Below are 72,089 nucleotides of genomic sequence, written 5' to 3'. Positions count from 1 at the left end.
CAGATATATTAGTCCCAGATTAAGCAGGTCCATTTTCCCTGGGTAAGGTAACAGGGGCAGTTCCATAACAAGAAGGAACTTGCTGGAACAAATTCAGGCAAGCTAATTAGGATACCTGGAGCCCGTTAAGAAGCCATTAGAATCAGTTAGGGCAGCCTGGCTAATCAGGGCACCTGAATTTAAAAAGGACCTCACTTCAGTTTGTGGCGTGCGTGCAAGGAGCTGGGAGCAAAAGTCACTAGGAGCTGAGAATGAGAAGGCGTACTGCTGGAGGACTGAGGTATACAAGCATTATCAGACACCAGGAGGAAGATCCTGTGTTGAGGATAAAGAAGGTGTTGGGAAGAGGCCATGAGGAAGTAGTCTGGGAGTTGTAGCTGTTGCGCAGCTGTTCCAGGAGGCTCTCTAGACAGCTGCATTCCACAGGGCCCTGGGCTGGAACCTGGAGTAGAGGGCAGGCCCAGGTTCTCCCCAAACCTCCCAACTCCTGGTCAGACACAGGAGGAGTTGACCTGGACTATGGGTTCCACTAGAGGAGAAGGTCTCTGGGCTGTTCCCGACCCACATGGTGGATCAGTGGAGACTGCAGGGATTGTTTTCCTTCCTTTTTCCCATGCTGGCCAGTGATGAGGTTAGCTGAGTGAACGGCAGGTTTGAGCCACTAGCAACAGTGGCCAAACTGAGGGCTGCCATGAATCTCTAAGGCAAGCAAATCCGCCAATAAGCACAGGACCCACCAAGGCAGGGGAGGAACTTTGTCATGCTATTCATAACTTTTTAAATGCTTCACTAGTAAGCCGTACAAATAAAATCTTTCCATGTCTCCCTACAAATTAACATCGCTGGCTTACAAATACCACCATCCCCTAGATACGCTGGATCCAGATTAGCTGAGATATGTAATATGGCTGCCAATGCAAAAGGAACTAAAGAAACCTCAGGAAAGTTTACCTTTAAACTTTGCAATGCCCAAAGCAATCTATGAAATCAGTAACCCAACAGTCCCAACTTTGGAGGTTCCAATATCGACTCTTAGTAAACAGATAGTTTTGGTTTTAGGAAGAAAATCCAAAAACAGCTGACAAGGAGAAGAAAACAGTGTGGCTGCTGAATCATGATAGAATATGCCAAACCTAACACATTAGGCACCGTGTGTATTGAACAATACCGGAAGTGGGCACACAGTTTTAAGCATGCTGGTTGCTAAAATTGCCTCAGAACCTTTTCAGTGAGCCATCCATTTGTTAAGAACCACAGACTAGTCTACAAAATGCTTTGAATTACCAAACGTCCACAAGAATGCCACAACCTGGTTTGGCTTGATACCCAGGGAAGGGTGGAGTATGCTGATGTGCTGCCAGTAGAAATAGGATGAGGCAGAAGCAATAACAAGGTAATTATATTCTTCAGGAAAACATTGATCAAAAGTAATGTTATTTGTTAAACCTTTTTTAAACACGATAACACCTTTAAGAGCAATAGGGTCTATTCTTAATGTATATTCATTAGTCATATGTACTATAGCCTTGATAGCTGGACTGAAAAGCAGCATTCTTACAGCCCTATGTTTTCATTCTCCCCAACCGAAATCTCTACAGACAATGGAAAAAAAAATCCCAGTATAATATCTGTGATCAGCCAGCCATCTGTCCACATTGTTGCATTACCAACTTGTATGATTTTTCATTTTTTTTTAAATAACCAAGAAAGTCTCATTCCCCTTGTCATTTTTTACTTTAGAAAGACACTTGTTGTGTAATAAATACAATTCTAGCATCTGTAAAGCAAAACTCATGCTTAGGTGCTCTAAGGTCTGTTAGGGTAGCTAATTGTTTGCTGGTGATAACAAAGGTTTTGCCAAATGTACAATGTGGTATCCTAGCAGCTCCAGAATCCTAACCACTTTCAACGGAGTAATAATAGTGACCTTGGTATGGATATCATGCCTCTGGCATGTTCTGATTATTCATGTTGTTTCCCCTCCCTTCTAGATTTATTATGGAATGGGATAAGTTTGAATCAAAGATAACATGATCTAGAATTGTGAGTTCTACTTTTAACTCAAGTCAGTTCCCTGCTAAGTGATGGCAAATTTAAATGTAATCAAATATGCTGTTTCAGAGTAGCAGCCGTGTTATGCTGTGAATTACTACTCTATTATAAAAAGAAAAGGAGTACTTGTGGCACCTTAGAGACTAACAAATTTATTAGAGCATAAGCTTTCGTGAGCTACAGCTCACTTCATCGGATGCAAATGCATCCGATGAAGTGAGCTGTAGCTCACGAAAGCTTATGCTCTAATAAATTTGTTAGTCTCTAAGGTGCCACAAGTACTCCTTTTCTTTTTGCGAATACAGACTAACACGGCTGCTACTCTGAAACCTACTCTATTATAGGTACAGTAGAGTGAAATTTTTCCATCAAATAGTAAATTCACTGAAAAAGGGAGTTTTGGGGCCAACTGAAACTAGAATTTGGGTCAAATTTAGTAAATATATTTTATTTGGCTAAAAACTGAGGGGAAAAATTAGAAATGAGCCATTTTAACACTTCATTTTTGTTGCTTTTGTAGCTAGGGCTAGCATACACAAGAAGCACTACAGCGGTGCAGCTGCACTGCATAAGTTATGCCGATATAAACCATAGTGTAGACAAGCCCTGTTTCATTTCAAGCTGTTGTTTCAAATCAACATTTGATACGTTTCGTTTGACCCAGACAAATTTTTTCCAGTTTTTCATTTTGACAAGAAAAACTGAAAACAATCTTTTGTGGTTCAAAACAAACCAGAGTGATTTTTTGGTGTGTTTTTTTTGTTTTGTTTTGAATCAAAAACAACAATTATTTGTTCATCTCTAATTACAGACACATTTTCTTGCTATTAACTTCTTTTTTTTGATGAAAAATGTTTTAAATGAGACCTCTGCTACGAATAATATCACAATCACTCAGTCACATTCTGCCTCCTGGTTTCCCTGGTGTGTGCTGGTTAGGAAACTGGGAAGCTCTTTTTTTTTTTCTGCCTACTTGTATGTGTTGGGGTGTGATGGGGTATCCAAATTTCACTCTGGACAACATGGGGTTAATGAGCTAACGTGGGCTCGGGTGGTTGTGAGAAATATCGATTGTGGTTGGAGGTAGGAGCTTATGAGGGAGAGCCCCAGTTCAAGTGATGGCAGACCAGGGAGGAAAACAGATCAGACTTTCAACACTCAGCTTCTTAGCATAGGGCAGACTGAAGGCTGGAACTCCCCAGCTGCCTTGGGGAAAGGGAGAGCCAGATGTTGATGCACACTGAGAAGGAGCCATTTCCCTCTGTTACCTGTGAACTCAATTTATTTGCATTAATTGCCCTTTTTTTGTTTGTTTGACTATCTTGTTAGGGGAGAGATTTTTAGTGATCTGGCTGGTTGTCCAAGTCACAGAAAGACGCAGATCACTACAGGCCTGGAGCAACCATCAGTAGGAGATACTTGATGAGAAGAGTGCTGCTGTGCCACACCTGTCCACAAGGCACAAGAGTTAAGTCCTTCACATGGGGACATAGCCTTATAGAGGGTGCGCCTCCTCCCACCCTCTTGTTCAGCTACCTTTGGAATACTTAGCCCTCACTGGAGAAGTGGCTTATTCCACCATCTTGTTCCCCAATGAAGACACACAAGATGATCCACAATCTCACCGCAGGTGTAGGGTGCTTCTGCAAGATTAATAAAATAATAACACAGCTCAAAGTGTGACTATTGAGACTCACATTAAGATACAGAAAAATGTTTTAAAATATTTCTCAACTAAATTAAAATAGCAAATGCATTTGATATGCTCAAGGATATTATCATGAGCACAAAGGAGAGGTTAAATACAAATCATTATGAATTAATTACTCAGCTGTACACTATACCCTGGATGCCAAAGTGTAAGCTTATGAAAGCTTCCTTCCGCTCTGATTCTTTCAAAGCTGGGATAATTAAAGGCAGTTATGAAGGAATTCCCTTTCAGAAAGTTTGCATGCTTTATTTATTTTTTAAAAAATTATTCTAGTAGTTCCATAGAAAAAACACATCTTGTAAAAAGCTAATCTTGCCCCTTTTTCTTAAGGGGCATATTTGAAAATCTACATAAAAACAGGTCTCAGCAAGGCACATTTTTTTTCCAAGCAGAAGAAGTGTTTCTGCTTTTAAATAATCTTAACAGCTGTGTGGAAAGCCACACAGTGACTATGTCATCTTTGATCATTCAGTGAAATCAGTTTTCATTGTTAATAAAATTTGATATCTTGGATAGAATGTTTCGGAGGTGGTTGTGAGGAAACTCTAATTTTAGAGGTGTAATCAGGAGTCAATAACTTTTTGTGTTTAATAGAATCATTTAGCAAACACAATTTACTCCAATAAGGAGGGCTGAATGCTCACTGAATACCTTGCTACTGCTTCTACTGACATCAATGGTAAAACTCCCATTAATTATTCAGAATTAGTTCTATTAGCCAAATCCTGGAGTACCAGATGTGAAGATATGAAAAGGTTGCTTTGGTTATACAAGTAGGCAAAAGAAGTAGCTCCCATATTCTGGGGGAGTATGAATCTCCTGTGTGTTGTAAAGGAGATACCTGTCTGTAGGAGTATGGGTGGTTGTGACCAATCAATCTATGAACACTATCCATAAAAGATACTGTGCCCATCCCTGATATATGTTGAATAAAGTCACCCATCCCCACACACCTTCAGGGGTATCTAACCACAAAAGGGAGCTATGAAAACCTAATAAATTGGAGAATAACTTCTGCTCTTGTGAGAACAGGTGATCCTATATGTTAATTACTGGCTAACTTCCCCACTTAAGTGCCTTAAGTACTGGAGGGTAGATTGTGACATAAATTCATATTTTACTCCAGTTCATATTGGTAGTACAGAGCAGAGGCTGATAATCCAGTAGTCCCCTCTATGAGCAAAAGGACATGCTGTAAATCATGACTCACTCTCTAGTTTGTTCCTGGGGCAGTGTAACTATGTACAGCCCCTTACTCTGGACAAATTGTAAAATTACAATTTAGCCCTGAATAATTCACCCTAAAAGGTGGTGAGATTGCAACTGTGGTTCACCATATGCTTACCCTTAAAAAGTTCATATAGGCTAAGAAGGAGGCCAATTAACTAGACAGGCCACAGCTGAGAGGAATCAGGTGGCTTACGTAATCCCCTGAATAATGAAGGATACTAGCTGAGGAGGAACTGGCTGGTCTGGATTCATAAAGGCAGGAAGGTGATAGCAGAGAGGGCAACAGGGAAGTAATTTACCATCACTCTCTGGAGAAGGGAGGTTGTGTTTAGGGCTATAGAAGTAAGTAGCTTACAATTGTCCCCTAGGAGGAAGAAATGGTAAGGCTGACAACAGGGGGATGGAATGTGGGGTCATGCTGCCCCTTTAAAAGTGGGAGGGCTATGCCCTCTCACTCCTTATTGGCTGTAAGGGTGAGCAATGGAGATGGGGCCATGGTGTGGGCACCTCTAGGGTCCCCACTTTTAGGGTGCTACTGCTGCTCCTGGCTGGCAATCCTGGAGGGTAAGTGCCAGATAGTGAAGATAGGGCTCAGAGAAAGGTAGTAAAGTTCAGGAGGGAACAGACTTTTTTTTTGCTGATTAGAGGGTTCCTGAGCTGAAACCTGGAGAAGAGGACAGGCCAGGGTTCCCCTGCTAGCAACTGAGGGAGTGGTACCATGGGGAAGGGAATGGGGAGACTGCAGGTGAGAAAAGACTTTGCATATGTCCCTATTGTGGGGTGTCACGGTGACCTGGCTTGAGGGTCAAATCAGGAACAAGGAAAACCTGTGGTTGCTGACTTGGGGAGAGTGAGTGGCAATAGGGTATGCAGCAAGCACCAGCAGAAGGAGGCCCCAGACCTAGAAGGAGCTACCCACCATAGTGGGTAGGAAGAGGTTGGTAGTGAATCCCATGAGAGGAACATCTTAAATATGACCTAGCATAGTGTTGCTAATTTTGGCAATATGTCATAGTGTTGCATTATTCTTAAAATGCCAACTCCTGGAGTCAGGAGAATCTCAGCTTTCATTTAAATAGGAAACTAAGTTGTGGTTTGTTTTTTGTTTTTTTTTTTTTTAAAGTCCTTTCGTTGCAGAGGAGAGCTGAAAAATGGGATCCATGTATAACACTGAGCCTCAAAAAAGAGGAAGCAAATGAAAAGAATCCCAAGTTTTATTTTTTTAAAATCTCAATGTTTAAAGTCTTATTCATGATCTTTAAGTGTGTGGGCTTGGTAATGATTCTGTTACTATTTATGTTCATACTTTCAGCATGTTTTGTTATGGAAAGTGGTTCTTGCTATATAGTGGACATCAATCTGTAGGAAATTGAAGTAAGGTCCTGTTGTCTCTTTGCCAAGTGGTAGCAGATTTCAGGGCCTTATGTCAGTTTCCCATTGGAGGAGTAATAGGTGATGCAAAGTCAACATATATTCTAATCGTATTTGTTTAATAACAAAATGCACAGAGGTAATGACTATCTGGATCCAGCTATGCAGCTTTTTCTCTATGGAGAGTTTCATCCTGAGTGCCTATACCTCAATGGCTCATAATATGCATGACAGTACTTGTTTCCATAACGGTACTTAAATTTGTTGTTGATAAAATACTGGGTATCAGGTGACTCTACAAGGCAAATAGTAAGTAGAAAAGTGAACCAGGCATGGGGTTTAATTGTACTATGCACTATAAAGGTACATGTGATGCTAGCCTAAATAGCTTACAATATACAGGCCTGATCATGTGAAGACTTCAGGGTGCAAGAAACTTCTCTCATTAAAGTAGTCCCATTGAAGTAGTAGTAAATTGATGTAAATGGGACTATGCATGCAGGTAAAATTACTTATGTGCTTAAATCTTTTCAGGACTGGCCTTAAGGAACTGTAAGTATTCAGACAGACAAAAAGGGAGTTGAAGCATAGACAGCTGGCTTAAGCAATTCAGTGCAAGGTACTGATGTCCAAAATTGTCTGTCAAATAGTGATCATGAATATAATTGGTGGGGTGGAAGATGATGGCTGTAGTTCTAAAACTTCTTGGGGCAGGCTTGATAGTGGTAAGAAAGCAAACAAATTTGGAATGTGTAAATGTGTCAAAGGGAATTACAGCAACACTATATAAGAGAAAGTGAAGCCATATTTGGATTATCACGTGTACAGTTCTATGTACCTTATTGTAAAGGAAAGAGTCAAGAAATTGAGACAGTACAAAGGAGACTAGCACCTGGGAGCTGCAAGGACAGTTATTGTGGATGTTAAAATAGATCTGCAACTTTTCAGGGGAGGAGAAAGAGGGAGGTCCCCAGCTAGCATAGAACCAATGCTCCAACTGAAGTATAGGGAAGGCTCCAGAGGGGCAACATAGGGTGTCTGTGCTTTTGGGGAAACTGATTTTGACAAAGAAGAAATTTTCAGAATAAGCCAATGACTTCCTACTTATCTTCAATATTTTCCGTTCTATAATCAAAAGGATTAAAACTAGTCTAACCATAATGGGACACCACCTATGCTTTGGTAATGTAAAGGGGCTATATAATGCTGGCTTAAATAGCAGTCTGAAGTCTCACTTGGTTGTACTGAATCTATGCCACATCTTTTACAATCCAGGGGATCATGACTAGAAGTGTGCTGGTGAGCTTTAGCAATGTCTGACTGTCACTTAAGAAGGCTATTTCAGGCAGGCCTTATTTAGAGCAGCTTCAGAGCTGCTCTAAAAGTTGTACTGGGTATTGAACAAACCCTGTGACTAGCTAGAGGTGTTTGGGGTGTGTGGACATGTTTCTTGACAAAAAAAAATCCATTTTAGAAAATGTTAATTTTAGTAAGCTTGAAATTTTGTTTAAAAAATTGTAATTTTTATGCCTCTAACTATTTCACCATACACCAGTAGTAGTAGTAGCAGCATATAGTATATAACACTTTTTTAATTGGATTTTCTTAAAATAAAGAGCAGCTGCTTCTTAACACTGATTGAAACAGTTACCTTCCCTTTTTTTTAGCTCAATATACTCCAGAGACACTCTGATCTAGAAAACAAGATAAACTGTTTCAATTGGTGCTATGTACCAGCTGCTGTTAATTATTGTAAAATCTAAAATAAAAAATTCAGTTATGGTATGGCTAATAGAATATAAAAAACTCTCAATTGAAATTCCATTTCACAGGAAATTTCTAAATACCCTTTTATTCAAATTTGGAAGGAAACCAAATTTGAAATACTTTATGTATTAAAAAAGCAGATTTTTTTTAAATTTTATTTTATCAGCTTTAGTGCTAGCCCCATGATTGGAGGAGTGCTATGGTCATAGGCACCAACTCCATGTGTGCTCTGGGACTCAAGTACTCATGGAAAAACTGGGGGTGCTCAGCACCAGTGAGCCACCAGCAGGTGGCAGGAGCAAGTACATGGCGCACAGTGAAACCAGAAGGCAGAAAGCACCCACTAGCAAAAAACAGAAGTCCATGCCTGTAGCTATGGTAACTTCTACCTACCACCTTTGCACCCCCATACCCACCTTGGTCCCATGTTGAGCTTGGCTATACCTAAAGATTGGGTCCCATGTGTAGTTATTGAGGATCAGGGCCCAAACACTTGAGCTCAAAACATTTGATAAAGGTTTAAATCAACATAACACACCTTCTTTCTCCTCATGTACAGTATATAGTATGGTTTCAGAGTAGCAGTCGTGTTAGTCTGTATTCACAAAAAGAAAAGGAGTACTTGTGGCACCTTAGAGACTAACAAATTTATTAGAGCACTTCATCGGATGAAGTGAGCTGTAGCTCACGAAAGCTTATGCTCTAATAAATTTGTTAGTCTCTAAGGTGCCACAAGTACTCCTTTTCTCTTTAGTATATAGTATAGCACTGCTTTCTATCACTCACTTCCCTGACTTTTACTTTTGTGTCAGGTCTTTCTAAAGAGGTCTCCATGGGTTTCCTCATCCTTTCTATTTTCGTTTTAAACATTTTCATCATGAACTGAAGATAAACTCTTTAGTCATCCACAATTAAACTCTTGTTAACAACAAACATTCTCTAATATTTCCAACATTTGGAGAAGTAGAAAGGCTGATTAAAAGCCAACTTGTGCTAGTGGGGTGTGTGTGTGTGATCTTATCAGACTGGCCTTTCCTTTCCAGCTGTCATGGTTTTATGTGGTGTAAATGATACTCTTGTTACCAGATGGTATAAGAAAGAAACTGCTTCAGGGAGGTATATGCTATTTAATTCTGCACATCCAGTGTCTACTGTAAAAAAGAATGGCTTTTTAAACTCATCGGTAAAGTGTCTGAATTTTGCAATGTACACTTGGCAACGGAAGCCCTGAACTGACTAAGTATACACTAACCAGATATGGCCCCTTTGTTATAGACAACAAACCGGACCACCAATAAAATCACTCAAAATAATGCTCAGAGTGGTGATCACAATACTGCTATTCTCATCACAACAAGGATAACTGTACTAAAACACAAAGGGTCAAATTGAGTTCTTATTTACACTGGAGCATAGTCACAGTAACTGTGTTGAAGGCAGGGGATTTATTCTGAGTTTTCAGAGGTTCAACTGACAGAAGACTTTGTTTTAACCTTTTCTGCACAGCAAGTACTTATGCGGAAGAACAAAGGAAATTAATTTTGCTTTCAGATAATGGTTTGCAATTCTCACTGAAGTCAAAGGGAGTTGCATGCACAAATATGAAGACAGAATTGAACTTCAAATATTGCCTACCTCCTAATAGCACCCTTTGGAAATGGTAACTGAGTCAGCAAATATGAGTAATTAAGCAAAGAATTATTTCAAATTCCCTACTTTTTAAAAATCCTTTATTTTCCATGGAAATGGAAACATCAAGGCACACTACTTAGCATGGTTAAGGAGACAAATTACTACTTTTCATGCAGCACCCAGAAGGCCAAATTCAAAACTAGTGTAAGTGGGTACAATTCCATTGAAATCATGAAGTTGCATCCCCTTAAACCAGGCTCCAAATTTGGTAGACTCCTACTATTGAGAGCACTCTGGCTGTGTTGTGCAGCTCCATTGGTCCAAAGCTTCTTTAAAATAAGCAAATCATGCTGGGGAAACCACCAGGTGCCATAGAACCCCCATATGGTCAAGTGGCTCTGCAAACCAGGGGAGTCTCCTGCAGGTCTGGCAAGCAGAACAGTTTCCTACACTTCACTTCCCAAAGCTGTCAGTGCTGTGGGGTGAGTTTGGAATAAGGAAGGATAGGGAGAGCTATACCCAGTTAGCATTTGATCCTTCAAAAACCCAAACACTTGGTCAGGAGTGGCAGAAGCTCCCTAAAAGTGGGAGGGGACCCTATACTGCCCCTTACCTTGAGGTCCCTTTCCCATGCCACCTCTTCCCCTCCAAGACTCCCCAGGTCATTCACCCTTATGGTGGCAAAAAGTGGCACTCCCATTCTGGTACCCCCGCACTTGGGGCAAGTTAAAACTTCCTCGAGGCAGTCCTTACCTGTGCTGGGAATGGGGAAATATATCAAGGAGTGGTAACTGTCTCACTGAAAGAGACACTCCCCGCTCCCCTCCTTCTGCCTCTGCTATACCCAGTATAAGTACTTCATTGTTAATTCCAGAATTAATATGTTCGTTGCCCTCTGGTAAGAGTACGAACCAGGGGTTATGGCTGTAGTGAATACTTTAAGGCTATATTCACTATGTGGAAAAATTAACTGATACAAAATCTATCATGGAATCTACATGTTAAAATACAGAAACTCATTTCTTTTCTAAGATGACTCATGAAGTGTAATTGTATAGTAATCTTTTGGTAAACTTCATATTTCTGATTTTTCCCCATAAGTCATGTTTTTCTCAATACAACTTAAAATAAAACCAAACCACAATCATTTTTATTCTTACATAGTGTGAGTCACAGTCCTCAGGGTTAATGGCACAAAAAAATGCTTCCATGCTTTTGTTTTTCTGCTAATCTGTTTCCTAACCTGCTGACCTCCCTAATGTTGAGTGATGTTTCTCCTCTGGTATTTTTTCTGTTCACCATCTGAGCTTTTATTGTGGAAATATGAGAGAGGTTGGCAAGGAAGGAGCAACAGACACAAAGTTAAGCTTCATTTAGGATGCTAATAAGAAGGTTTTTTTTTTTGTTTTTACTGATCCCGCCAGCTAAGGAGACAAACTGAAGGGCTTGTCTATACTCACAGCACTGCAGCTGCACTTATTGAAGATGCTATGAGCACTGATGGGAGAGCTTCTCTAATCAGTGTAGGTATCAGCCCAAGAGGTGATACTGATGTTGATGGGGAAAAGCCCTCCCATTGATATAGTGTTGCCTACGCCATGGCTAGGTCGGTTTAACTACATTGCTCTGGAGAAATGAAGTTCTATCAACCTAAATTCCTAGTGTAGACCAAGTCTAGGTGACGGATACAGATTTCCAATCTAGAAAGGGGTAGTTGATATGAGAACCCAGCTGACTGAGGACCGAACCTAGCACCCATTAAGTCAGTGTAAAGACTTCCACTGACTCTAGTGGGAGTTGGATCAAACTGAATTAGCAAGAGACTCTGAAGGTAGCAATTGTGCAAAATGTGGACTAGGCACGAAGATGAATGGACAGAAGACAGTCCATTTAATCAGTTAATCTGCCGCAAGATACATACAAATGAGAGAGAGAGTGGGGCTGAGACTGCTTGCTAGGGTGTTTGCAAAAGGATGCAGGGGAATTGGTCCACATTCAGAAGGAAAAGATAATGTGCTCTGATCTGATCTCTGCACTGTGACAGATAGTCAAAACTGTTATGAGAGGGAAAATGTATAGGTTTAGGCAGCTATAATTAGTGTGCTTTGGAATTAATGGAACTACATGCAATAGCTACAATAAATTTAGAGTACTAAAAGCAATTACTATGATAAGGAGACTGTCTGATCTGAAGGTCAGTAATTTTGAAGAAATACATTAATCAGTCACAGAAGAAAAATATGTTCCTCACTTTGTTGTGGACTGTTTCATAAAAGCTGCATGCAGACATAGATGCATCTATAATATAATACAATAGTGAGCCAGGAAGGGCAAATTCAAAAGCTTAGTCAAAGAGTAAATATTTAGTGAGACCAATTTATAATGTTGCTACATTTCCACAGATGTCATCTTCACCTTATTTTTGGTACCCCCCATTCACCAGGTGTAACTTATTTATTACATGACTAGGGTGTAGTGATTAAGTTCCCACTGCCTATTATAGAAACCTACAGAATGATATACCAAATGCTACCTTTCCTAGAATGCACAGCTACCTTCCTCTGCTGCCTGGCTCCTGAGTTAAATGGAACTTAGATGGCTCCAAGGATTGTGAGCAGCAATAGGTTTACACTGATACCTGATCTACTTTTAGGCTGCCTTTCAAGGACAATCAAACTTCAGTTTGGGCCAAATGCAACAGATTGTCTCATCTAATGGGTGGGGCCAGCCAGTGAGAACACAGTCCTCCACTGTTTTTTGGCTTCCTGTTCACTTTTGAGTCCAACACAACATACTCTTAAAATTAAAGGCTTCTGGAATCTCGTGTAATGCTACCTTAGAGATGACATTTGAAATGTAGTCTAAAGGCAACTGCACTCATCAAGGGGGTTGCCATTTTTCCAATACGTGGAAAAACTCACGTATCGGCTAATCAAATACTAGCCCATCTCAAGAACATCTATCTATCTTTCTGTGATAGAGAGAAATGGTGGTGGTGGTTTATTGGATTTGCTGTGGTGCATCACTGTAGTATCTCTGTTCATCACAAACAGTTTTATCCTTGGAAGTGAAATTGGGTAACCTTATTAACCCCATTTTACAGTTTGTAAACATGGGTACAGGAAGAAGTGTGGGAGATCATAGATTCCAAGGCCAGAAGGGACCCCTGTGATCATCTAGTTTGACCTCCTGTATAATGCAGGCCATAGAGCTTCTACAAAATAATTCCTAGAGCATGTATTTTGGAAAACCATCCAATCTTGATTTTTAAAATAATCAGTGATGGATAATCTACAATGAGCCCTGGTAAACTGTTCGAATGGTTGGTTACCCTCACTGGAAAAAAGGTGTAAATTTTTTGGACAATCTGAATTTGAATAGATTCCACTTCTACCTACTGGATTGAGTTAGACCTTTCTCTGATAGTTTGAAGAGCCCATTATCAAATATTTGTACCCCATGTAGGTACTTTTATACTTTAATCAAGTCACTCCTTGACCTTTTGCTATGTTAAATAGACTCAACGAGCTTACTCTATCAGTGTAAGACTTGTTTTCTAATCCTTTAATCATTCTCATGGCTCTTCTCTGAATCTTCTTCAATACATCAACATTCTTCTTGAATTGTGGACACAATAATTGGACACAGTATTCCAGAAAGCCAAATGGAGTAAACATGTTATTTTACTTCTCTTAGTTGAGATTCCACTGTCTATGTATCCCAGGATCACATTAGTTCCTCTGGCCACAGCATCACAGTAGGAGCTCATGTTCAGATGACTATCCACATGACTGCCCGCCCCAATCTTTTTCTTAGTCACTGCTTCCCAGGACAGAGTCCCCCATCCTGTAAGCATGGCCTACAGTCTTTGTTCCTGTATGTATACGCTTACATTTAGCCATATTAAAATGCATATTGTTTGCTTTTGCCGGGTTTACCAAGTGAACCAGACAACTCAAATTTGGAAGTGGTAAATAAAGACATCACAGATTCAGAGTAATCTGCAAACTTTACTAGTGATTTTGTTTTCTTTCAGGTCACGGATATTAAAAAAAATAAAATAAAATAACAAAATTAAATAGCATAGGGCCAAGAACCAATCCTGTGGTACCTCACTGGAAACACCTGCTTGAATACAATTTTTGTTTTGAGATTTTCAGATTTGCCAGCTTTTAGTCCATTTCATGTATATCATGGGGTTTTTTTTCTAGTTTTATTCAATGTCAGTTGGTACCAAGTCAAATACCTTACAGAAATCTAAGTATATTATGTGAACATCATATCTAGCTACCAAACTCATAATCTTGTCAAAGAAAGATATCCTGTCAAATTAACCTGATCTGTTTTCCATAGACCCATGTTGGAGTCTAAGGGGGAGGAATAGCTCAGTGGTTTGAGTATTGGCATGCCAATCCCAGGGTTGTGAGTTCAATCCTTGAGGGGGCCGTTTAGGGATCTGAGGCAAAAATTGGGGATTGGTCCTGCTTTGAGCAGGGGGTTGGACTACATGACCTCCTGAGGTCCCTTCCAACCCTGATATTCTATGATTTGCATTCATTACATTACCCTTTTTTGAGTCCATATAAGCCACTCCTTTATCTTGCCCAGGATTGATGTCAGAGTGACAGCCCTATAATTACCCAGGTTATCTCATTTTCCATTATTAGAAATGTTGGCTCAGCATTATCTTTCTACCAGGTTTCTGGACCTTCCCCAGTGTTCCAATAATTATTAAAAAATCAACATCAATGCTCCAGGATGTTCCTCAGCCAGCTGTTTTTTTTTAAAGTCTTGGATGTGAGTTATCTGGACCTGCTGGATTTTAAAAATATCTATCTTTAGGATGTAAAACAGAAGCTGCTACAGAGATACTATTGGAATGGAAAGTGTTATCATGCATTGAGGCTATATCATGGTTTTTTTCCTAAAAACAGAACATAAACACTTCTGTCTCTTCCACATTATTGATTTATTGGTCTATTATTACCTCACGTATTTGGAATAATAAGTTGCTAACCCTGAGCACAAAGATGTCTATTTATTAGGGTTGTGTCCTTAGTACCCATTATAATTGTGAAATCTGGGTTACATATTCCAAGCCAGGGCAGAGACTGAACTGTCTAGAAAAATCCTTGGAGTTACTTGGGACCAGTGGATCACCAATAACAAGAACCGGCCTACAGTTTAAGTAGTCTACGCTGGATGTTCACAGGCTTCACTGCTGGGGACATGTGGAGCACATGCCTCAAAATCATCTGCCAAAGGCTATGCTCTGTGGCCAATTTAGAACCACCTGCGATGCACAGGAAGATCAAAGCTCTGATACAGCAGCAAGGCTGAAGAAATTAAGCATTCACACTGACAAGTGGGAGAATTCCTGCCCATAATCATTCAGTTTGGAGAAGCCAGGTTAAGATTGGTGCAGTCACTTTTAAGAGCCATCAGAGAGTCCAGGCTGAGGCTTATTGGTGAGCTGGGAAGCAGAGTATGGCAAGTGGACCTATAAGCACTGTGGGAAGTTTTGCTGCTCAGGCATCGAGATCTTTTCCCATTGCTAAGCACCAATGATTACTGACTTTGTCACATCTCCTTTCATTTGTCAAGGTGTCGGATGGCCACCAGTTTATTGACAGGATTCTTTTTGTTGCTAATATGTTTTTAAAAAAATCCTTGTTGTGCTTAACTTTGCTCGCCATAGATTTCTCCTTGTGTCCCTTTGCTTCCCTTATCAGTGTTCTGCAATTCCTAGCTTCTGATTTATATTCATTACTATCAAACTTCCCCTTTCTTCCATTTGATATTTATTTTTATATATATATTTTATTTATATATTTATTTTTCCATATATTTATTTTTTTATTAGCTGCATTCACTGTCCCTCTAATATTATAATTATGATCAAGTCATGATCATTTATACCCAAGCTATCACTATTCTTTTTTTTTTTTAATGTCTGTGATCAATTCCTCTATCTGTTAGGACAAGGTCAAATAAAGAATCACCCAGTGTTTGTTGCAATGTTATTTGAATTAGGAAATTATAGATGGCAATGTTTAGCAAGTCCAAGGATGTTTTTAGTACTGGCAGCATATCACTCAGATTGAAGTCTCCCATGATCAGTGGTTTTTTTTTGTTTTGGTTTTTTTTTTCGACAGAGATGGGTACAGAAGAAGAGGATCATCCTGTTCCTTACGGTGATTTGATTGTCTGTAGCAGACACCAACTAATATCTTATCTGTTAGGACATTGATCCCTAAGTATTTCAAGATAACTTTGAAGAAAATTATTGGTACAAATCTAAGAGAGGGCTTTGACTAGAGTCAAAGAAAGAGGATTTGAATTAAACAGCAAGACAGTTTCTTTGTGTACAATTCCTACTCTGTTCAGGGAAACAAGACTTTGAGCCAGTCTTGTTTATTTACAAAGACTGTGCACAATGAAATAGCTCACTTCATCAATCTCATCCCCAGCAGAAAAAACCCTCAAGTCCCGGAATACTGACTAACTGCTCCAGTCAAAAGGGTAACTATTTTCTTTTAAGTTTATTAAAATAATAATAGTAGTAGGGGAATTACTATTACCAAGTACTTAAATATATTGTGTAACTTTTAGTGGGTAGAGATGAAGCTCATTTCTACTCTTCCCCCTTATGAACTCGAACCTGTAAAATATCACCTTTCATGTTGCAATACTAATAGCCCCTTTCCTCTAAGCAATGATTTTATATTTCCTTGCCTCCTTTTCAGCTCTGGTGAATGTAGTGGGCTCCTTTCCTGTGCTTCTTTCCACTTCAGAACTTCTAGTTATTTTAAATCACTTTATTTTTCTAGCGATAAATATATCGCAGCCCATAAAATGAAAAGTCATAGAAAAAATGCACCCTGCAGCTGGAACTGATATGCAGTACATTCATTAGATCCTTCGTCTCATCATATGAAAAGACAACGGAACCATTAACAAAGGAGCATTATAACTAAATATAACTCCTTTATTAGCTAAAGGGGAGAGATTCTTGGAACTCCTATTTTCAATTCTAATCGCTAATAAAGTAAACTGGACAAAAGATTTAGTGTGGATATATGAAGATGATGCTACTGCTTGTGGTACCTTCTAGGGTACTTATTGTGAATATGTGGGAGGATACTGTAAAATATTAAAGTAGTACTAGCCTCTCTGGACCAAAAGATGCAGTTATTCCAACCCTCAGGGGAAGAGAAGTAATGATAAAAAGGCAAGAGAATGAAACACAGGGGAACAAGAGGTCAAAGATGCAGTAGAAAGATGGACAGCCTCAGGCAAAAAGTTCCACAAAAGGGAGTGGTGAACCAAGACGGACCAGCTCTAATAGGAGTGTAGAGAAATGTATGTTCATGCAAGACCAATTATGGTGGTGAAAGGCAACTCAGGATCAAGCCCAGATTATAAAGGGCAATCTATATCATCAGTTGAATCTGTTGGCTACAAGCTGCAAATGGTAATTTTGGAACACAGGCTGCAATGTGTCTCATCCCTATGTAAAGTATAAGAAGGCAATCGTGTTCTACAATTGCTGCTCTCCAGATAAGCATTAGGTACTAAATAAAAGGTAAAACAAGCCCAAAATAATAGATGAATACTTAGCAATTTCTGATAATCCTAATAACTTCTCTCCAAAAATATAGAAAAATAAATACACGATCTGTCTGCTTAATCCTTGTGCTACACATATATAGACATCACGCTGATCAGAAGAGATTAAATCCATAACCCTTGCTTTATAAACTGTAGTTTGTGAACAACTGAGCTAGAGGGAAAACTTCCCTTAGTTCTCAGTGGTAGTAGGACTATTTGTGGTGTAGCTAGTAGATGATGAAATAATCAAATATAGAATTAGTGTCTGATCCCTTGAAGTGAAAGAGTTTTGTCATTGACTTAAATTAATACTTTACAGCTGGTGACACCATAGGACAGAAGCCCCCTGCACTGAATTATATGTGCTGAGACATCCTCAAACCCAGTTTAAAAAAACCCACCATTACTTATTCCATACACCATATTTCTCTAGTAATGACTGCCAAATTGCATTAGGGCAACTTGATTTATTACATACAGACGTAGTAAGCTTATGCATCTTTCTTTTGGATCAGATGTACCTCAACCACAGGACAGTTGTAGGACTTAGAGGGTATTGATCCATATCTGTACAGTAATTTAATACAGCAGCGGTAGCAGGAGCTCTGGACACATCCTAGGCACAAAGAGTGAATAAACAGTTTTTAATATCTGTGTGAAACGGAGTCTCTGCCAGTCCCCCTATTTGCTGCAGCTTTTTAAATCCATTATGATGGAATCAAATCTTGCTGCCACCTCTGTGGAGGGCGAAGGCACTACCTGCACCATAGTAGGTGCTCACCATAGTAGGTGCTCACCAGGAAGTTGGGATGCATTTAGATTCAGAATGCTCTTGGGATACATCTGGCTTCCTCTGCAGTGTGTTTTGGAGTAGGGAGAAAGGGAAGCAGGTTGGGTCAGGGAGAAAAGAGCAGGCCAGAGACTATGGATCTGCCATTATGCACATCCACTAACAAATAGCTTCTGTAGACTGGGTCCTCAGGAGCACCTGGAGCTTCAGGGCTGTATCAGCATTGACAGTGTGTAGTGGAACACCTCCCTTTGCAGAACCCCCACCTGGAAAGTCTGGCTACTTGGACTTGGCACAAGGGGAAAAGAGTAAATTAACCTATTTCCAAGAATGCTAATTCTGCACCACCAAAGGAAGGGCAGTGCAGTAGCAGAATCTGCAAAGATTGTATATCATTTTCAAGGCAATGAAAGGGGGTTTAGCCATACAGTTCTCATGAATGTCAATGAAAATCACTTGGTTTAAACTCCTCACAAGCTCTTTAAAAAGACTGGGATATGAATATGGCACCTAGCATTGCCATCTGCCTAGTCGCACAAACCCAAACACCCTTGCCCTGCCCCCTACTTTGCCCCTTCCCCAAGGCCATGCCCGTTCTCCAAGCCCTGCCCCCTACTCATTCCATCCTTGTTGGGTCGCCCTCAAAGTTATGTAAGTATGATAGAATTATAATTATGTAGTAGTAGAAATAAAGATAGAGAAAAGAGTATATAGGTATTGTAAAAAGGTATGAACAGCAGTTCCATGCTGTTGAATTTCACTCTGTAACAAATGCAAGGCCAAAGAGCTAATTATTTCTGGCCGGTACAGGACAAAGAGTCTGTGCTGGAAAGTGATAAGAACTTTGAGGAAACAATGCTGTTCTTTAAAACAACACCCTGATGCTCTTCCCCTGCGGGGCCCCCTTGTCATGACTATGTAAATCTTGGTATCCAAAGAGGAAAAAATAGATAGTGGGATAAAACTTGTTAAATGAATCAAGGGTCATAGATTGTGTTAAGTAAAAGAATGAATGATGAGTGCATGGAATTGAGACCCTGAAGTAGAGAAATAATTGGTTAGTAAATGGTGCCAGCCTAATCCTAAGAATTTCAACCTTGATATCGATGGGCCAAAGAATATGCAAAGTGGAGATAACTGGATGAGTCCCAGAGGGCAAACCGGAATCCACCCAAAACGCATCAAGGAAGAACAAGAACGTAACCCCTAGCCATCATGGAGCTGTCATCGGTGTACCACCTGCTGATTGATGGTCATCTCAATTGTAAATTCAGCATGATGAAGCAAATTCCATAGACTTGTATTGTATCTGAACCCAGAGACCTAAAAAAACTGGGTCCAGGAACTGTGTTCTTTGAGTCTGGTTCTACGACCACCCTCCAGGAGCATCGGATGCGCATCTGACAATGACTCTGCTCCACTCTCGTGTCCAGGCCACCTGGCCAGTGACTTGGCACGAGCAACATCTAAGCTGGTAACTATAACAACCTTTATGTAGAACCTGTGTGTGAATGTCTGTGTGTGTGAATGGATCTATATAGAAATTGCATATAGGAATATTTTGTTGTATTTACAATAAACGTGGCAATTTGCCTTGTCCCTCTTACAAGATCCTGTTGGTATCATTTTTATTAGTGTAACATAATCCCTCCCTCACTCTTCCCCACCCTAACTCACTTACACCCCAATCCCCTGCCCCAGCCTGGTGAATCGGGGGTGTGCGCTCTGAGAGAGAGTTTGGGTATAGGAGTGGGTGCAGGCTCTGGGAGGGAGTCTGGGTGCAGGCTCTGGGCTTGGGCAGGTGTTTGGGCTGCAGGAGGGGGTGGGGTTGGTGCTTATCTTGGGCGGCTCCCGAAAGTGACCAGCACATCCCTCTGGTAGTGTCTCCTGGGTGGGAGGGGCAGGGCATCTCTGTGCTCTATTGCTCCTGCTCATAGGCATCGCCCTCACAGCTGCCATTGGCCACAGTTTCTGTTCAATGGGAGCTGTGGAGTTGGCACATGGGGGGGCAATGCACGGAGACTCCCTGCCCCCCACCCTGCCCAGGAGCTAGAGGGATGTGCCGGCTGCTTCTGGGAGCGGTGCTGAGCCAAGGCTGGTAGGGATCCTGCCTTAGCCCTGCTGTTCTGCCTGTGCATAAAATTTCCCAGTTTGGCTGCAGTAACTTCTGGAATATAGAGCGCGATTCTGGTAGAATCCCAGCAAAACCGGGCAGATTGGCAACCCTAATTGCACCACTGTATATACTTGAAAGATACTGAAATGAGACATGTAGAAACTTCAAAGAGAGAAAATCCCTATTATGGCTTTACTGAAGTAGGGAAAGCAGGATGAAGCTTATTCTGATCAAGCAATTGGAGAAGGAAAGAATGCAAAGCTCTGTGGCATTTTTGTTAGTTTCCTTGTGATGACCATCTTATTCCCTTTCTAGTATTTGCAAAAATTACCAAATGATATCTTTCCTATATGGTAAAAGGTGAAAACACTTCAGCATCTACTGAATCAAGATTGAATGTTTGACTAAAATCACTTGGTGAGGTTCTATAGCCTCTGTTATGCAGGAAGTCAGATTATCTAATCAAAATGATTCCTTCTGGCCTTAAAATCTATTAACCTGTCCAATGAACAGATTTTTTTTTAAATCCATGTTTGATGAGGCAACTATTGGTTGCTTCAATTTCATTGATACCAGAAAGCAATCCTAGTTGTGTTTTACATCAAAGCCAGACGACAAAAAATAAAATTCTTCACTTGAATTAAGAGGGAAATTAGTGGGGCTTTTTTGTTTGTTTGTTTTTACTCAAAGCCAAGGCTCATTGAAAATATGCTATTAAATATTTATAATTGCGTCCTCCGCCCCTCTCAGTAGAATATTTAACATTAGCGAAAACAAAGGCCAAAACTTAAAACACTGGGCGTATTTATTGAGTTCCCTATGCAGTTCATCAGAAGACTAAGTGGACAAAGTACCACAAAGAAAATGGATGAATCAAATAGAAGTTGGAGTCCTGTGTTCTTGTTTATGATATCTGACCTTGAACCAGAAGTTTAGTGTGAGTGGGCAAATATATCAAAAGTGGATAAAGGTATTTTAGGCTTGTTAAATATTATTTCCCAGCATTTATCTTAAGTGCAATAATATATATAACTTTTAGGAGTCATGTACATCCTCAAAACCCATTTGACCTGAGTTACTTTATTGCTCCTAAACTAAACTTGAAACATACTATGTAGAGAAAATGTCATACAATATTTAATTTTTAAAATATACATATTATGTAACTACATATGGCATATTATTTCAGCTCTGATTAAGATTCCTTTGACTAAGACCTGGAATATTCACACATATGCTTCACTTTATCCTTGTTAGTTGTCACTGGAATCTACACATCCAGATATTCTTAGCCAGGAATGAATGCCTGTGTTGTCTGGGGAAGTGCTGTTACTGTAGCACTAAAAAATGATATTGTTCTCTATAATGTGTGGTTTCAGAGTAGCAGCCGTGTTAGTCTGTATTCGCAAAAAGGAAAGGAGTACTTGTGGCACCTTAGAGACTAACAAATTTATTAGAGCATAAGCTTTCGTGAGCTACAGCTCACTTTTTAAATGCATCCGATGAAGTGAGCTGTAGCTCACGAAAGCTTATGCTCTAATAAATTTGTTAGTCTCTAAGGTGCCACAAGTACTCCTTTTCTTTCTATAATGTGTGTGTGTTTCTTTTTTTTTTTTTGGTGTGTGTGTGTTAATCTAGCATCTACATATATATTAAGTGTGTGCCTGACACAAAGCAGGGTAGATGCCCCAGCTCTGTATTTCCAAACTTCTGTGTTTTTTAATCTGGAATTCAGACACTGAGTGTAATGAAGGTTTTTATTTTGTTGCTGTTGCAAGATTAGCCACCTACTTTTAAACTCCACTGTGTGCTATCCATCAAGTAGTGTTTTCAGTCAGGTGGTTTACAGTTTTTAACTTTTTGCAGAGCTTTTTTTGAGCTTCCATCAATGCTTACAGGTCTCAAGCTGTCCTTGACTGTTAAGGGTGAAGTTTATTTATGTAGAAAAATAAAAGCTCTCTCTCATTAGGCAAACCGAGTGGTAAATAAAATGGTTAAGAAAATATCCTTCTTTGTGGCCCTAGACTTTCCAACATTTCCAGACTCTAAAAATGCAATCAACTTTGGCAGTCAGCTAAAATAGCACTTTATGGGTATGGATTGGATATTTTGTGTGTCATACAAGACATTTCTATGCTTCCAAAGCTCCCATAAATGAGGACTAATTCAAGCATCTTCAGACTAGATGATTCTCTGTCCTAAAAGTGATTGTTCCAGCTCGCATAGATGGGAAAACAATCTCTGTGTTTAATAAAAAGGAATCACAATGCATAAGGACTTGAAGTCCAGCATTACCTACTGTATGACATAGTCAAATGGCTGGGTATGAGCAACTCTTTTTTGGCTTGCCTCTGTGAAAATCCTCTAACTAATGCAATCAAGAATAATTATTGCACCATTTGCTTGTGTTTATGCCATATGAGAGAGCTCTGGGCTTATTAAGCATTGCAATTCATCCTGATTGCTACCAAGTAATCCTTTGCAGACTTGTAAATCAAAACTGTGGCTAAATTTCAGCAACATGATTGTCATGTTTTTCAAAGTTTTCTAATTAAAACTTTATGAACATGCAATTAAAGAGAGAACAGTTTTCCTGCTCTGCAAATTAAGTAAACTATGGAGCCTCAGCAAAAATGAGACTCTTTTGTATTTGCTTTTCTTTAAAAAAGAAATTTATAGTGGGTTGTTTTGGGCTTTTCAAACTGTTTACTACATTTGTCTGTTAAACCCCCTACCATGGTTGACTTAGCAGTATCAGCTTTATGAGCAATGCTCTTTGGCTAGACCTTCTAAACTAGGCTGCAATTGTAGGTACACAGGTGGATATCACTGTTTTACACTTGGCTAAAATAAATGTTTTTAAAAAGAAAATTATATAAAGTGCTCTGTGGTACAAAATACTGTTGTTTTTTTTTTAAAAAAAGCCCCCAAACCCATCAATCAAGAATTTTCTTTGTGAAATAAATCTTTTCAAACTGAGTGAAAGAGGTTATTCTAAGTCTATGGAGAAATTAAACTTACATACAACTAAAGGAGCAGGAAAACAAAATTACTGTAGATCACTTAGATTAGATCCCCTAATGTTTCTGTAAAGGAGTTGAGACAAATATTATATAGATCATACTGAAGCTGCCACATTGAGGATATCTTTTGGGTCACTTGGTAAACCCTACAGACCATGAAGGACCTGGTTTGAATTTTGGCTCTGATCATGTGCAAACACACATTAGTCGATTCACTAATTGAGTAAATTGCTGCCAATTAGTAAAGTTGGGCTGCTATTTGGCAAACAGACAAATCTCAAAATAAAAAAATAAATCATTTCAAAGTGCTCCATCCGATCTCAAAATAGCCTCCCGAGTAATAAAGAAAGGAATAAATGCATGATATATGGCAAGGGGGGGGAAACTTACTGACCTCCCAAGCTGCATTAGGCAACCTTCAGGTGTTGAAGAGCCAGGATGCACCTGCCAGGGCTCGGGCCTTCAGCCCTGTGGGAAGAGGGGCCTCGGGGCTTCAGCGCCACAGAAGGAACCTGCCCATGCTCAGAGCTTCAGTCCCACTCCTGCTGAAGCCCTGAGCCCTGGCAGGCTCACCCCACATGGCTGAAGCCCCAAGACTCCCCTCCCCATTGGGTAGAAGGCCCAGAGGTGGCACATGGGGGGGCCTCATGTGGGGCCATGTGCTGCCCCCGATTTTTGCCTGTGTTTGATGGACCCACTTGGTCCCATGGTGCCGCCCGGCCCCCTCCCTGCATGGCAACTCCTGGAGCTGGCAAGCTGCAGCCATGGGGAGAGGCAGCGGCAAACAGCTGGGAGCTACAGGGAGAGCATCTGCTTATGCTGCTGCCTCTCCACACAGAACTAACACCTGGGAGCTGCAGGGAGGGGTGGCGGAGGTAAGAGGAAGGTGCTGGGGGGGGGGGAGAAATGCCTGAAGTGTTGGGGGGCACAATTTAAAGATTTGTGCCTCCCCAGCTCTCAACAGGCACCAGTTGTCTCTGGCAGAAGCCCCTAGTCCCACCACGCTGCTGCAGGGCAGAAGCCCCAAGCTTTTCCTCATCCACCCTCATCTTATAGATAGAAAATGGGCATGGAGGCTCCGTGAGCCTCACTTTAATTGTAAAAGAGCTGCATCAGACTTGTGAGCTGCAGTTTGACCATTGCTGATATATGGGATGGCTCCCCTTCTTTCTCCTGCTGAAATGACAATCTGAACTATTAGATTGCTACAGGTAAAATTCAGAACCAGAGAAATTAGAGATGGTGAAGACTACTGTTGTTATCTCCTGGACAATGCAGGATGTCACATGACCATTTCCTTTGTGTGCAGCAGTTGCAACCAAGACAAGAGAGATTGATTTCTTAATTGCAAGCTTGATGAAAATACAAAGGAATGTGTTTGTGCGGGGGTTGGAGGGGTGTTACAATGAATATACAAGAGTTTGTTCACAGGGGTTTATATCATGGATGAATTAGCTTCATGCAGCTCTAACTATAGCATGTGTTAACATATCAAAATAAAATGTGTTCTTAAAATAAACAAAAATCAGACCACCCGTCCTACTCTCCCCCTTCTTTGCCTCTAGCTTCCCTACTTTCTACAAGTTACACTAGCAATAATGTTGTTGCCTGTGGGTAAAATCCTACTGTTCTTATTCATTACTCAAAAACTTCACTGATAGCATTGGCAGAATAAACACTGAGCAAGTCGACAGGATATGGCTTGGAGAAGCAGTATCCAGTGACTGGGTGACTGGACACGAGATCTGCAATCTCTTCCCAGTTCTGCCACTGACTTACTATGTGATCTGGGGCAAGCCACTTCCTCTTCTGTGCCTCCCACCTTTTGTTTCTATTTAGATTGTAAGCTCTTTGGGTCTCTTCTTATTCATGATTTTTCACTATGCTAGTGTCTAGGAACCCAAGTCATGGTCTAGGGCCCCATTGTGATAGGCTCTGTGTACACACAACAGAAAGACACCCTTTCCACAAAGGCACTGTGCAAACACAGAGTAAGAGCCTATCACAATGAGATCCTGATCTCAGGTGGAGCCCCTATGTGCTACTGTATTACAGTTAATAATAATTGGCATGGAAAATTGCAGCCCACATGGCTTAATTTTGGCAGAGTTGTAAGCAACTGAAAACAGGTTCTAGGTGTCACTACCTGCACTTCATATAATATTCTATTTACAATATGTGGAAGGGAAAAAAGTTGAATAATTAGTGCAGGCAATTGGCACTGAGTTACATTGAAATTGAAAAGGCATTATAAAAAAAGACTTCCTTTGCACTTTTAAGTATATTGTGTTCATAAGGGCAATGCAAAAAGGAATGTGATAAGTTTCCTTCATTTATTAATCATCTAGATCAAGTTTCAAGCCATTATTTGCAAATAGAAAAGAGAGACATCAGGAAACAATCAGATCATGAACATCTTGCAATGTCAAACTGTACAATTTTTTTATTTGTATTTTTCAGTTTTCATAGTGTATATATATATATAATGATCAATAACTATGAATTTCACAGTGTGAATGAGCTCTTAGTTACACTAAATCTATACCAAGAAATCCTAAGAAAATCAATACTGTGATCTGGTCCCTTCATTCCTTCTGCAGATGTTTGCTCATTCCTGTGTCCAGGGATAATGAAACTGAATGAGGGTCTTTTGGATGACAGTCTGTGTAAAGCATCAAAGTTTTCCATCATACATAAACAGCGCTGTATTATTCATAAACTGATCTGACAAATGTAATTGACTGAAAAACACTTGATCCCAATTAAGGGCCTCTATGAGAAAGAGAATAATATTTTGTTTTGTGATTACTTGGTCATTTTTCTCCTGCTGAAAAATGTTAGTGAAGAAAAGTTATGGTTCTAATTGTATTGAAAGAAATAAACTTTAAAGGTGCCTACGTCATAACTATGAATTAGTTGGTTCACAGTGGTGAATCCTGGTTTGAACACGAATCTGAGAATATACTTGAAAAAAAAGTGTGCTTTATAGCTTTTAAATTACTTTCTGAAGTCATACTCTAAGGAATAATAAACTGGGTTATACAGATATGTCAGACTTGAGAACAATTAAGTTTTACTAAGATCCTATGAGCTAACTAGAAGAGGATCAAATGCACCAGGATGATTAGTGTTGCAAAATATTACTTCAGAAATTAGTGAAAATGTTAGTGGCTTAAATTTTGAAATATAAAAACAGTGGTAATAAAAACATCTGAAGTTGTTGTAATTATCACAGAAGTTTCTAGTGTGAAGGTGAATATTTTATATTATACAACCATTTGCTTTTTTAAAATAAAATGTTTAACCTAACGTTTGAAGACATTATATAAAGACACATATAAAAGCACAGACTAAGTATGGCAGACAATACATTTTACCTTTAGGAGATTCAAGGGGAGACATTCAGCAGGATTTGCAGGCTGTTCTCTCCCACCACTGAATATTTGCAGTTGGGAGATCAAGATATATAAAGGTCACTTTTTTTAAACTTCCTGTTCTGCCACATGTTGGACTTGGGCCTGATTCCCCATGCCCAATGAGGTCATTGAAATTCTTTCAATGGGCTCTGGCTCAGACCGTTAGATAGCAGCAGCCTGTGTACCTGATAAAGTGCTTGTGTTCCGTAAAGCTCAGTCCAGGGGCATTGCACTGAGGGATTCTTCGCTTGAAGAGAATGAATCCATTGGCTGATCTTTCAATACCAGCATATCATCTGAAAAATGAGTGCTGCAAAATTGAATTAGGGAATCCTTACAAAAATGTCCATGGGAAAGTTATCCTGCTGCACTTTCATGTGGAAGCAGGCGTGGGTGTGGATGTGTAGGGGGATAATGATGGAATGGGTTGACACACACTCTCTGGTCTATTGGGAAAAGAAAAGACTAGGTCTTGAAAAAATGGCTATTCTATGCATATCTGAATAGAAGAAGAATGTACACTTGATTTTTAATACCAAGAACACGGGAGAACAGATGTTTATAGTAATTTTGAACAAAACTGTAACATTTCTGCAACAGTTGTCCTACTGGTCTGTACAGTATGACACATTCTCACCTGTTCCACATATGGAGCTTCCATTGACATTGGTGGGAATTCTGCTTATGATATGAGTGTATCCAATAAAGAGGAATTGGAGCATGAATTAGAAGATAGGAGAATTGTGCCCTACAGCTATGGAAGACAAGAGATCGCTCTTGTTGTTTCAAGCACTGTGGGACACAGCAGTGGTTTCCTATACATTACATTAGTTTAATCGTGTTTTATTGTATTGTTCCCACATTGTGTTCGTCTGCAGAAAAAACATGATTTACAGAATTTTTATTTTTTTGGTCATTTTATTACTTTAATAATGTAGATTTGGATTATAATTAAGGATTTTTTTAAATTTAATTTTAATAGCTTGCAGATTGGGTCAGAACATACTGTGATATTGTAAAACTGTTTCAATAGACAATGAATTCATTTGTGCCTTTTCCTTATTAAAAAGCAGATGTGGTTCATTCTTTATGAAGTTTTCTTTACGTGTAAATTATGGGTGTGGGATTAAAAAAAATCTATGCAGGCACATGCCAAATTTGGGCCCTGATTTATTATTATTACTTTTGTGAAACAAGGAACTGTAAGACAAAAAAAAAATAGAGATGTATGTCATTAAAATTAAAGCATTCAAATATATAGCCAACATGTATGTTTCATATTTAACCACAGCTGAGACTCAGAGCTGGATTGTATTCCTGGCTTTGCCGCTGGCCTACTGGCTGACCCTGGGCAAGTTTATGTGCCTCAGTTTCCCCATGTGTAAAATGAGGATAATGATACTGACCTCTTATAAAGCACTTTGGAAATCTATGGCTGAAAAGTGCTAATAAGAGCTAGGCATTTTTACAGTTGTCTTTATAATAGACTGCCAACCATATTGTGTTTGTATGGAATTATGGATTTCATGTGTATAGTACTTCTCCAACAATTACATAGTAAATAAATCAATATCCTTCCCACTAAAAATATGTCCTTTTCCAGTTTCATTGTGTTTTTTTCCCCTTTCTCCACTGGCCGAGAACTGGCATTCTCTGTCTTTGGCAAAGTCTATTACTCTCCACTGAAGCAGTTGGGATAAAGGAATGCTTTTGCTTCCCTTCCATTAATTTCTTGCATACGGTGCATATTTTCTGACAATGTGCTTATTTTGGCTGGATCATCCACTGCAGAGAGATTATTTTCACTTAGTGTTCCTTCACTTTACTTCTATTATAACACATGGATTTTGCACAGGGCCTGACACTGCAGGGTGCTGAGCACTCCCTGCTAGGTGTTGAGTGTTTGCAATTTCTATTGACTTCCAGTAGAGTTGAGCAGTGGAAATATGTTTTTTGGGAATTCCATTGCTGGCACTGTGACTCTTAAACAGTACTCCCTACTAGAAAATGACTTCAGTGTTATGCTCATAGAGGAAGGGGGATCAGAGAATCCTGTGATTGGTGGTCTGTTTATTTTTTTCTCATCAGTAGTGGTTGTGTGTGTGCTCTCTCTCAATCCTTAGACACAGAGTTCACCTCTCTTGCTCTGAACCACCTTTGTAAACATTATTGGTAGGGAACCAAAGTTATGTTAGTTCCCATCACCTCAAATACATTGGTGATTTAGGCTATGTCTACACTATGCAGCTTTTAATGACATGGCTGTGCTGCTACAGCTGTGCCGCTAGAAGGCGTGTAGTGTAGTGCTGTTTGTTGGCAGGAGAGAACTCTCCTGCTGACAAAGCGCTGGTCACACTGGCACTTTTCATTGATAAAATTTATGTCATTCGGGGTATGTATTTTTTAATACCCCTGAAAAGTTTTGTAGACAAAGCCTAAGATGCTGTGAATCCAGATATGCATCCATATTTTCAGGATGGACTCAAACAACCTCAGACTTCAGGGTATATGACATCATAATCCATATCTGAAATCTTCAACTCAAAGTCCTTACTGCTTTTAGCCATCGGAGATGCTGTTCTCTACTTTTCTCTTCTACACTACTGATAATACCCCTTTTACAATACTTAATCTTTATATTATAGCAGTGTGATGGGATGTGCACCTCACAAAAGGCAGAGCAGGTTGTTAGACCAATTAACCTAATAAGTAGCACCTGGGGGAGAGCAAGAGCCTGAAATGCTAATTGATGATGACGCCCAGTTGGGCATGGGTAGGCTGAGATAGTATAAAGCCAGCAAGATAAGAGCAGAAGGGGCTGCAGGGGAAGCAATCTGCAGTTGCTCCTGTGGAGGAAAGTGGGTAGGGGGTAGTAGGTGATTAAGCTTGGCAAGGAGAGAAGGATCAGTCTGCAGGTACCACCTGAGAGGAAGGGGTTTGAGCTGGTAAACTCAGGGGAGGTCCAGAAGGAGTTCCAGAAAGTAGCAACAGGACCTGGGAGCTAGCAGCCCATAGCTGTCTGATATAGGGTGCCTGGACTGGAACCCAGAGTAGTGGCAGGATCTGTGTTCCTCTACCAGCCACTGGGAATGAATCACTGGAGCTGGCATTGGACTGGAAAGCTGAGTGGAACAGCAAGTGGGCTGCTGATCCAGAAGGACTTTGATATGCTGGAAGGGGAGGACTATAGTGACCTGGCTGGAGGGCTGAGTCCAGAGGAAGGAGCCTGAGTCCAAGAGAAAGAGAGACCATGGGATTAGGAACCAAAAGAAAGGGGTGTTAGTCCTGAATGTAGCTCATCCACAGATGTGGCCACAAGGAGGTACCCCAGGGGTGAGTGTGCCCTGTGACAAGCAGAAATATAGGGTATGGAAACCTTACATGGAGAGTTCTGCAGACTAGACCTGATCCTTTGAGTGCATTTAAACAGGTCTGCTCTGTGTGTGCGCGCATGTGTGCTCTCTGTCAGAAGTTTTAAACAAATCAAAACTGTGTGCAGGGTAATCCATGACTCTGAGACATTTCACTCTCCTCTTCCTTTGGGAATGCCTGCGATGTTAATTGGAACTGCTTCTACTAAATAAACAAGTCCCCCATATGCAAACATGTTTGTAAAATTTTAGGTTATCTTTAGGGAAAACTGGTTAGTACGTTATATTTGTTTGCCAGCACACATGCAGTGACAAAGAATAAAACTTTCAGAAGTGTTGAAATCCTATTTTCAAAAGTGAATTAGGGATGTTGAAGCCTAAAAGTCAACAGGAGTTAGGTGCCTAAATGCTGAGGTCACTTTTGAAAATGGAATGTATGTTTCTAAACCACTTAGGGGATCCTGAACTTTTACCCAAAAGCCTTTAAAGGCTAGATTGAGGAGTACTTGATAAGAATGGGATGAGTTGTTGAACAAACTAATGTTCAATATGAATACAGATATCAGAAGCTGGGTTGGAATTTTCAGAAGAGTTTGAGTTGAAGTTCAATGAGAAACTCAAGTGGGCTGCTTTGAAAATCCTACTTCAGTGTTTAATTACCTTCTTTCTTGAAATCCTGTAGATTTTTTCCTTTTTAAAAATAAATTTAAAATTAATTTTTATTCAAAATCAAACAAATTTCTTAACTTCAAACATACTCAGCTTGTATGGAATTTCCAGTTATGAGAGTCATTACCTCTATATTGGTATTCATTTGTCCTTTATAAAATCAAGAAGTGAAGTTGTCTAAGGACATTAAAGGAAACAAAATATTAATCAAACTTTTTTTTTAAATTCAGGTTTGGTTTCAGTATAAAGCAAAGGTGTTCACACCTGTTTACACCTTCATAATCAAATCCTATTTAGAGATGGATCTAAATAAATTTAACATCTCAATATAGAACTAGAGCTAAATTTCCCTGGTTTTTGGGGTGGTTTGGACCTAGGATTCTAGTTGGGCCTTAATTCTCATCTTATTCAATTTACAAGTCAAAATTCCCATTGAAATGAATGGCTTACAACTCTGAATGTGCAGATTTTATGTTGCATTTTCTTGGGGATGATGGCGAGGGAAGGGGGAGAAGGCCATTAATGCAGGTGAAGAGTAGAGTGACAAAGCAGCCAGAGAACTCTTTTGTACATCCCAAAGATGTGTACTAGCACACAAGGCCCCAGTTCAGGAAAGCACTTAAGCACGTTTGAAGTGGTGTAGTGCTTTCCTGAACTGGGACCCAAATCCTTAGGGCTTACGCTTGCCCAATGCTTAGTAAACTCAGTTTAGCCACCTCTCCAGATTCAAAGTGTGGGAGGGAGGGAGGGAGAAAAAGAAGAGGATTACAGGATGCATCCAATCAGCAAACAGTGGAGACCCAAAGTTAGTTGGGGGTTAGTTAATGGTGTTTTGGAGTGGGAGCACACTACAGAATTATAGCAGAACCGAACTGTGACCCTGGAGAATCTGATGGAGGAGCTTCCACAAACTTCTTGGAAAAAGAAGAAAATGCTATTGAGCCAACACTCCTCAGTTCTCATGCCACCTCCATTGTCCTAACCCCCACCATTGTACCAGGTTTGACTCAAATGAGGTAATATTACCTTTAATTTATTTTGAACATTTAGATCATCTTTGAAGCCTGGATGGGAGTGGTAATGCATCCAAAGGAATCACAGTTAAGGGCTGCTGGATGGGTTAGAGAGTAAAAGGTCTGAGTTGGGGCCCTTGGTTTTGAGGGAACAGGGTTATGACTGGAGAAATCTTTCCCAAAGTCTAGTGGTGTTGAATTCTGGACTTGAGGTTTTGGCCCATGTCTAGTCCAAATGTTGTCTTCTCTAATGTTTTCCCCATCTTCAGCTGTGTCATGATATAATTTAGACCTTCACGTTTTTGTAGAAGAGAGGGAAAAAAACAAGATTGAGTTGCTGGCTATCAACTAGAATGGTTACTGCACTAGGGGAAATTTGGAAAGCAGTAATAAATTTGAATACTTGATGAAAATAGGAATTCTTCTTAACTGTGTACAAGATGTATACAAAGTCAATGTTGCTTTGTAGGCTTTTCGCTACAGCAGTATCTGTTTTATCTTTTTATGATTGATTTCTAGCTGTTAAGTTTTAAAGTTCCAAATATGAATTTATCCCCTTTTTGGTTGGTTGATGGAAAAATATGTTGTCTTTAAATTCAAGACATAGTTTTTCCTGTTTTTCTAATAAACCATCTCTTCTGGAATAACTGGCCCCATTATTTTAAGCTATTGGCTTATATTCTTTTTCACTTGGCAGACTTAAAAAAATGTAAGTGCTAAAATAAAAGAACTGACCAACTATAGGGTTTTATAAATAAAACTGGCAATGCTCCATTTACTTCAGTGGAACTACACCAGTTTATCCAAGCTGAACATTTGGCGCAGTAACTTTAAAAATGCCTCATTTGAAAATTCTTGACTTTTCCATTGACATTATCAACATGTCTCCCAGTTTGCACTAAGTAGGGTCATGGTTTTTGTGATGTAAACATAAAATACAGGAAGATGAATACCAATTCTGCTTAAATAGGAAACATTAACCTGATAATATAGCAATATAAAGCTTTAGAGCTGACGGAAAATCCACTGAGCAATATGCTCCACCTGAGTGGAGCATTGCTAAAACAAAACACAAATCTTTAACATTCAATACCTATTTCGTGAAGGCCTCCCGCTAGAAATCTTAGAAATCCATGTTAAAGCCCAGGTTCACATTTTCTCACTACCTCCTTCATCGTTGGCTTAAGTTTGGTAAATATGATAGTCTGAGAGAAGAAATTGTTCCTAAGTTTATAAGGTTTCATTATGGATTGCCATGAATTTAGATTTGACAGCATTAATATTTTCTGACTTGCAGAACAGACTACTCACCACACATATACTGTTATTTGATCACAAATAGCTGTACAGTGTTGGTGGTTTCATAAAATTGAATTCTTTCTGTTCTGGCAACCCAAGAAATTTACCTATAGTTCCTTTCACAGCAACTTTTGTTCTAGGGATAAAAACTGAACATTAAGGAGCACAATTAAAGACCAACTATTGACGTAAACTACATCTTATTGCTTTAATAGTTGAATGACTGCTCCCCCTGTGTGGCCTACAGCACATAGGTATAACGCTGTAATAGCAGCTGTGAAAACAGTCTGCCTTCCCCATGTTTAGATACCTATCTGTGACTAGGGAGTAAAGGGGGAAGTCAAAGCTCCAAGAATGTAATGAGGGTAGAAAATGTACAGTAGGTGCATTTCTTCTAAATTCTGCTAAGAAAAGTTAGTTGAAGACTTGTTCTTTTGTTCTGCAAAGTTTATCAACCCAAACTTTCTCGGACAGATTATCTACATTCAAACTTGTTCTTTCTGGCGCAGACCTTTCCAGTGCTATAACCTTTTAATTAAAGGGTCTGATCCTGCTCCCTCTGAAATTAATGGGATTGGATAGCAACATCAGACATGAAGAACAAGCCCCCTCAGCACCCCAATGAGAATATTCTGTTCTAAAGTCCATTTGTGAAGTCACCCTTGAATAGGAATCAGTTGGAAGAAATATGGCCTTATGTTTAAATCAACAGAGAGGCTGATGTCTCAAACTAACTGGAGGCTTCCAGTGGATTTAGTAGAAGGTTGTCCAGACTTGAAGAGATAAAGATAACCATGGGTAGACTTTTGTCTGAGAAGAGGGAATGTAGTTTCCTAAATAACTAAATATGGGATAAGGATACATTTTAATTTGATTGCTAGTGATGGTTGTTTGGCTTTCCACGTCAAGTGATGACTCTAATAGAACTCCAAGGCTGTCACAAGTAGAGGATTGGTGTCTTTTAAAGATCAGTCATAACTTTTGCCAGTTCTCCAATGCTCTATTTATTTCAGTCGCTGTATTTATTGGAGTAACTGGGTAATGTTAGTATTCACTCTTGGAGAAATCAAGACACAGGACTGGGTATCATTGTGAAATGCCATCAATATGCCAGTTTCCCCAAACAGTGAAAGATATCCATAACATTATGGAGCTTTTCAGCTGCCTTTGGGACTATCTGAGAAGAATTAACAGATAGGCTTGCTGGGGATCCAGTCCCTGTGGTCTTTTGGGACTTACACAACACATCTGCTTTCTGGCTTCCAGCCAGTTGAAGGGAAATGCTGTTGTTCCCTAATTCTCCATCACGCCAATAACGTATTCATTGTCAGAAGGATTTATGAATTCCCTTTGATCTTAGTTTGTTAGATTTACAATATTAGAAACAGCAGTAGTACAGATAAAAATAATTAATTGTTAGAAAAAGGTGTTGAACTGTGCCTAGACTCAGGCCATAACACATGAAAACACATCAAAATTGTGTGACAAAATGTCACTACATTGTTCTAAGGTGGTTTTTTGTGGTGGTTTGTTTCCCAAGCAAAAATTAAATAAAAAATAAAATAAAAAACCCTAAAGCACTCTGCTCTATTATTTTCACTAATCCAAAATGTCCACAGAAACATTGCTACCTTCCCTCTTGGGTGGCTGTCCTTTCTTCACTCCTCTCACACCCAGGTAACTTTCCTCTGCTTCCCTTCTAGCTGGCTGGACCCCGGTCATTTTCTTCTTCCCTCCATCCTCTTATTACTTATATTACAGTAGCACCTAGAGGCCCCAGCTAAGAGTAGGGCCCCATTGTGCTAGACATTATGCCAATGCTCTGTAAGACACCATCCTGATCCAAAGAGACTATAACCTAAGTAGAAAAGACAGACAAAAGGTGGGAAGGAATCAGGGGGGACTAAGAGGTGAAGTAACTTGCTTAAGGTCACACAACAGGTGAGCGTCTGAGCCTGAATGGAAAACTAGGTCTCCTGACTCCCAGTCAACTGCCCTATCCGCTAAACTGCAGTGCCTCCTGGTTCCTTTTTTTATGACCTTTTCTTGTTAATATTGTGTTGCATCAACATTTAGAGTAGTTTTATGGTCATAAATTGTATAGGTATAAACTCACTCTATACCCTCTTGCATTTGACATTACTTTTATATGTATGTAAGTTTTCAGTGTAAACTATGTCAGCTTAAATTGTTTTAAAGAGAGTCCTACTTTTGCTATCTTCTGGTTGTGTTGTCAAATCACCTGACTGGTCCATACCATTCCTCAAAAACTAGACCAGAAGAAAATCCAAAATTGCATTTAGTGAGGTAAGCCTACTATTATCTCAGTAACAGAATGGAAAATTGACTGTCCTCCTGGATAGGCCCTAACATTTTGTTTGTTAATCCATATTCAGAGATTGGATACTATAGTGAAAGTGGTTTACAAATGCTGATTAGGTGAGATTGATTTGCTATATAGGTGGATGGATACCTAGTATGTAAATAGGCTGATTCTTGCTTCATGTGGGGAGGATTTAAACATGCCCATATCACCAAGAAAACTCAATGAGCTAATCAAAGCATAATTTGGACAATTAAATCCTACTCCTAGCTGGTGTGCATTAAGGGAAAAAAGCATAGGGAGCTATTTCCCATTACACAGATGGAAGATCTCTCCACAATGCTGAAGAAAATGCCAGCAGGTGGGCCTGGCTAATATGCCACCATACCCCAGGGTGCAAAGTCTAAAATTGTTGGCATGTCTAGTCTTCAGCTGGTGACCATATAGGTTAGTTAGGAACATTGCAACATTTCTGATCAGCAGAAGAGAAAAGCAAACTCCACAATGTCTCTCTATCTGTAGGTAAGGTTTATATAGCAGAATAATCTGTCAGCAGCTCCTATGCTAGTCAAGGCACAGCTTGTCCTGTTGTTCCAAATCCATGTTATCATGCACAAGAACCATTAAACTGAAGCATTCAGATTTTTAAAATAGAGGAGCTGATTTCAGAGGTTGTGTGCTCACAACTCCAGTATAAGTCAATGGGAACTGCAAGTACTCAGCTCTTCTGAGAATCTGGCCCACAGCTCTTGTGTTTTTGAGTGTCAAGGAGTATCTAAATTATGAAATCTTTTGTGCTTTGGATATGGAAAAGTGGCAGAACCAAATTTCTTCATACTTGGCAAAAACAGAACTGCTCTCAATGGAAACCAAGCACGGAAAGTTCTAGTCTGAGAAGATTATTTTTGTCAAAGTTATGACAGGTTTGAACATAGTTTTTATATAGAAATCCCTTCTTGGGTTACTGTCTAGTGACATTATAATGCAAATAGATATTGAAATAAAATTGGAAATGTTAGATTTATATTCACCAAATTACTAGTAACAACAATTACTAGTAAGTGCCAAAAAATAAACAAACAACCAACCACAAAAAAACACCTTAGAACAATGTAGTGACATTTTGTCACACAATTTTGATTTGGCCCAAATGCACACACATAGATTTGGACTTTCTGTAACAAGTTGCCAAACATTTATTTTCATTTAGATCTGTGTTTGAGTATGTGCACATCCATACAGGGAATTTTGAGTCCATGGGAACTGAAGACACATTTTACTTCCCAATGAAATTCTTTCCATTAGCTTCATAGAACACAGATATCATAGGGTTGGAAGGGACCTCAGGAGGTCATCTAGTCCAACCCCTTGCTCAAAGCAGGACCAATCCCCAGTTTTTGCCCTGATCCATAAATGGCCCCCTCAAGGATTGAACTCACAACCCTGGGTATAGGAGGCCACTGCTCAAGTCACTGAGCTATCCCTCCACCCACTGAAAGTTGGATCAGTTCCTCAGTAAGGACTTCAGAATGATGTCCAGCACTAAACTCATTGCAATAACTAAATTTTTCATTCATTTAAATGCATGTTGGATCAGACCCTGATACACAATATTTGTATATGGTGCCATATGGACGCTACTTTAAGTACACTGAACATACAAAGGCATTGAAGGAGTTTAGGGAAAAGTCTACAATCAAAACTAATTTTTGACTGAACAAGGGCAGGAAAACAGAAAAATTACTTAGATTTGAAAAGACATCATAAATCACAAGTTTTAGTTTAATTACTGATTCCTTTAAAACACTTTGAGGATTCTAAACAGATTTTGACTATGTCTGTATTCTTATTGGACTCTGATTCAGGAAAGTATTCCTATTCAGGACAGCATTGAAGCACTTTCTTTCTTTCAAGTGAAATCTGTATGCCTCAAGTGCATGATTAAATATAATAACAAGCTTAAACCTTGTCTTCTATAGGGATAGAATTAAACACACGTTTAAAGTGATTTCCCAAAGTTGAACATTACTTTTTGTGAATATTAGTGTGAGCACTATTTTGTTTTCATGCATATTCATGCAAAGCAAATTTTGAGTCTATATACAAGATTTGAGTAATCTAATCAAAGGAGAGAATGTTACTTTGGTGATGAGCTACACAATTTGCAAGCAATTGTCAATCACCTGCAAAGAGAAAACAACAAATGTCCCCATCTGTTCATGGATAATTCCTGAACAGAATAGAGATTAATTCACAGAATGTATTGTTCACCTACCTCTATTGAGAGGGACAATGTCTACTGGAAGTAGGGTAAGGATAAATTTCCAGTCAAAATTAGAAACAGCCCTGAAAGAAGTTTGAGATACATGCTATTCCAATTAAAAAGAATAGAAAAATAAATTTCAAGAGAAGAAAGAAGTTTCTTCATCTGTACACACTGAAATTTTTGTTTTAAAAATGGATGTGCATCATAGATCAGATTACACTTTGGGCCACACTTTCACAAATTAGTGCTTAAGGTGCACCAGAAAAAAACTACAGCATTCACAAATATGTAATAGAACATCCAGGTACCTATCTGCATGCACAATTACTATTTTTATTTGCATGTGCATGTACAAATAGGATTTCCATGAAGCAATGAGTATTTGTACAAATTCTATGGTAACAATTTATGAGCAATTTCTTTTTTTAAAAAAAATAGCCCTTTCTATCACTTGGGTATTCCATATGTGCTACTTAAAAGAACGTTAACCAAAGATTTTTGGGTATGATGATTCTACCTTCAACTTGGGTACCAAGATATCTCTGATCTGGTTCAAAGTCTTGTAGGTCTGTCTTGCGTCAGATAAACTCAAGTGTTTCTTGGGCTTCCTAGCATAACTAGTCTTCATCAATAGTAAATGAGTTCACAAACAGGCATTCCAGCATATAAAATGAAACCAGATTAAAACAGACACTATAGAAATATCTGAGGGGTGAATTGCCCCATGCATCTCAATCTGGTGTTAAGGGTCCTACCTCTAAGACCTACCCTATGCCATCCCAACAGAGGACTCTGTATCTCAACTTCGTTATCTCAGGTGGTAAACCACGTAATCAATCCTGAGTGTCTATACCCTGCATCAGAACTGAACATCAAATGCTCCAGTGAACTATCATCTCATTTCACTGAAAAGATCTCACACATTCAGGAAGCCTTCTCAAACGATTTGTTCTGTTTATGTCCACCAACCAAAAACCACTTGCATTCACAGAGTTCAGTACAGTCAGATATCAAGAAGTTCTTGAAACCATAGGAAAATCTTGATCCGAGAGTCCAACCTATGTCCTTTCTGGCTTGTAAAAGAGTCATGGACAACAAGTGCCATTTCTGACAGAAAAAGCCAATACCTCGTTGAGAGAAGTAATTTCCACTTCCTTTTTCAAATATGCAATAGTCTGACCATAACTGAAGAAACCCACCATGAATTCATCAGTTCTAGCCAACTGCTAGCCAGTATCAAACCTCCCATTCTTGAACAAGTTCATAGAGAAGCTAGCAAAAAGCCTACTTTAAACTCATCTAACTGAAGTTAATATCCGAAACACAGCACAATCTGGATTTAGGCAAGGACATGGAACTAAAACTGCTTTGGATGATCTCCTGTCAATGACTGCACTGTATCCACTGATTATCATCCTTCTGAACCTAACTGCAGCATTCAACACTGTTGTTCATGAGATACTGCTGTCTCACCTGAGAGAGGTGGCAGGGATCCAGGGTAATGCACTAAAATGGTCTGAATCCTCCCTCAAAGGGAGCACCCAATGAGTAGTGATGCAGACATTAGGTGAATTGGTCAACTGATATGGACTCAAGTGCCAGCAATGTGTAATTGATACACTGCTCTACCTATCGTTCACCACATGTGACCATACCACTAACACCAGATGGCTCAGTGCTTGGACAACTTCATCTATTGGATGAAAAGTAACTGGCTGAATACAAACCAGAAAAAGAGAAACGATGCTGGTGGTCAGAGGAAAGTATTGGGAAGAACTCTCCCCTATGGTGCAGTATCTTTTTTGTTTAAAGGTGCACACCCAAACTGGGTTTCCTAAGCAACGCAGGCTACCATGAATACATGAGACCAGTTCTCCTCTCTACAATGGCTTTTCCTGGATTTTCAAATCAAATTCAAGGTTTTGGTCCTTCAAGGTCTGGGCCTAGGGAATCTAAAAGACCATCTAAAGCTCTGGGATTAAGACCATGGGTTGATAACTCTTCTCCTCCAGCACAATGGAATACTCTACCATAAGATTAAAAAGCTCCATGAGTATGGAAGCCATAACTTTCTCAAGGGCTGGTCTGAGATGCTGGAATTTACTCCCACATGAACTAAGGACCATCACAGACTTCATGAGTGTCCTCTCCAACTGCAAAGGGTGTTTCTTTGACTTTCCCTTCTCGAACATAAATACATAAACATGTATATTTAAAACAACAAAAGGCTTATCAAAACAAGGATCTATTTAGAACAGACTGTAGCAGACCTAGTGCAACCACATAAGTAGATACATTCCACCTTCTTTCACTTCTGGGGGAATAGAGCAGAACATGTCTCGCCTTTAAATATGTTAGTGAGGGATAAGCTCACAGCTGGGGTTGGAAATACAGGGGAATGAGAGGTGTATTTAAAGTCCTCCGTTACCTTAATTTGGCTCTGTTTAAAGATCCAAGGCAGTGTCCTCCTCCAAACTGAATCACTAAAACTGGATCTTTATCAAATAGGAATAAATCACTTTGGTCCAGATGGTCCAGATCCACACAAGCATTTTCATCAAAGGCAGAAATGAAAGCTCATCACAGAAAACTGAGTTTCATAGAAAGTTACTTGTTAAGTTAGCTAAAGATGCAATGACAGCACTATCAGTATGCATTATCTGCATTTCTTAAAAGGAAGAGTGACTAATCACTCAGTCACAAAGTTCAGTTAAAAAATTTGATTCCAAATGGTCTTCAGTATAATTCCAGGTTCTGCTGTTGCCTCAAACTTGAGCAAACTCAATCTTCTGTCCACTAAATATCATGGCACAACTTCAAGATGTTGTGATGACAAAGTCATGATACAATTATCTAAAGTATTAGCATATCTGATATCTTATTGGTTCAGATTACATACTCCAGTGCAACTGATACAGGGATAGTTGTGATTTCTCCCTGATCAATTTGTTCAGACCCTTAAGAAGTTTGGACCAAATTCTCTAAAAATAAGTTGCACTTCTATGCTTGGACACAGAGAGGTTCAGGTGCTCAGCTGCTGATTTCAGATGCTGATTTGTACCATCTGAGGATCTGGTCCTGAGTGTGTCCAATACAAATTTAAGAGCACATTAATGGATAATTTGTTTGCAAGTACAATGACCTCTTTATGTCCCATTAGCTATTTTGTACTCACAATTGTATATTTTGTGCGCACAATTGTCTCTCTAGTCTGCCTCCACACATTTTTAAAATCACGGTCCTTAATGTCTTATTTTTGGCTAGATTCAATATGCTGAGTTCAGCATGTTTTGAGCAGAATGGAATTCTTTTCCTTGGAGCATGAAGTGAGCACCATAAATGACCTCTGTCATTTACACATTCATGAAATAAAACAAAGGAAAAACATGCTCTTCTGTCCTTACTATAGGGAGTTGCACCTTTTTGTTTTTACTCACTTCTTTCAATCTGAGAATTTAACTTCATTTTTTTTGTTTGTGCTTCCAAGTTGTGTTAATGAAGTACTATCAACAAAAGAGTGTGTGGAATTCCTATGTAACAATTTTACTGAAGGGTTTACTTCATTATTTGGCTGGGTAAATAAAGCAGTTGGCAAATGGATGGAAGAAAACAGAAAAGAAACATCCAATGAAAAGCACTGCCATTCCAGCAGTATCTAGTATAAATTGATACTTATAAGCATGGTGAAAGAATGAAATTATGAAGCTTCAAGAATCACAGTATTGTAAGAATTCTATGTATTTTAAAGTAACATTAGAGGCCTGACTTGCTCAAAACCCATTTGAGTAAGGAAACTCAAAGGTCCATCTGAAATTCCACTTTCATCCCATCTGGTTAACTTTTGTATTGATTTTTAATTCTTATGCATCTTTGATGTAAAGGATTCTTGCCAAGACTGGAAATGTAAATGTAAAATATAACATATACTTCTACAACTATTTGAATTCTGGGGGGCTTATATGGTATGCACTACCTACGTTTTAATGTTCTCTGTCATTAGTTGAACCTGATTTCTGCTTTAAGTAGCTGATGGATCTAATTTGAAACCTAAGATCCAAACACCCTACATTTTGTGGGTGTTCAGACAAATCCATATATTGCTAGTAGGCAGAATCTTAGTAAAATTGGATAAGCTAAACCCCATATCCAAACAACCTGGAGCGTTTGGGTATTTGAAGTCAAGAAACCAATTTTGCAGCTTGAGTCCCCCTCTGTATGAACATACTTAACCCAGTAGCTGTTGAATAATGCTAGTATTGAAGTTAATACAAAAATACATTGGTTTTATCTAAATAAATACAATTAGAGAACTAAGAAAATCTTGAATGCAGAATACAATGTGTAAAATTCATGAGACTTTTTCAAATCTCAGATCAACATGAGCTACAGCAAATACATATGAATGTAACTGGATATGTACTGAAGCTGACATAAAGAACTAATTTGGATGTGGTGATGAAAGTAGGAGAGACCACTAACAAGTCAAGATCTATTATAACTATAACAAATTTTGTGTTATGCTTTGCACACACCCACTGTCCCCAAAGAAGAGAAGCTGATTTAACTTGTGAAGCAGAAGCTGTCATCCTTGCTAATGGCTAGCCTACTTCTACACCCAGATTCGTTATTAAACTGACAAAGCATTGCCTGGGTTTGATGGTCTGCTGACAACACAAGCATGCATGGCTTCTGCAAAGCATCACTGGAGCATTGTCCAGTTTCTGCAGTGCTCTCTCTCTCTCTCTCTCTGAGTGCCAGGAACACATTTATCAAATTTTTGTGATTATCAATGAATGTTGTGTTCTTGATTATGCACCAAAACCAAAATGGAACTCTGTCAAGTATTACATACTCAAGTGTATTCCTTAAGATACACTCTTTACCCATAAAACAAAACATCCATCAGAATAAGCTTTTTAATTTATTGATGAACCTTTGTGCTGCAAGATATCCTTTGCCTTGAACTGTTAGTCTCTTTTTCTCTTTGAGGTATCACAGAGGCTCTCTATCATTTCCTTGAGGTGTGGTGTGCAGTATCTGTTTATTGCCATGTTGTCATTTGAACACAGTTTGGCCAGGTACCCTTGTACAGGCTTGGGAATGGGAGGCTCACAGCATTACGTGCATTTCCCCGAAACGCACCAGACTCTGCTAAAAGCAGCAGGCTGAGGATAGATTAATCAAACTACAAAGCAACTTTGTGACTTGCAGTGAGAAAGGCCAGCTTCCTTTCTGAGGCTGCTGGTGTGATGTGATATAATTGGCAGTGAGGCAATTCTGGAGAAAACTGCTGAAATGGTGTTAAAATCTGGCATTTTTTCCACTTTCCCCCTCCTCAGAAAGCATGCATTGTATTTCTAAAGGCAAAATTCAGTCTGTTAACCACAATAACTGTTATTTAATCCTAACCTTCTTATGTAGGTCTGTTCCATCTTCAACTACAGGTCCATTTGTAAAAGCAATTAAGGAAAAAGCTAGAGGTGGGCCAAGCCATAGACTAGGAAGAGAGAATGCTGGCAAGCAAGTAAGCATCTGAGTCCTGAGCTATGTTCTTTTCCATGTTAGGTGAATAACACATTTTTTTCACTTCATTTTTTGAGATATGAGAACACAAAGTGTAAGGAAAAACTATAACAAAAATAAAAATGTAAAAGGACCATTTTCTCTGCTCTTCACCTAAAGCCTGATTCCCATTGACTTCAGAGGGCTTTTATTCAGGCTCATGATGAAGTTTAATTGAGTGGAAATAACACTGAGGAAGTAAACTCATTAGTCAATTCGTCTTTTCCTCAACTGGGAGAAGGGCACTGTAAAAATGTGTGCCTTATATTGTGGTCTATTGCAGTTGATTTCATTGGTAGTAAGAATTGCTTTGGAAGAGCCATGTAGGGAACTTTGAGGATGCAGAAGCACCAATAAATAGACACAGCTTTCCTTACATTCTAATTTTAATGCTTGATGGGGACACTCCGGTATAAAGCATAAACTTTATCTCAGTTATGTTTTGTTTGTAATCTTAGGAGTTTAAAAAGACCAAATAGCCAAGTTTGGTACTTTAAAAAAAATTTCTTTCAGGCTGAGACTATGTGCCTCAACTTTCAGTCTAGGATGGATTTTTATGAGCAATTTATAATCCAAATCAAAATAAGGACTTATAAAGGAAGTGCTGACACAAACTTAGAATGGGATCCAATAAAAATGCCATCTGGCTTCCGCAGTGTTGAAACCTGTGCAAGGCCACAATGTTCTTTCTTTCCTGTCCCCCCAACCCTCTCTACCTGCCAGCCCATAAAAGATGTTTTCTTGGGCCTTACATGCATTTCTATGGTGCCAAAGCTAACCCAAAAATATAGTAATCAAATCTAACCTTTAATGACATGATACAAATTGTGCTACCCCATGTGTTGTGCAACCTTTAATTGTATAATATGCAACATCTTATATTCCAAAGGGCAGTGAACAGCTTTCTGACCCAGAAGGATAGAGAGAAAAATAAGAATTTGAGTTTGCTGTCAATGAGTGACAGATGGGATGAGAGAAACAGATTTATTTTAATGCTATCTGCGCTTTAAAAAAAATAATCAAAATTGGGACTGATCTCCCTGCTTGTTCTCCAAGCAAACATTAGCTGTAGTGCAATGGAGATATATGGGCAGGGAAGTGTCTTTACTAATGATTTGGTCAAGGATACTAAAAAAAAGTCTTGTCTCATCAGCATCCAAAAATGAAACTTGCCAAAACATTCTAATTGGGACATTCTCTCTCCCAATTATTTTACTATTTGCCAAGAAGAGCTTTTGAAATATTTGGCAGGGTTTACCATCAGGAGACAAGAAAAGGAAACAGAATGAAGTGGAAAACAACCCCCCCCCAACCACCACCAAAAAAATCCTTGAAAATAGCAGTTCAGGTTATTTGATCCATTTATGAAAAGTTGATAACTTTATAACTCAAGGCCGAGTGCTGCAATCGGGGGGAGGAGGGGAGAAATAGGGATAAATATAGCAATATGCATATTAAACTAACCAGCACCTAACTTTAAGCATGTTTCTTGCTAGGGGATCTGCTTAAATACCATAGCACACATGAGGAGTAATGCCATTCTACATTGAATAAATTACTAGAATAAATTACTTTTGCCGTCAGCTGCATAGTTGGTCAAGTATAATCCACTAAAGAATATACTTGAGAAATATGACCAACTCAGCCTGGTTTAAATGACATTATCTTGAACTGGTTTAAAATGGTATTTTAAATGAGTCCATAGGCCAGTATGAAGAAAGACCTAGACTTTTAAGAATTAATGACACATAGAACATTTTATTTGGGTATGTACTTACTTGAGAATAATGGGACAAATAACTGGGTTCTATTTACAGTTTTATCAATGATTTCCTGTGTGATTTTGGGCAAGACACAGTTCTGCGCCTCAGTTTCCCCATTTATCCAATGGGAAGAGCACATCTCTTGGGTACAAGAACCTGAAAAGTATGCCTGATAAGGGTGGGGTGAAGTGAAATTTATTCAGGGTTGGTGTTTTGGTATTCTTAGATGGAAAGTGCTAGAGAAGTGCAAATTAAGTGCTTTGCAATATTTGTCAGGTAGTGAATCTGAATCAAGCAATGTATGTACTTGCAATTTGATTAATCTTTGACTTTCATTCTTCATTTGCTCTTCTCAAACAATTTATAAGGGAAATTACATGACTTAAATATAAAATTGGCATTAAGGAAGTTGAGCTTAAAGTCAAGGGAAACACAAAACTAGAGTCTCTCTTGTGCCAAACAAAACCGACAGTAAGCATTGAGTTTGCAATTGGCATAGTGTTTCCTAATGGACCCTAAACCAGTGTAGGATTGTCATGGTGGAATTCCAGGGAGGCCTCTTTCTTCCATGCATCCTCTTTCCCCCACCACACACTGTATGTCATACAGGAGGTAGGAGGGGCAGCACATCTCTGTATCCAACACATCTATGTTGGCAGGGAACTTCTCTTGCAACAGAAGAATTGTCTGCTGGCCAGTTTCCATTGACTTGCACCTCCCGAGTGGTGTAAGAGAGTCAGAAACTAATTAGTGAATCCAGCTCATGAATTCTTGAACTCAGAACTTGGCAGGGAAAATGGAAGAGGAACTGATTTTTAAAATGTGTTTTAAAATGAATTTATTCATAGTTTTAAAAACTGCAGAGATACTGTGTTACTGAGTTGGGATTTTAAACATATGTTTGGATTTTTAAAAAAACAAATTGTAGTTCACCAAAATAAAAAAAATGCTGACTGAATCTGACCTTTGTTTTGACACGTTGTGTCAGAATTCTGAAATGGAAGGAAAGTGTCTTTCTAATTAGAGTAGAAAGCCCTAGAACTAACATGCTCCATCATTTGCAGGGAGCTTGAAAAGGTGGTAGCGGGGCCTAGAGTAAGGGTTATCAAACTTTTCCATAACATGATCACAACTTACAAGAAAGATTGCATCATTGATCAGCTTCCCAATTACTTCATTCTTGCTTGGACCACCTCTCTTCCCACTTGCAATCATATAACTTCCCTGTTAGGGTAACCACAATAATTTCTTATATTTGGAGGGAAGATATTATGGAGAGGATGCAAAGTCTTTTAAAATGTCTATTAATATGATTTATTCATCTGTCTGCCATTTGTCATTGTTTGCTAGATGTAGAAAAGAAACCTGCAGTGAAATACAAAAATAGAACTGTTTTCTTCTCCAGTATGGTGTTTAACTGTCCAGTGACCATTCTTTACAATATGATTTGTGTGCTTCAGCTAGAGATGGGTGTCAGCCACAACCTCATATCCCAACACCAGGAAATAGTAGATTCCGAGCTGAACCTTTCAGCTTGATCCCATCTCTCATCTAAGCAGAGAACACATTAATTTTTTAAATGGTCCAGTGCATGTTTCTTCATTTGCCAGTGATGTGCTGTAGGGAGCTCTTCGTAGCTTCTGGGAGCCCCTTGCTAAATTTTTGCCACCAACATGTTGATAAACCTCCTGTCAGAATGTTGCTTTTTGTATAGTGGCTGCACCTATCTACTAGCCCTGGGTTGGTTTTATTATTTTATTTATGATTTTATACAGCTATATAGTTGTTCACAATACTTTATAAAACATAGAATAAGACCAGCTCCTTGCCCTAAAGAGCTTGCAATCAAAGGCTCTGAGCTTGTAGTGGGATCGATTAGCACAGATTCCATTACCTGATACAGAATCCATTGAGCTCCACAAGCAAAGGAATCTGCACTAGCAGACTGATACCGGATCAGGGCCTAATATTCTAATATAGATCAAGAGGTTTGGGGTGAACTTAGCAGTATAAACCTGTGTTCCTAAATCCTGGCCTATGACACAGTTATAACCACTGTCACTCATGGTATGGTACTAACAAATCTGCTTTGTGGCATCTGGAAGGCTGTAAATCTTTCTAAAAGAAATACAGCATGCAGTTATATATCTGCATGAACAAGGCTGGTCTCATTTTGCTGGACTTCAACATCCTGAGTTGAGTAATGACAAAACATGTAAGACTGCAAATAAAAGGGATAGGTTTTTTTTTTTAACAAAAAATATTTTCTAATTTTCTCCTCATTCTGGCACCAATATAAATGTATAAATGAGTCCAAGAAAAATATGAAATATCCAAATGTTAGTTAACATAAGATATGTAGGTCCCAAATTCCCAAACAAATATATTGTATGCTAACGTTTTCATTTGCTGTCCATGCAATGGAAAATAGTAAGGGTTGCAAAGCCTAGATTATGCTTAGTAAGGATTATTCAAGTTTTTTCAGACCTCCATCTCCAATGGGATTTGTGGATTCTCAGCACTTCTGAAAATAAGGTCACTTTTCTTTAGCAGCACAAATATGGATTTAGGAGCCTGATTTCAGGTGCCAGAGTCTGAACATTTTAGCAAGTATAAAATTTTCAATTTATAATTTTGGATGGAGTTGAGATTTCTTTCGTCCATATTCTGATGTTATATCATTTTAAAAATAATTATTCCTACTCACTTGGCAATTGTTGGCTTGAGGGGATGAATTAATGGAAGTTTAGAGGTAGAAAACATAATTGGTGTAGTTTATTTCTTATAGTTGTAAAATTCAAATGATTCAAGCCTCAATGTGGGCTATAGCTAAGTTGTGTTTTAAGCCATCTTAATGCCTCTTTGATTCTGGGAATAGATGGTAGTCAATCAGATCCGCAGCTAAAGTTAGAGCACCCCAGTGACTGCTCTAATTTGTGCTTTGCCTGCCTGTGGTCCCAGTATGGAGATCTGGAAGCCTAAGGTAGCTGAAGATAGGGACTCCTGGCTGTGGTCTTTTCCCAGGCTATGCTTTCTAGTGGCATAAGAGATACTACAGGAGGTCTACACCATGCATGGATTTCTGTACACAGGGAGAGTCCTTTGCCAATCACACTTAAAGCTGTTATTGAGACTGCTTTGTGCCACCAGCATCACAGACACTGTCTGCCAGCTCTGAAGAGTCTGACATTTAGGGAAGTTTAGGAATCAGCTTTGGAGTGGCTACTAGATCCATATACAGGTTTCAGAGTAGCAGCCGTGTTAGTCTGTATTCGCAAAAAGAAAAGGAGTACTTGTGGCACCTTGGAGACTAACAAATTTATTTGAGCATAAGTTTTTGTGAGCTACAGCTCACTTCATCGGATGCATCCGATGAAGTGAGCTGTAGCTCATGAAAGCTTATTCTCAAATAAATTTGTTAGTCTCTAAGGTGCCACAAGTACTCCTTTTCTTTTTAGATCCATATAAACCTCTACATACGGGACATAGAGGTGCAGCAACTACTGCTCTAGATGATGCTCTGGAAGAGTAGCCATAGACAGGCTGCTCTGAAGCTCCATAGTCTTCCCCTCTGTGGGGCTGATGGATTTTGTCCCCTCCACCTGCTCAAATTCCTGCTTAAGACCCAATCCTACAAAGACTTAGTGTGTTCTTAACTTTTCCAAGTGGGAGGAGTCTTCAGTAGAACTACCCTCATTGCCTAAAGATAAGTGCACATGTACCTCTTCGCAGGACTGGGTCTTAGTTTCCTGCACTAAGCCCATTACCTGAGGCTTTGTACTGGGAGGGTAAATTTCACCATCTCTAAACAAGAGTGAAAGAAATTACATTAAATAAAAAGAGAGGGTTTTTTACTGATAAATTTTTGGGGAATTATGTGCCTTTATGTGCAGTGATGAGTGCAGGTGTCATCCTTCAGGGTTCAAGCCAATCTCTAAAATTTAGACATGGGGGGGAGGGGATTGATTATCCTACAGATGCCTAGTGTAGGGTTATTTGCATAATCTTTTGAAGCTTCTGTGCTGGCCACTGTCAGAGACAGGGTTACTGGACTAGATGGACCATGAGTCTGATCCAGTATAGCTGTTCCTAAAGCAGTCAATATATTTCACTTAAAAGCAATTGCTGAGAACTTGAAAGATTTATCTGGGCTGATTTCTAACTGCCTTACCTTCTTTCTTGTTCTGTTTCAAGCTCCCCATACTACTGAACATCTAAACTTTAAAGGAGTGCTGCTGAAACATTTCCTGTTGCACCCTCTCCCCCTTACCAGTAATGGAATCTGTCCATGCTCCCCGTCTATTCCTGCACAGTTGGCTTAGCAGAGGAGCATGGGCTGAAGGCTGAACTGGGGATGGGGGAGGAGCTGGGACTAGAGGTGGAGAGGGAATGAGGTCATAGCTGGGCTGGAGTGCAGCTGTAGCTGGGGAGCAAAGCGGGGCTGGGTGGTACTCACTCCCTGCCCACCAGCAGGGCTGGCCCAGGCCCTTCCTCGTGTCCCCCCCCGAACCTTCCTCCACATGATCTTAGCAGGGCATGCCTACATTCGGTGACCACTGCTTTAAATTGTGGGCCTGATCCTGCAGTTGTTCTGCATGTGAAACTTCCTTTGATTTCAACAGGAGTTTGTTGTGGATGTGGGATTCATCCCTATTCTTGTCAAAACTAATTGTTTGGGTGTGGGGTTAACCTTGAGGTTATAAACGGAACAGGAACATAGAGTCAGGAAGGAGAGAGTGGGGCAAAGGACAGGCCAATTTTGAGTTATAATGTAGTAAAATAATTTATTTCAACTGCATATTTATTAAAATAATAATTTTAGTATTCCTCTTAAATCTTAATGGCCAGATCCTCAGCTGCTATAAATCTCCATGTTAAACCATCCAAGGATATAACCCTAAATTTTAATAGCCATAGAAACTAACTGATTTCCAAAGGAATTGAACCACTGTTGCGCTTCCTGATTTTAATGGGACTTGCAGTTCCACAGCACCTCTGAAAATGAGGATATACTATTGGCTGTGCCATGACCAGGTTTTCTGAATTAATTTCCATCTGCTTTAATTATAGTCAGGGTCCTGTTTTTAATGAGAGTTTCCCTAGAGTTAGAAATTATGGTATATGTGACTGTGCCTGTAATGGCAGAGCTTCCCAGACAGAGAATCGGGGATATGCATTGTGAAGTTTTCTTATGCATGGCTGGTTGAAATGAGCACACATTAAAGAAGAGTTCTTGCAAGCTTCTTAAACGCAGACTGACCACTGAACGCTACCTGACTGCAGGAGTAAAAAGGACTAAGAAAATAACTGAGTGGAAGAATGGAGCTGTTAAGGGCTCATCCTTTTCATTAAAAGGGTAAGTAAAACTCACTTGGGCATTTGCTAGAGTATAGGTCAATGTTTTGGGATATTTCTATTGCACTGTATAGTACATCATCATGTTCAGTAACTCCCTGATCTTCTCTGATTTTAGGCAAAACCTCAAAACTGTAAATGCATTCAGTCATATGACAATCAGACTAGTACATCTTAGAAATGCAAACCATATTCCAAAGGAAAACGAAAGATGGGAAGACAGTATGGAGCTAAATCCTAGTCTGTATTTGAGACTTGCCAGGTTTTTTTTTTTTTTTTTGCTTTTTTGTCTTGTTTTTTTGGCAATCTCCTTTTTTTCCCTCTTTGCTCCTTGGTTTTCTAGGTGAAGGCCTCCATACCTAGATTTCCAGCTGTGTGTGTAGTGGTGTGGGCAGACAAGAATGCCTCTTTCCTTCCTTGCCTGTCTCTGGCATTGCTCTTATAGGACATCATTTTATAGGGTGCAAATGCAGGAGTATGGACAGAGGTTATCCCTCTATCTCCTGGTTGCAAGGAAGGTGCTGCATTTGTGACTAGGGGTTCAATAGGGGTGAAGATTGGATTTATCATTCTAACATAATGGCTGAGAATGAGAGGCGAATGAAAGGTATTCAAGAGCAGTTGACATCACATGGAAAACTTTTAAAGCCATTCAGTATAGAAACAATCCTGCCTGTCATGCATCATCCTTTTTTTTTCTCTCTATTTTTCCCCCTTCCTTTCCTTATTTTATTATCACTGACAATTACAAAGGACATTTACAGGAAAACAGGATCTATCTTTCTTAAGTATTCATGAGCTCCTGCATTAATGCTTAATGCATTTTAAGGATTATCACTCACAGTGGGGGAAAAAAAACAGCAGGAAATTATGAACTTTTAATAAATAAATATCCTGTTTTCATACAAATATTCTTAGTAACACAAACAAAATGGAAAAAGAAATCCAGCCAATGTATTATACAAACCGAAATGTCATTAAACATGATGGATTTCAAAATTTTCCATGACATCTAAGAAAATTTCAAGTGTCTCCAGACTTTTCAAAGTCTCTGCTTTGGATGGTTTCAGGCCCTTAGCCAGGATAAAGGGCCAGATCATCCCCTCTTGTGGAAATGATAGTTGGAGGAGAGTCTGGAAACTCTGCAAGTTTCTTGGCAGTGAGTTTGCTCCATGCTCTCTCTTTAAGAAGGAATTCTGACCTTATGGAGGTGACAAGTGGTGTGGTTTGGAATCATTTAGAAGCCCTTGAATTCAAGCTGTCATTAGGTATCCTTCCACTATCCCCCTCTGCAACTATAAAAAGTGCCTGTGTCCTACCTTAGAAAGGCCAAGTAGGTGCAGAGGGGGAGCCGGTGATTCTTGTAGCAGTACTATTATTCAAGTAGAATTGCATGAGCTCCATAGGAAAACATTCTATGAAAAAATACTGCTCCCTAGCTCTATCCCCTTCTTGCCCTCCTGACTTACTGAGCCTCAGTTTGCACCCACCTGCATCCTGCAGTTCAGTTGCATCAGAATGCTTCACCTCTGGGGGAGAGTAATTTCAGTACTGTGAACAGTTTGGCACATGTGTTTTACAGTCCAAACTATGAGAATGTTTGGCCCAGATTCAGATTTGAACTTAATGGCTGGTCTATATCTTGATAGGTTTCAGAGTAGCAGCCGTGTTAGTCTGTATTCGCAAAAAGAAAAGGAATACTTGTGGCACCTTAGAGACTAACAAATTTATTAGAGCATAAGCTTTCGTGAGCTACAGCTCACTTCATCGGATGCATTTAAAAAGTGAGCTGTAGCTCACGAAAGCTTATGCTCTAATAAATTTGTTAGTCTCTAAGGTGCCACAAGTACTCCTTTTCTTTATATCTTGATAATGAGTCAAACAAAAAGCTAGCTCAGGAAACTGCTTGAACTGTAGGAACTTTGAGATTCAGACCCAAAATTTGAAGCAGGTTTTTGGTGTGGTGCTATCCTCATTTTGGGGGGAAGTTTGGATCTGAAATTTGTAGCTTGGAAACCTCTGTTTTCTGGTGGTTGCCCTCATGGGACAGGCACCCAGCACAGAGCTTGTACAGATGCCGAACACTGACTTTGATAAGGGAATTTTTATATCTGCTGAAGTGATAAGCTATTAGGTTATTCTGGAACACTAGAGCTTTTTCCATTAAAATTCCAAGGGACAGACTTAATTCATTGGTGATGTATCCTCGTTACTCTGTAAATTCGTACATATGGTTATTGAAGTTCATTAAATTGACAGTAAGTCTTTCCAAAAATATCCATTCATTGGTAGGATAGAAACATACAAGTCAATTCCACTCCCTTGAGATGATTTCATGATGGGCATGTCACATATGATCTCACCAAATGTGAAAAGACACCCTTGTTATCTCTGTGTTATGCAGTAATGTAGCTCTAGTGGTTTGTATTACACTTGAGGATAGGAAAATCAATTATAAATAAAATAGGAAATTCCTGCTAGCACCTGAAACCTTTTGACCATTTGTAGTACTAAACTCAAAGCAAATCTTTGTATGGTTTTGGATTTTTGGGTAGTTGCTTTGCAATTTCTAGTCCAGTTCCTGTGAAAATGTGACCTAAATACATACTGCCATTTGCCTCCTGAAATGCTACAAGTGCACCTGGATAATCTCCTAGCTCTAGAAAAATGGTTTAATATTATTACTGTGAAGATACTTCTATGAAATGACCCTCATTCAATTCCTTGGCTTCTAGCTTTCATCCTGCTGAGGAGAAGCTCACATTTGTTCAAATTCCTACAAATCAGTCTCTCTCCCTGACATGTTAATGTTAAGATTGACATTTTAAAAAAGGTTTCTCAGTGTTATCCCATCTGGTAGGGTATAGTCATTTTAAAAAGTGCTTGGAAGCATTTCCTTAGCCATTTTATATCTATAAAAACATACCGATATCTAAAGTTTCAAGACAAAATAACTTGGGACAAAGAACCCCTTTTACAATCTACATTTTCTTTTACAATTTTTCACTTGACGTTTGGATATTTTATTTAACAATTCTGATGCTGGCAGACCTTTCTCTCACTTTTTAAAACGCTATAAAATTCAAATATTCTCCTGTAGAATTTATTTTTAAGTAGTTTGTTTAAATTCTGCAGTACAGTTTTCCACTTAGCATAAGGAGACAGCAAATTCTGGTTGCTGAACACATACAGTATCTTCAGTAGAAGATGCTGATATGCAGCATATAAAATTTTGTTGTCTGCCTCATTTGATTGGAAAATGTGTTTTTTAAAGGAATTTGTTTATTACAGCATGCCAGTACAACAGTGAGCACTGCATGCTTTCAAAATTCAAATAAAACACATAACTTGAAGTTAACTTAAATATTAGTCAAATAAACATTTAATTAGGAATGAGGAAAACATTATACCTGGGTGAAAATAAATATAAAGCATCTGTTCCATAATTCATGTAACAGGAGCTACATTATATTTAATTTCTTTTTTTCATATAGAGAGTTTTATGTGAAATTGCATGGTATGATTTAAAGGGACAGGATGCTCTAAAAAATAAATTGAATTTTTTTTCCATCAGATATCTCCCCAGACATCATTGCATAAACAGAGCCCACATTGTAATTCTATGGTGCCACAGGTATTTTTTCCACCTCAGTGTACTTCCCTGATCCATATTAGTTTAGAAAATTCAACAGAATGCTTTTAAACTTGGAAAAAAAGCTTTGGTTTGGATTTTGATCAAAGGCTTACTTTGAGAGCAAGATTTGTGTATATTTAAATAGTCCAGTTGCTCACAAGAATAGAATAAACATACAGGCCAATTTAAAAAAAAGGGTGCAAAAATCTATGCTCCTAAATCTACATTTAGGTACTAAATAATTGGTGGAGATTTTCAGAAGTACTATTAGATCACATTGCTTTGAGTGGGAGTTGTTGGGTAGCCACAGAAAACTGCGTAATGATGATGGAGATGAAATTCATGTATATTTCTTGTTCATTTACTGATAAATGCATAAACAAAACCTCTACTCACTAATTTCTGCAACTTCATGTTACTATTACCTTTGTATTTCCATTAGCCTCTCCATTGTGTTTTACATCAAAAGATACATTTAAAAATTCAGTTTTCATTTGATATCAATAGGAATTTGTCCAGTTCTATAATTATATATAATTATATATTTTCATTCTGGAATGAGAGCACTTTTCATGTATGATAAAGAACCTGATGGCTAACATCACTGAACAAGGTAAAAGTTAGAAGTTGGAACTATTGAACTTGAGGTCTGAGAAATATCTGGAGGAAAACCAATTGTTCTTATATCCCACTAAATTACAGTCAGTATGTTCACCCTCCTGGTCTTTTTCATCATGTTCTGCTTTGCAAAAACCTAGTTTATACTGCAGACATGCAGAAACAATAGACTGAAATGGATTGCTAAAACTATTTCTTGGATGCCTTGAAAGTACATGTTTCCTTGGGCTTATCATTAGAAATTCCTGTTCTTTTGGTTACATTGTCAAGCAATCGCAGACGTTATGGATGGAAAGTTCTTTCAAGTCTATCATCCTTCTGCCACTATGGGTGCAGAATTTTTCCATACAGTATATTTCTCGTGCTTTAGATAGTCTAGTTTTAAATATCTTAGTGGATGAGGTTTCTTTCATTTCTCTTGATTTAGTTAAAAACTAACAAAGAATATAACAAGTTAGTGCTGAGTGAATTTTTTCACTTCCCTACTCCAAAAAAATAAAATAAAATGCAGATTTGGGCTGACCAAAACATTACACAAACCATAGTGAGTTTACTGACTTGTTTCAGATCGAGAAAACTAACAGTTTTTAAATATATACTCATTTCATTCAAAATTTTCATTCAAAATTTTGTTGTTTTCAAGTTGAAATGACTTTTCATTTTGAATTTTACTTTTTCTTAAAACAAAACAAAACAAAAAACCCTCAAATGAAATAAACATTTTCTTCAACCCCCCAAAATTTAAAAAATGTTCAGTTCAGCTGCTAAACCAAAACATCAGTTATTTGTACTGTTCTAATTCAAATATTAGAGTTTTTAATTTTTCCTTCATGGTGCCTCAAGTTGTAAAAAGGTTCCCTCACTCTCATGGTCTCGACACTGAGCATCTCTTTGTCAGATGTTTTCTCAAGGGACCAAACTAGTGTGTATCCAAAAGGATACAATATAATCATAAAGCAGACATACATATTTGTCAGGACCTGGTAGAAGATCACTGGTTTATCATCAATTGTGCTCAGCATCACAACACCTACCTTCTTTTGTGTATCTAGCTCTAAATAACTAAAATGAATAATTCTACTATGTAATCTTCCATGAAAAACAGGATTTATAAATGTTAAGTCGTAGCCTCAAAAAACCCTTTGATGTATCAATACTGCCAGCTTTGCCTTAGAGAAATATAATAGTATATTCAGTATCCCTTATACTTCCCAATATTAATTAATTATAGGGTGCTTTAATATGGCAAATTCTGTTGGACTGTTACTTAGTTTTATATAGCATTATCTAAAGCAACTTGCTCGTTTTGGGTAAATATTATCCACATTTTACAAGGAATACCTAGGAACTACCCCCACATCCTATCCATATGTAAGCGGCATAAGGTGCTTCATTAGACAAGAGGCTAGAGTAGCCCTTGCAGAGTGCATCTACCTCAACTCTATGTCCTTGGGTGGGGAGGATTCTTTCCCTCCTTCAACATTTAGCCAAGCTACTTGGGCTGGGAACTGGATTCAAGATCCATCTTTTTCTCTATCAGTTCTCTCTCTCTCTCTCTCTCTCTCTTTTTTTTCTCCCTCCTCTGAGCAGATGCTGATAAGGAGAGAACATTATCAAAGCTATTAATACTATTGATTGCACCTTTTGATTCTCTTTAGATCTTGACAAAAGCTACTGCAAAATGTGTTTTCAAAGCAGTACCATCCCATCAACGTGGAGTTTGGTCCAGATCCTAGAGAAGAGAGGTTAAAAAGCAGACATCCTGACCTTGAAGCCAAAAACAGCTGATGTCTTTTCAGATCAGCCAGCAAACATTTCTGTTCATAATAGAACAGAGTCACCCATATGCATGTGCACGTACAGTGGATTACAGGCTCCATTCTCATACAGTGAGTGTTGGTGGCAAGCTGGCAACAGAAAGCTTCCACCTCCCTGATACTTGCTGTGTGACTTCATCTTCTGACACTTAACAGAGGCAGCATTTTCTTCACATTTTCAGGAGCCAATTCAATGTTCCTATTTCTTTACCAACCCTCCAATTTCATGAAGATTCCACTGACAGCTGCAAACCTTAAAGCAAAATTCAGTGTCATGAGAGTCTGAAAAAAATGAAAAATAATATTTACAACAACCCTGAGGAGAAAACAAAATGGACATAATGCAAGAGAAGCCTGGATGCATACTTGTAGCTATCTCTGAATCAATGGAATTTGTGCATATGAGCTTTATTGTTCATGAGCTTTATTGTGCTGTCAAGTTTGTATCTTTACAAAGCCATTCTGTACCGTGGAGTGCTTCCTTTCATCTGTACCCTTGAACAATGTGGCATACTTTTGTTGGTGCTTAAGATCTATGAATTTGAAATTAGGGAGAATCTTACATGAGCTAATGCGGTTTTGGGATGCATCAGGAGAGGCATTTCCAGTAGGGATAAGGAGGTTTTAGTACCATTATACAAGGCACTGGTGAGACCTCACCTAGAATACTGTGTGCAGTTCTGGTCTCCCATGTTTAAAAAGGATGAATTCAAACTGGAGCAGGTACAGAGAAGGGCTACTAGGATGATCCGAGGAATGGAAAACTTGTCTTATGAAAGGAGACTTAATGAGCTTGGCTTGTTTAGCCTAACTAAAAGAAGGTTGAGGGGAGATATGATTGCTCTCTATAAATATATCAGAGTGATAAATACAGGAGAGGGAGAGGAATTATTTCAGCTCAGCACCAATGTGGACACAAGAACAAATGGGTATAAACTGGCCACCAGGAAGTTTAGACTTGAAATTAGACAAAGGTTTCTAACCATCAGAGGAGTGAAGTTTTGGAATAGCCTTCCAAGGGAAGCAGTGGGGGCAAAAGATCTATCTGGCTTTAAGATTCTACTCGATAAGTTTATGGAGGAGATGGTATGATGGGATAATGGGATTTTTGGTAAGTAATTGATCTTTAAATATTCAGGGTAAATAGGACTAATCCCCTGAGATGGGATATTAGATGGATGGGATCTGAGTTACCCAGGAAAGAATTTTCTGTAGTATCTGGCTGGTGAATCTTGCCCATGTGCTCAGGGTTTACCTGATGGCCATATTTGGGGTCGGGAAGGAATTTTCCTCCAGGGCAGATTGGAGAGGCCCTGGAGGTTTTTCGCCTTCCTCTGTAGCATGGGGCACGGGTCACTTGAGGGAGGCTTCTCTGCTCCTTGACGTCTTTAAACCATGATTTGAGGACTTCAATAGTTCAGACATAGGTGAGGTTTTTCGTAGGAGTGGGTGGGTGAGATTCTGTGGCCTGTGCTGTGCAGGAGGTTGGACTAGATGATCAGAATGGTCCCTTCTGACCTTAGTATCTATGAATCTATGAGCTTTTCTCAGATTAACTCACTACATTAAAACCTTGTTCTGACTCATGTTCAGTAAGTAAAGCAATTTCTATTTGATTATTATCAGTGAAACAGTAAACAGCAAAACATAATCCATCATTCTGCATGTAAAATAAAGACAGCTTACTACATTTCACTCCGAGTTAACCTGCCATATAACATTTCATAAGTTTCTGCAGAATTTTTTTTGTAAACTATTCAAAATGCCTGAAAAGAATATATCAATAAAGATCTTTGTTCAATATAAATTATGTAATTCCCTTTCCATAGTTCAATACTGGAAGTTCGGAGGCAGGTTTCAGCAAAGTCATTGTTAATATCTTAATTCCCAAATGAACAAAAGCTTCAGCCAAGCAATTTTGTTCAGCTACTTGAAAATATGAGAGAATAGATGAACTATTGGTTAGGGCACTTGCACAGAACTGAGGAGACCTATGTTCAACTTCCTGCTCTGCCTTGGACCAGTCACTTAGTCTCTCTGATGCATCCGATGAAGTGAGCTGTAGCTCACGAAAGCTTATTCTCAAATAAATTTGTTTGTCTCTAAGGTGCCACAAGTACTCCTTTTCTTTTTGCGAAAACAGACTACCATGGCTGCTACTCTGAAATTAGTCTCTCTGACTCTCAGATCCCATGTGTAAAATGGGATAACATCATTTTCCTTCTTCATGGGGTGGGGTGAATATAAATACATTGAAGATTGTGAGGAGCTCAGATACTATGGTAATGGAGGCCATATGAGTACTTTATATAGATGTGTTTTAGTCTCCAGTATTGTAAATCATTCTTGCTACCAGAGAGAATTGTGCAATAGATGGAGCTGGGTGTTTAGCTGGGCCTCTGGGCTCCTCTTTTTCTGGGTTCCATAGAATTGTAGAGTTTAAGGCCAGAAGTACCACATAGAAGTCCTACACTAAACCCAACAACCAAAAGTAGACCAAGGCATTACAACCCATAGGAGATTAGAGTCCAGTAGAACCTCAGAGTTATGAACACCAGAGTTACAAACTGACCAGTTAATCTCACACTTCATTTGGAACCAGACGTACACCAGGCAGCAGCAGAGACAAAAAAGAAAGAAAAAAAAGCAAATACAGTACATTGCTGTGTTAAATATAAACTACTAAACAATAAAGGAAAAACAGCAATTTTATTCTACACAGTAAAGTTCCAAAGCTGTACTAAGTTCATCTTCAGTTGTAAACTTTTGAAAGAACAACCATAATATTTTGTTGAGAGTTATGAACATTCCCAATGTGCTTGTAACTCTGAGGTTCTTCTGTATTATGTACCACAGGCAGAGAATAGAAAGGACTGAAAGTTCACCAATGGCCAAGACCACTGAAATGACAAGAAGTAATTGAGATATATGGAGGGCTGGTCTCCACTACAGGAAGATCAATGCTGCTGCAATCAATGACCTGCTAAATTGATGGCAGAGCACTATCCGTTGACCCCAGTACTCCACCTCTCCGAGTAGAGTAAGGTAAGTCGCCCAGAAAGCATTTTCCACCAACACAGTGCAGTGAAGACACGAGGGTAAGTTGACCTAAGCTTCGTCGTTATTCATATAGCTGGAGTATCGTAACTTAAGAACATAAGAATGTCCCTACTGGGTCAGACCAAAGGTCGATCTAGCCCAGTATCCTGTCTTCCGACAGTGGACAGTGCCAGGTGCCCCAGAGGGAATGAACAGAACAGGTAATCATCAAGATATCCATCCCCTATTGTTCATTCCCAGCTTCTGGCAAACAGAGGCTAGGGACACCATTCCTGCCCATAGTCGACTTAGGTCAATCAATTGGATACAATCATTAGGACACAGTCATTCTGGGATACAAAATATATCAGAAGGACAGAACAGGTCGTGCGGGGGAGGGGGAGGGAAGTAGCACTATATGTGAAAGAAAATGTAGAATCAAATGAAATAAAAATCTTAAATGAATCCACATGTTCCATATACTCTCTGGTTTCAGAGTAGCAGCCGTGTTAGTCTGTATTCGCAAAAAAAAAAAGGAGTACTTGTGGCACCTTAGAGACTAACAAATTTATTAGAGCATAAGCTTTCGTGAGCTACAGCTCACTTCATCGGATGCATTTGGTGGAAAAAACAGAGGAGAGATTTATATACACACACACAGAGAACATGAAACAATGGGTTTATCATACACACTGTAAGGAGAGTGATCACTTAAGATAAGCCATCACCAGCAGCGGGGGGGTGGGGGGAAGGAGGAAAACCTTTCATGGTGACAAGCAAGGTAGGCTAATTCCAGCAGTTAACAAGAATATCAGAGGAACAGTGGGGGGTGGGGTGGGAGGGAGAAATACCATGGGGAAATAGTTTTACTTTGTGTAATGACTCATCCATTCCCAGTCTCTATTCAAGCCTAAGTTAATTGTATCCAGTTTGCAAATTAATTCCAATTCAGCAGTCTCTCCTTGGAGTCTGTTTTTGAAGCTTTTTTGTTGAAGTATAGCCACTCTTAGGTCTGTGATCGAGTGACCAGAGAGATTGAAGTGTTCTCCAATTGGTTTTTGAATGTTATAATTCTTGACGTCTGATTTGTGTCCATTCATTCTTTTACGTAGAGACTGTCCAGTTTGGCCAATGTACATGGCAGAGGGGCATTGCTGGCACATGATGGCATATATCACATTGGTAGATGCGCAGGTGAACGAGCCTCTGATAGTGTGGCTGATGTGATTAGGCCCTATGATGGTATCCCCTGAATAGATATGTGGACAGAGTTGGCAACGGGCTTTGTTGCAAGGATAGGTTCCTGGGTTAGTGGTTCTGTTGTGTGGTGTGTGGTTGCTGGTGAGTATTTGCTTCAGATTGGGGGGCTGTCTGTAAGCAAGGACTGGTCTGTCTCCCAAGATCTGAGAGAGCGATGGCTCGTCCTTCAGGATAGGTTGTAGATCCTTGATGATGCGTTGGAGAGGTTTTAGTTGGGGGCTGAAGGTGATGGCTAGTGGCGTTCTGTTGTTTTCTTTGTTGGGCCTGTCCTGTAGTAGGTGACTTCTGGGTACTCTTCTGGCTCTGTCAATCTGTTTCTTCACTTCAGCAGGTGGGTATTGTAGTTGTAGGAATGCATGATAGAGATCTTGTAGGTGTTTGTCTCTGTCTGAGGGGTTGGAGCAAATGCGGTTATATCGTAGAGCTTGGCTATAGACAATGGATCGAGTGGTATGATCTGGATGAAAGCTAGAGGCATGTAGGTAGGAATAGCGGTCAGTAGGTTTCCGATATAGGGTGGTGTTTATGTGACCATCGCTTATTAGCACCGTAGTGTCCAGGAAGTGGATCTCTTGTGTGGACTGGTCCAGGCTGAGGTTGATGGTGGGATGGAAATTGTTGAAATCATGGTGGAATTCCTCAAGAGCTTCTTTTCCATGGGTCCAGATGATGAAGATGTCATCAATGTAGCGCAAGTAGAGTAGGGGCATTAGGGGACGAGAGCTGAGGAAGCGTTGTTCTAAGTCAGCCATAAAAATGTTGGCATGCTGTGGGGCCATGCGGGTACCCATCGCAGTGCCGCTGATTTGAAGGTATACATTGTCACCAAATGTGAAATAGTTATGGGTCAGGACAAAGTCACAAAGTTCAGCCACCAGGTTAGCCGTGACAGTATCGGGGATACTGTTCCTGACGGCTTGTAGTCCATCTTTGTGTGGAATGTTGGTGTAGAGGGCTTCTACATCCATAGTGGCTAGGATGGTGTTTTTAGGAAGATCACCAATGGACTGTAGTTTCCTCAGGAAATCAGTGGTGTCTCGAAGATAGCTGGTGTGCTGGTAATGAAGGGCCTGAGGAGGGAGTCTACATAGCCAGACAATCCTGCTGTCAGGGTGCCCATGCCTGAGATGATGGGGCGTCCAGGATTTCCAGGTTTATGGATCTTGGGTAGCAGATAGAATATCCCTGGTCAGGGTTCTAGGGGTGTGTCTGTGCGGATTTGTTCTTGTGCTTTTTCAGGGAGTTTCTTGAGCAGATGGTGTAGTTTCTTTTGGTAACCCTCAGTAATATTTGGTAATACCCCAGGTCGGGGCTCCAGGGGTGTGTCTGTGCGGATTTGTTCTTGTGCTTTTTCATACTCTCTAAGGATAGTAATTCCATGCTCTAATAAGAATATAATAGTAGGAATCTATTATCAACCACCTGACCAGTGATAGTGATAGTGACGATGAAACGCTAAGGGAGATTACAGAGGCTATCAAAATAAAAAACTCAATTATAGTGGGGGATTTCAATTATCCCCATATTCACTGAGTACATGTCACCTCAGGACAAAATGCAGAGACAAAATTTCTCGATACTTAAAATGACTGCTTCTTGGAGCAGCTGGTACAGGAACCCACAAGGGGAGAAGGAACTCTTGATCTAGTCCTGAGTGGAGCGCAGGATCTGGTCCAAGAAGTAACTATAACAGGATGGCTTGGAAATAGTGACCATTTAACATTCCTCTGGTGGGAAGAACATCTCAACAGCCCAGCACTGTGGCATTTAATTTCAGAAAGGAGAACTATGCAAAAATGAGGAGGTTAGTTAAACAGAAATTAAAGGTACAGTGACTAGAGTGAAATCTCTGCAAGCTGCATGGACACTTTTCAAAGACACCATAATAGAGGCTCAACTTAAATGTATACCCCAAATTAAAAAACACAGTAAAAGAACTAAAAAAGAGCCACCATGACTTGACTTAACCATGTAAAAGAAGCAATGAGCGATCTTTTAAAAAGTGGAAGTCAAATCCTAGTGAGGTAAATAGAAAGAAGCATAAACACTACCAAATTAAATGGAAAAATGTAATAATAAAAGCCAAAAAGGAATATGAAGACCAGCTAGCCAAAAAATCAAAAGGTAATAACAAAATGTTGTTTAAGTACATCAGAAGCAGGAAGCCTGCTAAACAACCAGTGGGGCCCCTGGATGATCAAGATACAAAAGGAGCATTTCAAGATGATAAAGTCATCGTGGAGAAACTAAATAAATTCTTTGCTTCAGTCTTCACGGCTGAGGATGTTAGGGAGATTCCCAAACCTGAGCCATCTTTTGTAGGTGAAAAATCTGAGGAATTGTCACAGATTGAAGTGTCATAGAGGAGGTTTTGGAATTAATTGAGAAACTTAGCACTAAGAAGTCACCGGTACCAGATGGCATTCACCCAAGAGTTCTGAAGGAACTCAAATGTGAAATTGCGGAACTATTAACTATAGTTTGTAACCTGTCCTTTAAATCAGCTACTGTACCCAATGACTGGAAGATAGCTAATGTAACACCAAGAATATTTAAGAAGGGCTCTAGAGGTGATCCTGGCAATTAAAGACCAGTAAGTCTAACTTCAGTACCAGGCAAATTAGTTGAAACAATAGTAAAGAATAAAATTGTCAGACGCATAGAAGAACATAAATTTTTGCACAAAAGTCAACATGGTTTCTGTAAAGGGAGACCATGTCTTACTAATCTATTAGAGTTCTTTGGGGGGGGATCAACAAACATGTGGACAAGGGGGATCTAGTGGACATAGTGTACTGAGATTTCCAGGAAGCCTTTGACAAGGTCACTCACCAAAGGCTCTTACGTAAATTAAGTTGTCATGGGATAAGAGGGAAGATCCTTTCATGGACTGAGAACTGGTTAAAAGACAGGGAACAAAGAGTAGGAATAAATGGTAAATTTTCAGAATGGAGAGGGGTAACTAGTGGTGTTCCCCAAGGGTCAGTCCTAGAACCAATCCTATTCAACCTATTCATAAATGATCTGGAGAAAGGGGTAAACAGTGAGGTGGCAAAGTTTGCAGACGATACTAAACTGCTCAAGATAGTCAAGACCAAAGCAGCCTGTGAAGAACTTCAAAAAGATCTCACAAAACTAAGTGACTGGACAATAAAATGGAAAATGAAAGTTAATGTGGATAAATGTAAAGTAATGCACACTGGAAAAAATAACCCCAACTATACATACAATATGATGGGGGATAATTTAGCTATAACTAATCAGAAGAAAGATCTTGAAGTCATCATGGATAGTTCTTTAAAGACATCCATGCAGTGTGCAGTGGCAGTCAAAAAAGCAAATGGGATATTAGGAATCATTAAAAAAGGGATAGAGAATAAGACGGAGAATGTCTTATTGCCCTTATATAAATGCATGGTACGTCATATCTTGAGTACTGCATACAGATGTGGTCCCCTCATCTCAAAAAAGATATACTGGCCTTAGAAAATGTTCAGAAAAGGACAACTAAAATGTGTAGGGGTTTGGAACGGGTCCCATATGAGGAGAGATTAAAGAGGCTTGGACTTTTCAGCTTGGAAAAGAGGAGACTGAGCGGGGATATGATAGAGATATATAAAATCATGAGTGGTGTGGAGAAAGTGAATAAGGAAAAGTTAGCGCGGCAAAGAGTCCTGTGGCACCTTATAGACTAACAGACGTATTGGAGCATAAGCTTTCATGGGTGAATACCCACTTCTTCAGATGCATGCAAGTTGTATACTTTTTCCCATAATATAAGAACTAGGTGCCACCAAACGAAATTAATGGGTCGCAGGTTTAAAACAAATAAAAGAAAGTTCTTCTTCAATCAGCGCACAGTAAACCTGTGGAACTCCTTGCCTGAGGAGGTTGTGAAGGCTAGAACAATAATAGGGTTTAAAAGAGAACTGGATAAATTCATGGAGGTTAAGTCCATTAATGGCTATTAGCCAGGATGGGTAAGGAATGGTGTTTCTATCCTCTGTTTGTCAGAGGGTGGAGATGGATGGCAGAAGAGAGATCATTAGATCATTACCTGTTAGGTTCACTCCCTCTGGGGCACCTGGCATTGGCCACTGTTGGTAGACATGATACTGGGCTGGATGGACCTTTGGTCTGACCCAGTATGGACATTATTATGTTCTTAGGTCGACTGGTAATGAAGACATAAACTAGAAGGAATGTCCAGGGATGCAAAACACTGCCTCCCATCATCACAAGTAACCCTGTCATACAATCCTATTCATACATTTGCTCAGCTATCTCTTTAAATTATTTTTTTCCTTGTATAACTTCTTTTTGGAAGTATTCCAAAACCTCACTCCCCTGATAGTTAAAAATCACCTCATTTCCATCCATCCCTCCTCTCAAAAAAAGGCCATCCATTCATTCTAGTAGCTCTTCTCTGAACCTTTTCCAGTTTGAATTTCTTTCTTGAACATGGGTGACTGTACACAGTATTCCAGATGAAGCCATTGATAGGATTAGCTTCAGGTCTAATCAGAGATGTAGTTTCTACTTGCCTTTATTTTGGATGTGATCAGCTGCAAACTTCCCTTTTTGGGGATGCATTTTCTATAATTCTTCCAGTCAGGGATGGCACACCTGAACTTTTTAGCTATTCACAGTCTCTCTTCCTAAAATTGCTAACTACTCTCAGACTTAGCTGCCTCCAATAGTCCTATTATAGATAACTTTTGAGTTTCTTTCTTCAGGATGTAACTTGTAAAGGGAAATAGTCCTCATTAAAATTGATGCTGACTTTTTTTTTTAATTTCAGGTTTTACCTCTGTGACTTTGTCTATGGATATAAACTGAATCACTCTGCAAATAGCCCTGGAAGGCTTTATGCCAGAGACCTTCCTTCACTTTTCCCTTAGCCTTGGGGCTAGTAATTTGCTGAAGAACACAGTGTTTACATCCATTCCCACTATGCTGGTTCAGCTGGAAGAGATGTGCAAGGGTAAAAAAAGAGAGAGATGACAAATAAGCCCCAATTCCTTATTTTTCTAATAGTGAAACCTATTGCATCTGAGTTTGGGTTTTCTGTGGGTGGTATCACTTTCATCTTAGGATGTATATGGAATTTAATTTGTTCTTTCTTTCTTTCTTTCTTTCTTTCTTTCTTTCTTTCTTTCTTTCTTTCTTTCTGGGTATGCTCTTTCAAGAGCTCTAAAGACCTATTTTCAAACTGCCTGTGGCATAAAGTTTCTGGTCTTATATCAGTGAAGTCAATGGGAGCTTTGCCATCTTGATGTATTCTTCCAAGATTCTGACTGTACGAAGGCTTTAGAAAGACATTATATATTCTATCTGGAATGTGGTAAGATCTGGTCTTTCACTATTGTTTTATGGAAGCACACTTATCATTGACAAGATTGCCCATTTCACATGCCTTTTACTTAGCCATATCTGAAAAGTAGTGCAATAAAAAATGTGACTTGTTTAATGAACTCCCAGTTTTAAAATAGATTCTTTGTTCCTACCAAATGCCATTTAATAACTAGAAAATAAATCAAAATAATATTTAAACACATTAATATGTTAGCAAGGAGTTTAATAAAATGCTTTTAAATTGTATCCAGGATATATTGCAACTGAATTTTTAAAAGGTGGAGGGAGAATTTAGTTACAGTGACATATAGAACAAAATTTGCTCAGTTCCACCACCAGAGGGAAAACGTAATGGTGTCTTATTTCTGTCCTGATTTGCTTTGAAAAGGAAAAAGACACAATGCAAAAATAAACTACGGAAAGAGCTGCTAGAGTAGAAGTCTGTGAGTTTATTCACAATCAGAAAAAATAAGATCCTAACAATCAAGAAACATGATATATCCAGCTCTCTTATGATAAAGTGAATGGACTTATTGATGAAGGGAGTTACTGTATTGTCTGCCACTGAAACTCCTCATCAGTATCCTCCCACATGCCATGGATACCTGCATTACTCACAATGGAATCACTAGTAGGTAAAAATTGTTATCATGGTTTCAGATGCTACACAACAGCCCTCAGTACTGCACTTCACAGCAAAATCTCAGAAAGGGCAGCTGCTTATACATGTCATCGGCGTGTTCATGCCTTGATTCCTGAACTCCCTGATTAAACGTTGCTGAACATCTTCCCTCCAGTCTCTCTCTTGCTTGCTTTTATTTCCTCTGAAGATTTGGACCTCTGTTCTTTGCATCTCCTTCCATGGCTAGAAATTCTGCTTCTTGGTTCTCTCAAGCTGCCACGTCCAATAATCACACACAGAAAATGCTTATGCAAGCCAGTTGGCTTGGTTTTCTGTCTTAAGGGAAGAGTGCATCTGTTTTTTGGATTAAATCATTCTTATAAAGTCATGCTTATTTAGCTGACAGAAAAAAATGCATAATTTAAAACTTTCATTTGCTCTTGTGTTTAAAGATTTCAGAGCTTTAATTCATGCTGGTTTTACTCTTGTCGAGAAATAAAAATTTAAAGTTCATTACGGTGATCCAATCTCTCCTTTTGTCTTGGTTAGATAGACAATAAGCTTTTAGACAGAGATGTTGAGTTCTCTGAACAAGAATCCTAAAGCTTGCAAGCTATCTGTTGTTTTCCCAGTATGCTTGTTCTTCTGCATGAGACTAATAAGGTTAGATTAGTGCCCATCAAGTGCATTGTGAAGACAGGCCAAAAAAAGAGATATACAATGATGTCAAAAGCTCACACCCCTCTAAGGGCTGGAGCCAAGTGAGTTGCTAAGTAAGGTAGCATTCTGGAAGAGATCATAGTATCATTTCAAATGCAATTGTATTTTGGGGCAGGATTATATAGTAAGTGTGGGACATGAGTTCATGATAGAGAGACTGAGAAGAAGAGTCCATGGAATGAACAACAAAATAGCTTTTTAAATTGTATTTTTAAGGGTCTTGGGCTGAAATCCTCAAAAGTATTTAGACTCCTAACTTCCATGTATTTCAATGGGCCTTAGAGATTAATAAAGAACTAGAGGAGAAGCCTGAATAAGGTTTAGTGGCCTAATAGACTCTTATTTGAAGAGGCCTCATTAACTAGTCTTAGAGCATGAAACTCGGAAGCAGAAACTCCTAGATGACTACGTGAGCTGTACTACCTTGAACAAGTCATTTTTACCTCTCTGCATCTTAATGTATTCAGTTCTGAAATATTAACTCATAGTTACTATTACTCATAGATATTACTCATGGTAATATCTCATAGAGGTAATGTGAAGCTCCGTGACAGGGTATATGAAAAATATACTGAGACCTATAAATGATAGGATTTATATAATATTAGTAAGAACTAGTTTTTATTCATACTAAATAATTAATTTGACGAATGCAGGGAGTTTATTTTTAAAAAGCAGCTAAGAAGAACTGCGAAAACTAACTCCTTTTAGTTAACCTTTAATTTTGAAAAATCCCATAGTGATAAATCTCATTCTTTTTCTGGAGTATAAGACTATGGTAGTGCTCTCTTTGTCTGGTGGCTTGATCGCTGTCTACTGGTTGGATTTCAGGGACTGTCTGTATAACTATTCTTTCGGCTGTAGAAAGATTATGTTGGATGTAATGTCTGTTGAGAATTTCAGTCAATTTTTTTACCCTTCAGCAATCAATGTAATGATCCAGTGTGTCGTTTTATCCGTTGTAGAATGTCCAGTCAGATGATTTTCTTTTTTTTCTGTTGGTTGGGGATGTGATAGTTGTGGGTAGTGTCATCTTTGTTGTGAAATAATTCCGTGAGGTGGTGGTGTTGGAAGAATTTTTCTATTTCTCCATATCTTAGTACGGGATCAGGTTCTGAGATGGGGAAGTTCAGTCCCTTGGAGAGTACAGATACTTCAGTTCTGATTGGGGTAAACTTGATAGGTTGATAATGTGGGGTGTTGTGTAGTGTCAACATGGTGGGTCATAGTGTCTTGGTTTCTCCTGGAGGTAGTGTACAATTGGTTGTGGAGTTGTAGTTGATTCACTTTTTGTTTTTGTGGTGGATGGCTATCATCAGGGTTTTTTTAGATAGCTGTTTTAGGCTTCTCCAGGAAGATTTCCTGATGATTTTTTTTTCTTTCAATGTGTGGGAGAACATGGTGATTTTTATTTATTTTATTTTTTTTTAGTTTGAGGTGTATATATAAGGTGCAGGAGATGGTTCCTTGAACGCAGACATATCTCAACTGCTATGATGATAAATTTCAAGATTCATGGGGCGTACACATGCCTATCACATTACCTTATCCAGTGTAACAAATGCCCCAGTAACAACTATGTGGATGAAACCACACAATCAGTATGCTCTCAGCTGAACTCTCACCAAAAAATGATAAAAGACAAAAACACCATATCACCCCAAGTGAACACTTTTTTTTTCACAAAGTGATCACTTCATATCTGATCTTTCAATATTTGTCCTCAAAGGAAACCTTCAGAAGGCAAGCTTGGGAACTTAAATTCATAACTGTGCTAGACTCTGGGACACTGGTTTCATGGCTCATTACAACAATCAGTAACACACACCTGCCTGCTAATCCTTAATGGCCCACTTCAAATTCCTTTTACATAGCAATCCAACCCTTATTGCCTACTCCATTTCAAGTGACCACTTATAACTCATTAACCCTTATGCTTAGTTATCTATCCCAACCTGTGTTTAGTTCAGACACACTTTGTTTTCCCAGACCTGAAGTAGAGCTCTGTAGTAGAGCATAGAGTAGTAACTCGAATGCTTGTACCTTCCACCAACACAAGAGAAGTTTATTACCTTACATACCTTGTCTCTGTCATATATCCTGAGACCAACAGCTAACACAACCCTACAAAAAAAAATCAAGTCAAATTGAAACATTTTGGTCAATTCAAAACAATTTTTTAAAATTTAAATTTAACCCCCCAAAATGTAAAATGTATCTTAATTTAAATCAAACCAGAATTTCTTTCAGAAAAATCCATTATTAATTCTGTTCTACACGTAGTTAGGCCATGAATTGCTGGGCAGCATCAGAGCTGTGGCAGTTCAGGGATTTTATCAGTGGAAATTTAGGCACCTATAGGATTATGTGGCAGCAGAGCAGTGGTTTTGTGAATGCCTGTGGTGCCTAAACGTTGGACATATTTGCTGAAAGTGGCAGGTGGCTAAGTCACTCTTGTGAATCTATCTTACAGGGTTGTGCGAAGAACACACATGATATAAGGTAAAATCCATACATTTTGCACTGTTGATTGGGTTAGTAACCCTCAGACATTTTTCATAAGCTCTGAAAGTCCATTAGTAGTGAGAATAACAAGTTAAAATGTTCAGAACTGGAAAACTATTATGATTGCACCATATTATGTATAATTGTCTAATTTTGCAACTATGAAGTTTTATGTTTTCAAAATTAATGTGAAGACAGGAACTGCTTTTAAAAATGTCATTCCTCTCAAAACTATGTGGTACAGGAATGTATTCCTCTGTCAGTTATACTTCATTATTATTGAATATAAAAATGTATTGTTCTATTATTTGGAAAATTGCCATTGAAGCATTTCACAGCTTCAAGAAAGATTACTGTACATGGTCAAATTATGGAAAGACCTTTCATGGTCCAGTAAATGGAAATAATTTTTAATGAAAATCTAGTCAGAAAAATATGTAAGCAGGAAGATAAGTGGATTGAATACTGTAGAGGAAAAATATCAGTAGACAATTTAGATGAAGGAGGGGGGGAAAGAACTTAAATTCACTGGCTGGAAAATAAACTCCCTTCCATAAAGGGGAAAAAGAACAGAAAATCTTGCTTCAATCTGACTAGTTTAGGGTCAGTGTACAGGAGCTTTCTCATGATTTGTAGGCACTTTTCTTTAACCTGTGTGTGAGATAGATTGTGACTTTGATTGTATTTCCTGTTCAGGAGAGTTAGGACCCTCTTTGAACCCTTACATGGGCTACCCCTAGTATGCAGGAAAACAGGAGAGACTAGGTGCCTGCTTACTCCAATACCAGAGTAGGAGAATGGAGACTGGGGCAAGAAAGGGTGGGGAATGAGTGGAGCTTTGACTGCACATACTGTCCTATCCTACTTTCTGGTCAGCAGAGTTGAGCCATAGTTATTTAGCCCCAGATCTTCATAGGTACTGAGACAGTGCTTCTCTCAGCATTGCAATGCCTAACCCCCAAGCAGTCTGTCATCTACAGGTATCACTGGCCCAGAGCTATGCATCTTGGGTTCCCATACAATGCATGGGGAGAGTTTGGCACCTAAGAAAGGGATCCTCAGAAGACACAGGCTGAATGGGGAATCACCTAAGCTATTTAGGAGTGAAATACTGAGGAGTGGGTTGGGACAGGTGAGGTGCTTAAATGACTAAGTGGCTGATCTGGTGCACCTGCTGACAGGCCAGAGATGGCTCCTCCCTTAGCTTGGGATCTTTAGCCCCAGGCACCAAAACCAGCAGCTGAAACCTGCTCGGCCTCCTGAAGTATTTTGTCTTGAAAATGTCAAAATTAAACTTTACATTTGCTTCAGAATTTCATCTCTGTTTTATTTTATTTCTTAATCACAACAAATTTGGCAAAATTGACATGAATTTGAGAAATGTTTTGATGTTGCTAAATCTGCATTTTTCACTTGGGGAAAAAAAAAAGTTCTATGAAATTTTTTTCACTCAGTTCTACTTTCCAGTACTTAAAAATTCTTGGCCTGATTCTGGCTTAGATTAGTCTCTCCTACTGAAATCAACAAATAAAACAAATATATTAACACCTCCCCTGCCATCATGTTAAAAGATTAGGCAATGGAATGACATAATCACTGATTCCATCTGTCTGGAAGTTTTGCCTATAACCATGTCATGTTTCTGCATTGTTTCACACAACTTGGCTTTTATAGGAACCCTTTGGTTAATTCAGTCCTATTAATACTCCCACCTCATTACTTTCCATCATATAAAACATGATGGTTCATTTGCTAGTATTATATACCTGGGCTGGTTCCCTCATGCTCAATGATGCACAACTCCTTCCTGCCATGACCTTCCTTTTACTTGTGCTTCTTGGATAACCACTGACTCTGGAGCATCCAAAACAATCAAAACTTTTCAGAACAGCAGCAAAGGGAAACTTAATTTTAACAATTTTTTATTTATGCTGGCAAGTTAGCAATTTGTTATGGTCCAGCTCGCAGAAGGAGTTTGAATTTGAGATAAGCCTCATAAATTGCATTTGATACTTCGTTTACCAATAATGCTTCAAGCTGAATTTTATAAAATGCATATAATTTAAAAAGTGGTACTCTTTTGTTGCTGTTGTTTGAATGTGGCAATTTCTCAAATTCTAATAAATGTGTTCAAAATTCTTCAGCAGCTGGGGGGAAATGAATTTATGAAATCTGATCG

General features: G+C 39.1%; 1 long non-coding RNA gene across 2 annotated transcripts; it reads left to right on the top strand.

The window, feature by feature from the left end:
• Positions 1-29,541: 29,541 nt before the first annotated feature.
• Positions 29,542-66,309, top strand: LOC122459974. Of its 2 annotated transcripts, none has more exons than XR_006280968.1 (3): positions 29,542-29,634; positions 59,266-59,454; positions 65,898-66,309. It is a non-coding gene; the product is annotated as an uncharacterized LOC122459974 (long non-coding RNA). The 2 variants fall into 2 exon arrangements; XR_006280969.1 differs by lacking the exon at positions 65,898-66,309 and adding an exon at positions 65,510-65,819.
• Positions 66,310-72,089: the final 5,780 nt, after the last annotated feature.

Source organism: Dermochelys coriacea, chromosome 4, assembly GCF_009764565.3.
Source record: "Dermochelys coriacea isolate rDerCor1 chromosome 4, rDerCor1.pri.v4, whole genome shotgun sequence".
Classification (NCBI taxonomy): domain Eukaryota; kingdom Metazoa; phylum Chordata; order Testudines; family Dermochelyidae; genus Dermochelys; species Dermochelys coriacea.
Note: the sequence above shows the minus strand (reverse complement) of the source record. Positions and strands in the feature narration are given on the sequence as shown.